Raw genomic sequence first — 71937 nt, forward strand, 5'->3', positions numbered from 1 at the left:
TATTATTATTATTTATTTTAATTTTTCTGGGTTTATGTTATTTTTTCTGAATTTAGGATTCATTTTAACGCTTTGGGTTTTTCTTTTTGTGTATGTATATGATTATTCTTATGCCTTTGCTTTTTTTCCCTTTTTCTTTAGATTTTTGGGTTAAATCATTTTTGATATTTTCTATCAAGTTTATGTATATATCTGTATATGTTTTAAGTTTTCTGGGTTTATTTCATTGTTTTTGAATTTAGTATTGAATTTATTGGTTTGGGTCTTCTCTCTTTTCTTTTCTTTTCTTTTCTTTTTTGTAGATGTTATATTTGATGATTCTTTGTGCCTTTCCTTTTTTGCTTTTAGATTTTTGGGTTGAATAATTTTTGATATTTTCTATCAAGTTGATGTTTTTTGTCTTGAATTTATTCGGGTTTCGAAATTTATTACTGTTTTTCTGGGTTTCTAATGTTTGATTTGCTAACTCTTTATGTGAAAATTCGATGTTGCGAGCTAGAAAAGGGAAAAAAAAAGAGGGAGATGGGGTTGTCTTTTACAAAGCTTTTCAGCCGGCTTTTCGCCAAGAAGGAGATGCGTATTTTAATGGTGGGTCTTGATGCAGCTGGTAAAACTACTATTTTATACAAGCTCAAGCTCGGTGAAATAGTCACCACTATCCCAACCATCGGTGAGTTTATGGAAGATTCACATTTCCCCTGTATTGTAATTACGAATTGAAAGAAATGGTTTGAAAGACTTCGTTTTGCTTTATAATTTGAGTTTGATTCAACTGCTTGTTGTGTTTGAATCTTATTGATAACTGACTATGATTTTGGCCTAGATTCTGGTAAAAGTATCATGGAGGCTTAAAGAACAAATTGGTCCTTCTATTAAAAATTTCATCCATTTACTTTTATAAACTGTCTTTATATGTCAGAATGAGTTACACATGGCCATGTGTAACTTTTTGATTATTTTGTCAGTAACTGTAGAAATTGATGAATTTTTTTAATAGAAATGACCAGCTGGGACTTATTTGCCCTTTTTTGAGTAAAGGGGGAAAATGCAATTTGACTCCTAGTATAGGGGCTCTTATGATACTTTTACCCCTCGAATCTTTATGTTATTGTCAGTTGGTCTGTGAACCAAATAAGTCTGATTGAAGTGCTTATATGTGAATCATATTGTCTCATTGATAACTGACCATGATTGTGTCCTTGGACCTCAGTCGGTTTGTGAATCAAATAAGTCTGATTCAGCTTTCCTGTTGTATGTGAATCTTATTACCTTATTGATAACCGACCATGATTGTCAGTCTTGGTTCTTATGTTATTGTCGGTCGGTTTGTGAACAATGTAGTTTTATCTTTATTTGTGAAGGAACTATATGATTCGTAGGATTGGAAGAAAAGTCAGATTTACTGCTTGTTTTATTTGAACTTTTAGCGGTATCATTATAGTTTTGAAGAAGAAAGGTTTATTAAGTATAATTCTTTGATTAGTTGAGTGGTAGTTTTTACAGATTGATTTTTATAATGAGATGGATTTTGGTGGTTTACCATGTTAAAGGTCTATTTGTATATTTTTTGAAGGGTTCAATGTCGAGACAGTGGAATACAAGAACATCAGCTTCACTGTTTGGGATGTCGGTGGCCAAGACAAGGTAACACATATTAATAAAAAAAACCAATGGAACGAGGTTCATATGTAAAATGTATTGTGACATTTACTCAGATTCATCCCACATTTCGGTATTGTGATGTTTAGATGATACATCGCGAAGCATTATTTTCTAGAATTCATGCATAGGGATCCGCGGGCATAAAACTTTCCAATAATGCATGCTGATTGTCATTCGTGAAAAGAATCCTTTTTGGCATTTGTGGTGTTGATATGCTGGACCTAGAAGCCGTATTCTTGGTGGAAATTCTTCTTTCTACTGTATTTATTTGGATCTCTACATAGTCACTTTCTATCTTTCGGATGCAGATCCGTCCTTTGTGGAGGCACTATTTCCAAAACACTCAAGGTCTCATTTTCGTGGTGGATAGCAATGACAGGGACCGTGTTGTTGAAGCAAGGGATGAACTGCACAGGATGTTGAATGAAGTATGTTGCATAGTCAAATACGGAAAATCCAGTGAAATATTTTTCCTTTTTATCTCACATGGACATATTTATATATATACATATGCTAACCTGTTTTTTCCCCTTTCAGGATGAATTGAGAGATGCCGTTTTGCTCGTATTTGCCAACAAACAAGATCTTCCCAATGCAATGAATGCTGCTGAAATAACTGATAAGCTTGGTCTTCATTCTCTCCGCCAGCGCCACTGGTAAATATTAACTTTCGTTTTGGCCTTTTTCCCCACCCTCATGATTTAGGCTCACATTATTTGTGCAATTTTCCGTTTTGATTTGGTGTCCTGTCGGTTACAGGTATATCCAGAGTACATGTGCAACTTCTGGAGAAGGCCTTTACGAGGGACTCGATTGGCTTTCCAACAACATTGCTAGCAAGGCAAGTGCTTAAACTACAACATTCAAGTAGAAAAGCATGAACTATCATAGAATAATAAACACGGAATTGAAAGCATCGGTCAGATTGGGTTTAGATCGAAGTCATAAATTGCTTTCTTTTGCAGGCATGAGGGAGGATGGGTGTTTGATTGTTAGCTCAACTCTGGCCAAGATAGCTTCCTCTGCCATACGAAACTTTTTCGTAACGACGAAATGTTTATTAGATATGATATTGCGATATGCGCTTTGTTTAACCTCAACTATACTCGTGACTTTCGGAAATGGGAGTTCTTAGGGAGTGAAAATATTTCGACTTAATTAAGTTGATATTTTTTATTTTATCATCTTAAACTCGATTTATAATTTTTTTAATTAAGTCGAGTCAAATTGAGTGAAATTATTTGAGTTAAATTAAAAATTAAACATGTTAAATTAAATCTTGTTACAATATAATTAATTTAAAAAATAGAAGAATAAAAGAATAAAATATTTTAATATGATATATTTGAATTGTTAATTGATTTTAAAATTATTATTTTAAAAAATTTGAAGTTTATATATTCTCTAGGTTTTTCTTAATTTTTTAAAAATATAAAATTTGAAATTTTTATAAATATTTTGAGTTGTTTTGTATTTTTTAAGTGATTAATTTATTTATTTTCAAAATTGATAGAGTTTAAAAAATATTTATATTAATTTGTTATTTAAGTTATTCAAATATAAAATTTAATTTAATTTTAAAATATTTATTTTATTTAACTCGAAAAGATTAAATAATTTAATTTGATTAACTCGAAATTTTTATTTTTATTTTACCCTATTTGTGTTATCACTATTATTTGGTTTCTTATTCGTCAAGTAGCGTGAAGATGCCTTTTTAAGTGCACATGGAAGGAGTTACATGTTCATATGTATAAGTGAGAAAACGAAATAAAATTTGGTTAATTTCTCAAAATATACCCATTTTATTTTAAATGTTTAAAATTAATTTAATACAATTAAAAGAATTTACTTGCACATACCAGTTGAGTTTTACTTCGATTGAATCGTAATTCAATTTTAAAATTGAGAACAGATTTGAACAAAAGAAAAAAGAAAGAGAAAAAAATCGTTTAGAATATGGATGGACTTGACATTTAATATTGAAGACTCAAACTCAACTCAACTCGTATTTCAAGTTTATGGTATATTAAAAATTATGTTAAGTTATTTTTTGAACAAAAATACATATAATAGCAATAAAAGGAAAAAAAATGAACTTACTAAATTATAAACAAAAAATATTAATTTAAAAAAAAAATAGATGAACATAGTTTATGATTTAAAGTTAAAGGTGGGAGTGAAGTTGTAGAGAATAAGGCATGATTAAGGAAGTTGTCCATCAACTTTGCCATAGTTGAAGACAGCCTAATCCAAAATATTAGCCACAACCTTTTTATTATGGTTGAGATTTAATTATATTATAAAACCCAAACTTGGCTCTAAATCAAAGTTGATTGTTGTTCACAAACCACATAATCCGTTTTCCTTAATTAGGAAAGCAAAGCTAATATTTTGTTTCTAAATTAGGAAATAGCCCCCTCCCAATTTTGTCTACCCACTTGTCCTAGCCTTAACAAATCACATTAAATTCATGATTTTCACCCTTAATATAATTAAGGGATAATATCATTTTTAGTCTTTCAACTTGGCAACTAAATTCATTTTGGTACTTGTATTTTTTTCTACTTTGGCACTTAAACTTGACAATTGAGTCCATTTTGATCCTTGGACTTAAAAAATTGTAAAAGTTTGATGATGTGACACTCTGAAATTGTGTCGTACCATCACTTGAAAATTTACAAATTTATATAAAATTTCGGATAATGATGTAGTGCAATCTCAGAGTGTTATATTCAATGTTTTAATAATTGGATTGGTGGTTAAACATGTCATGCCACCAGTTCTTGATTCAACTAGTTCGATTGATTTGACCGCCAAACCATTAATTAAAATTTCATAAAAATATAAGAAAATATTAAACCAATTCGACTACCAATTTTGTCTCGGTTTTCTGTTTTTATCAATTTCAAGTAGTTTCTAAGTTAATTGATACAACCTCTTTGTTTGAACAGTTATAACAATCAGTTCTCGGTCCGTTCGATCCAGTCTTGTTTTGACAAAACATGTCACATCATCAAATCTTGATGAAATTCATATTTACAGGCCAAAATGAATCTAGTTACTAAATTCAAAGACCAAATGAACCAAAAAGAAATATAAGTACCAAAATATATCAAGTTCGAATAAAAAAATTATATTATCATATATATTAAATATAAAATCATATTTTAACACATATATTTTAAAATTATTTTCCTTGTTTTAAAAATTATCTATCTATCATGCACAAAGTTAGCATAGCCAAACATTCAAAGTATTATGTATTAAAAAACATATAAATTCAAAAATAATAAAATAATAATAAATTACTTAAAATAATAAAAAATAAAATACATTCAAGTAACTATTTGATACATTGACAATATATTTTTATTTAAAAATAATATTAAAAATATAAAATATAAAAAGTACTGAATTAAAACATGATTAATTAAAATGGGTAATAGCTCTTACATCTTTATTAATTTAAAATTGATACGTTTAAAAAAAGAGAGTAATTTAATTTGTCAATTTTAAATATGAGATTATTTGTGTTAATACGTATTAAACTATTTCAACCATTTTCAAGCACCTTACGTTATGGGGAGTTGGGATATTTGATTTTTTGTATAATTTGATTTCTCATGCATTGCACCTTATAATTAATTGGTTCCAATATAAAAAAATTCTTCTATTAATCCATAACGTGATTTAGGTAAATTCATGAATTCAATTAGTTTATTTCTTTCTATTTTTATTAGTGTTGTTGGCTGATTTAAAAAAATAAAAGAATCAACAATTTATATCAAATTTAAAAATTCTAAAATAATAAATTAATGAAATTTTCAAAAATAATTATTTAAATAATTTAAAATAAATAATAAAATTGCCCAAATTTTAAAATAAAAATACAAAAAATAAAAAAGTCCAAATATTTATTAATGATATGACTTTTTAAAATATTACATTATATTCATAAAAAATTCTTTAATGAAAAGATATTTTTGAAAAATAGGTAATTAATGATATAATATCACTTTTAAATTTTATAAAAGTCATAAAAAATCTAAAAGGATTTCTTATGATTAAAAATCCAAAAATAAAAAATAAAATTTTCGATAAAAGAGATTAAAATTCATAAAATAATTAAAATTGAAAGTTTAATTAATTAAGATTTATTAATCTTTTTAATATGTTTTATCAAAATTTCAGTTTCTTTATTTTAAAATTTATATTTTTGGATATTTCAGTCTATTTTAAGATTTGTTTATTTTTTATAAAATTATTTACAAAAAATCGTCAAAACAATATTTTCTTTAATGAACTTTTAATGATTATAATTTATTATTTGAAAATTATTAATGAGTATTATTTAATATGTTTTTGAATTTTTATAATCTTAATTTTGAATTATTTTCTATTTTTATCAAATCTTTTAAAATTTTGTTATGAATTTTAAATAGTATTGGCAATTTAAAAAAACAATTTTAATATTTTTGAAATAATTTATAATTTTGTAAGATATTTTTAAATTTGAAATTTTTCGTTGAATTCTTTATGATTTTTAGATTTTTAAATTATATTTTTTTTATTTTTGTAAAATATAGTTCAACACATGTCATATATTAAAAATAATAAATAGTTTTATTGATTGTCTTATTTGCTCACTTTCAAATATTATAGGGACTAAATTACACTTACTTTAAAGGGATTAATTTTTTAATTTCAAAATTGATAGGAACTGAGGGTATTTATATTATTCAAAAACTATTCGATATATATTAAACAATACTTTTTCCACATTAAAAAAATTAAAAGAAACTATTTAAGACAATAAAGTTTTAGCTTAATAGCAAGGTTAAAATCTTAAAAAATTTAAAATTTCAAGTTCGAGCCTCATTATGTACAAACGTACTGATTCTCTATTTATAGTAATTGATTTGAATGAAAACTCTTAAAACAAATAACTATTTTCAATTAAAATGGGATTGGCTTGAAAGTTTATGGACCGAGTTACCCGCCCAAGCCTGAAGGCCCACTCAAAATTCGGGAGAGTTTTAGCAAAAATATTAGGTTTGAAAAATAGGCTAGGGAAAAAAAAAAGCCCATTTAAAATATGGGCTAGGATCAGGCTTGAATATTCAAGACTTGAGCCCGATCCGACCCTACCCGTTTTCAATGTTGATAATATATTATATCATGTTATTTTTATATGTTATGTAATTTATAATAAAAAATTAAATCAATAGTAATATTTAATACTATAATGTAAATATTTTTAAAAAATTTTAAGGACCTTACATATAAAATTTTTTAAATGAAAAATAAAAATTATAAAAAATTTAAAAATAATATGGACAAACCTAAAATAGACTTAAATTAACCAATTATGGATGGACTTAAACAAAATTTTATATTGAGTTTAACCAAACATCTTTTTAATATTATGCTTAAACCCGACCTACCCATCAACACTTCTACTTCAAAGTCTGCTTTCCTTCACATATATATATATATATATATAGTGGAACAATCTTTTCTTTTTCTTTTTTTTTCTATCCACGATAATTAATTAATTAATTTTGTTGTTTATTTTTACATCTTTGTGAAAACTGATGAAGTTAATTAATTAATTGTATAATTACATAATGTTTACTCACTTTTACAATCTTTTAGCTAATTCTAATTTATTTGTTTCCTTTTTCTTTTGCATGACAAACTTCTAGAAAATATCTGCCAAGAAAAATATTCTTTTAATTTACTTCATTTTTAATATAAATTCCTTTAATTTATATATTATTTTATAAAATATATATCAAAAAATGACTTGGTACGTAAAGAAAATTCTCACATGCATGAGAAAGAGAAAGAATAAATAGTGAAACATATAAACCAAACAATATATATATATATAAATATAATATGTGGACATGCATGCAGTAGTAACTCACCATGCATGCATGCCTTTGTTATCATTAACACTATCATTAGGTTAAAAGCTCTTACTCTATAGCATTCAATTTAATATCAACAATTACTAAGCAAAAAAAAAAAAAACAATTCTTCTTAATTTTTCTCTATAAAATCCCCATATCTACCTTCTTTTTCTTTCACATTCTCTCCCTCTCTTTTCATCTTCTTTTTTTTTTTTAAACATTAATTTAGTTTTCTCTCTCTCTCTGTCCTCTTTGCTATCCTTCTCTTTTTTTTTTTTTTGAAAAAAGAGAGAGAAAAATGGATAAAAAACCATGCAAATCTCAAGAGGTTGAAGTGAGAAAAGGTCCATGGACTATGGAAGAGGATTTGATTCTCATCAACTATATTGCCAACCATGGTGAAGGTGTTTGGAATTCTCTTGCTAGAGCTGCAGGTAATTCCTCATTCTATACATATATTTTGAGTTTTCAAAAAAATTATGAATAAACAATATTTTTTGATCATATAATTAAGTAATCTATGAAAGAGATTTTTTTTTATTTTAAAATTTTCATTCAATATATAGTAGTAATGCTTTGATATTGATATATGGTAACCCTAATGATAAAACTTCTTCTAGGGTTGAAACGTACCGGGAAGAGTTGCCGGCTCCGATGGTTAAACTATCTTCGACCGGACGTTCGGAGAGGCAATATCACACCGGAGGAACAATTCTTGATCATGGAACTGCATGCTAAGTGGGGAAACAGGTTAATATTCTTCATACTATGATAAATATACATAATTATTCTCAAAGGAAAAACAAATTATATATGATAATATAACTATTTATTTATATTATATCATATAAAACTTTGATTACCCTTTGATATTCTTCACTCTTCATTGGGTATTATGATGACTTCATAGTTCTGAATTCAAGTGGACCAAAAGAATGCACTTCTACAAGGCCTATATACTTGTTCATCAAATCCAAACTTCCCCCCACCTTTGCACTTTTTTTTCTTGAGGATTTCAAAATGTGGGGTTTCAATCATTTTAAGCCACCAAATTGATTTACAAACACATGGGATTCTCTTATCATCAATATTTGTGGACATCAATTTTGTTTCATTTTATTTCTTGAATTTTTCATGGCTACCAAATTTACTTGATAATTTAATGTTTCTTTATATATAAATTTATGAAGGTTTTAATCCCCATCCATGTGGAAATTGTACTACATTGAATTGGATTTCATTTTATTTTTCTTACCTTTCTTGTTTATGTTTCATAAAAATTGGACCTACCCTTCATAGATTTTACATGAAAGATCTCCAAATTAAGCATAAAGTGCTCTTCAATGATCTCTTCCAATATTATTTTTAATTTCTAATTATCCCCCTCTTTTTATTTTGTTACTCTTCCTTAAGAGTATAATTTTTTTCATTTGATTATAAAAATTTTATGATTTAATTTACTTTATTATTATTTCATACTAATATTAATTAAAATAAATATAGAAGAAAGAATTTTTGTAATGATATGTATAATGATTAGTGTGTCAAATAAATATAAAAGATATACAGCTAGTGAAAACAGATTGACAATAAAAGGTTTCCATTTTAAGCACAACCTTTTTCCAATTGGACACATGTTTAAGTGTTCTTTGAGGAAGAAAAAAGAAGCATTCTTTTTCTTGGTTGAAATAGACACAAACCTTATATTTTGGATGCTTTTAAGACATGGTTGGCCCCTCTTCATTCAATATATATACGTATAGATTATAATTGTTATCCGAAATTTTTCGGGTTTTTTTTTTTTTTAAATATTCGTGTCCAACACATGTTCGAATATGAATATATATACAGAAAATGTCTGATGTTACTTATTTAATGCGTATCTATCTATCTACCAAAAGGTAGCATTTGACTTAAGAGTTCCAAACATTTTCCCTTTTTTTTTTTAATATATATTTCAAGTTTCTAGATTTAAATTAAGAATCCAGTTCTGTCTTGATGTTGTTCTGAAATTATTCACTATTTTTTTCTCAAGAAAATGAAGGACAAAAAAGTTTGTTTGAATTAAAGGATATATTTGAACCAAATAGGGTTTTTGTTCGAATTTGAATTTCGAATCTAATAAATGTCACCTGTTAAAGATAACTGTATGAACTAAATAGGATTCGTAAAACGATTTGATGCTAAAGAGTTGTTTGGTGCAGATGGTCGAAAATAGCGAAGCATTTGCCTGGAAGAACAGATAACGAAATAAAGAACTATTGGAGAACAAGGATTCAGAAACACATGAACAAACCAGCTGAGGTTTGCTATTCAAATCAAAGTGATTGTGAATTACTTGATCAGCAAGCAAGCTCAAGCCAATTGCCTTGCAATAGTACAAATACAACAAATGCAGATTTGATGGGAACATCATACTCTCCATTGTCATCATTTGACTATTACAACAACATTGAAGCATTTTCAGGACAACAACAACAACAAGTAATGCTCGAATCGCCATCGAACCAAGAAGATAATTATTGGAACATGGAGGATATATGGTCCATGCAGATACTTAATGGTAATTAAATAAATATCAATGTTAGTCCAAATTAATTGAGATTAATTTGGTTGATTAATGTTAGGGTTTTGTGAACTTATATAATATTTTGGATTAAGTATGGCTTGTAATAGGAAACGTTGTAGTACTATAATATATATATATATATATATATATATATATATATATAGCCTTCTACATTATATATATGAGAGTTTTCAATGCTAATTAGCTATTGTACATACCCTTTGAGATGTGGATAAATAAGCAATATCTTTTTATAACACGAGTTTAATTAATAAAGCTAAAATTATACTTTGTTCCTAAAAATATAAAAATTTAATTTAATTTTTAAAATTACAATTTAATTTCAACCCTCTAAATTTATACAAAAACAAACTCTGATAATTAATTATGGTATGTATAAAATAATTAAACTAGAAATATAATGTAGTATTTTGTTAGATTCTCTATAACCTAGCAAAAGGACAAATGTTTGATGGCAAACAAACATGGAAATGTCTATACTTTATATAGTATTAGAATAATTCCGTATTCATTGTGTCTTCCACAATAAATATTTTAATGCCACATTTTGTAACGCTCAGAAGGTAATTATTAAAAAATTATTTAATATGTGATTCATAGTTAATAAATAATTAAAATCGATTTTTAAGTAATTTTTTATTTAATGAGACGCTAATTTAATCAATCACATTAATAAGTGCACTAGTTTTTGTGTAGAAAATTTAATATAAGAGAGAAATTCAAATATTTTTGTAACTAGGTGAAAAATTTAATATTTCAAATCGCTACACTAGTCTATATCCAAAGATCCCATGCAGTTTGGTCAGGTATATCTTTTTATCTAGTATTAGAATTTTTTTATGCAAAACTTTACATTTTTTATATGACCAAAGTGCCAAATATTATGAACAAAAATCAACTTTCTTTAAGAATAACAAAAGTCAACTTCCTTTTAAGATTCTAAAAGTTGATTTTTAGGATTTGACACTAAGATTTTAATTTTTGACCCCTTTTAAAAGTCGACTTTTTTTTTAGTCGAATTTGAAATTGAACTTCAATTATGAGGATTTGGGATGAGTCTATTTTGATATGAATTATTAAAGTTATTTGAATTTGGTTTTAACCTTAAGAATCATAGGTTTTGTAGACACCATAAATTAAGGTTTTCAAATCAATACTAGAGTTCTGTAAAGTCCAAAGTCGACAGTTGTATGACTAGAACCAACCAATTTTCATAAACATTTGGTTTATCATGAAAATGGGTTTTTAATGAAAATTGGAAGAGTTTGTGTGGATTCATGATAGCATTGTCTACATCCAAAAAGGTTGAAGACCTAAAGAATGCTTTGGTGAAACTTTTTATAATTGTTTTTTAGGATAATGTAACATCCTACACCTGACCTGAAAGTCAATCTTGTAACACCCCAAACTCGACCTAGATGTTATGGCCGAATCTTGAAGGCTACATCAACCATTCGTAAAACTACTTTATTTAACCTTTTGAAAATCCTTTCGATTCTAGCAAAGATAGTTTATACAAAAACCCATTTTGTTTATTTTTTCAAGAAAAAACTAGTTGTTGTCAAGCGTATTGTAAAAATAGAATGTTGATAATGGCAAGAAAAGAGAGAGAAAAGTAGTACACATGGATTTTACGTGGAAACCTTTTTTGGGGAAAAATCAAAAGGCAAAGGAGAAGAAAATTCATTATGTCGAATTCGAATAATTTATAAGGAGTATAGATTGCGTCTATTTATAGGTTAAGATAGTAGAAGTAATGTAGTAAGGTTGAAACACCTTATTCAAATCAATATCAAACAGAGGAAGTAAAATTCTGTAAGGATTCTTCTTGTGCCCCCGGATTTCGCCCTTGTGGATCCCTCTATTTTGCCACTTGTATTTTATTTTAATAAGAATTTGGGTCACAACTCTAACAATCTCCATCTTGACATGAATTCTCAACGAACAAGTTCTCCACCTCTTCCATGTAACCCTTTAAGGGTTTACCTTCAACAATGAACACCAACCAAGTTTAAACAATGCTCAAACTTGGTTATAGGAAGCGCCTTAGTCATCATATCTACAAGATTAACATAAGTACTGATTTTGCTCACAACAATATCATCACGGGCAATAATTTCACGAGCAAAATGATATTGAACATCAATGTGCTTTGTTCTTTCATGAAATATTTGATCTTCCGTAAGGAAGATGGCACTTTGATTGTCACAAAATATTGTACTGATTTGAAGGTCTTCATTCAGTTCACTAAAGAGCCCCTTTAACCAAATAACTTCTTTACAAGCCTCAGTAATCGCCATCTACTCAGGTTCAGTGGTAGATAAAGCAACAATAGTTTGCAAGGCGGCTTTTTAATTGATTGCACAACCTTTAATTATAAAGACATAACTTGTGAGAAATCTTCTTTTATCAAGTTTCCAGCAGAATCAGCATCAACATACCCAATGACTTCATCTCTATTTCTTCTAAACTGTAAGCAAACAACAGTAGTGCCTCAGAGGTATCTCAAAATCCATCGAACTACTTTTCAGTGTTTTTTACCGGGATTTGCCATGAATTTACTAACTACATTGGCTGCATATGATAAATTTAGACATGAACAAATCATATCATACATAAGAGATCCTACTGCACTAAAATATGGAACATTTGACATGTAGTCAATCTCATCGGCTTATTATGGAGACAAAATTGATGAAAGTCTGAAATGGGCCGCTAAAAGAGTAGTAATAGGCTTAACACTCTGCATATTGAATCTACAAAGAACTTCCTCAATGTACCCTTTCTGACTTAGGTACAATTTACTTGCTTTTCTATCTCTGAGAATGTCCATACCAAGTATCTTCTTTGCTGCTCCCAAATCCTTAATCTCAAATTCTTCACTAAGCTGGACTTTGACGTTTCTTATCTCTCCTTTATCTTTTGCTGCTATCAACATGTCATCAACATAGAGGAGTAGATACACAAAAGAACACTATTCTTTTTAAAATAAACACAACTGTCAAATCTACTTCTTTTGAAATCATGAGAAGTCATAAAAGAATCAAACTTCTTGTACAATTGCCTTGGTGATTGCTTCAAACCATAAAGTGACTTTTTCAACAAGCAAACACAACCTTCTTTTACTGAGACTATAAAGCCCTCTAGTTGTTGCATGTAAATGTCATTCTCAAGTTCTCTATGCAAGAACGTTATTTTTACATCTAACTATTAGAGCTCCAAATCATACATGGCCACAATACTAAGTAAGGCTCAAATCGAACTATGCTTTACAATTGGAGAAAACACATTTATGAAGTTCACACCTGGAATCTGACTGTAACCCTTTACAACAAGCCTTGCTTTATATCTGGGTTCTTCAACTCCTAGAGTCCATTCTTTCCTCTTGAACACCTATTTACAATGAACAACCTTATTACCTTTAGAAAGCTTCACAAGATCCCATCTTCTGTTCTTGTAGATTGACTCCATCTCTTTTTGCATAGCAAACATCCACTTTTCTGAGTCTTCATAGCTAACTACCTCGGAATAAATAGATGACTCTTGATTTCCATCTATATCTTCAACGACATTTAAAACATAAGCAACTAGATCAAACTTGGCATACCTCTTTGGAGGTTTAATTTCTCTTCTAGTTCTGTTTTTGGCAATAGAAAATTGTGGTGAAGAAGTGACAGTGTTCTAATTTTCTGTACTAACTTGAGAGTCGACTCTGTTTTAGATACTGGATCAATTTAAAGCTCTGTCTACTTTTGACGTTCTTTATTTGAAGAGTATTTAAGAGATAAGTTAGGTAGCATAATAGTTTTTTTAAAAACATCTCTGCTAATTACGACTTTTTTATTTTCAGGACACCATAACTTATACCCTTTTACACCAATCTTATAACCAAGAAAAACACATTTAATAGATCTCGGTTCCAATTTTCCACTATCAACATGAGCATACGCAGAACACCTAAAAATCTTTAAATTGGAATAATTAGTAGGCTTACCAGACCATATCTCTTATGGAGTCTTTTTCTCAATGACAACAGATGGAGATCGATTGATAAAAAAACATGCATTGGATGCTGCTTCAGCCCAAAACGACTTCGGTAAATTAGCATTCGGCAACATACATCGAACCTTCTCCATGATCATTTTGTTCATTCGTTCTGCAATGCTATTTTGCTTGTGATGGTGCCAAAATGGCATATAGGTTAGACATTATTAGGATGTATTGTAATATGTTTTGGCTTGGATTTGTGGTGTTTTGGAATGCTTTGAATGATAATTATGCAGGTTATTTGAGTGCTCGATGCACCAATATATTGAACTATATTTTTGGGCATGAAAAGTGTTTTAAAACTTGATTTTTAACCTTCTAGGTAAAAGTATCGATAATAAGGACCAAGGTATCCGTACTTTACCAAATGAACAGTTTTCAAAATGGGAAAAATGTCAATTTGGTATTGATACTTATAATAGGTATCGATATTTATTTATAAAGATCGATACTTTTTTTTTATTTCAACTTTTCAAATTTAGTATAATGCCAAAATGGTATCGATAATGATTTTACTTATCATAAAAATATCGATACTTATTTCTAAGTTTTGAAAATTTCTAAGTTGGTCTCTAACTCATGCTCGATTTTATTAATCGATATTTGTATGCTCGATTTAATTCCTGTTGTATTCATAACTTCTATTATGCATGTATTTAGAGTAATTAATGATTTAAAATTTAATTAAATTTTATAAATTATTTTAGAATGTTTCGGTAACTGTAGTAGCATCTTGTAACTCAAGTTCGATGATCGGACCGAGCAAAGGGTGTTACAGTTCGATCTATAACTCTCGACTCAATGCTTGTATAGTTCCTTTATGTTTTGATTTATGGCATATATCTAAAGATTGGGTCAATTTTGTATTGTAACAATCATTTTGAAATCCTGAACGAGTAATGAAAGTTTGAGTCTAATGTATATGAATACTTAGATGCATACATAGGGTTGATCTAAGTTGATGAAATGGCTAAAATTGCAATTATCATATTTGTTGAATTGGTTAAGAAATGTAAATAGTTAAATTAGTATTCTTAATAAAAAAATGTTAGTTAAATGATGGTATATGGATTATGTTTAGTACATATAAAGTTAAATGGTTGAAATAGGCAAATGGCCATTGGTGTAGGTTGTTGTGAATTGGTACCATATAGATATTTTGAAAACAGTGAGTGACATCACGACATCAAACCATTAACGTCACGACAAGAAATCGACAGTGAGTAACATCACAACCATGATCCTCTGAAGTCGCGATGTCAACTTGATAATTTTGAAATTTTGCATTTTAGTCCTTATTTGACCTCGGGTTATCAAAAGAGCTTTCATAAGCTCGTATAAAACCCAGTTATAATTGTAAAACATGTTATGAACATATTATGAAATTAATAGCATGAATAAATTGTTAAATTGAATTGTAATTTATTATAGTTGATGAGGCATTCCATAGCTCGGACTTGGCGATCGGGTTAGGTATGGAGTGTTATAATTATATTATTGCAACCTTTGCTTTTGTGATCTTGCTTTGTATTTTGGTTGGACTTACCATAATAAAGCTTACCACTTTTTATTTGCTTAATTTTAGTTATTGGTTGTTTAACTTTTTCCCTGTATAAGCATTAGTTTTTCATTTCAATGAAACATATACTTTCTATCCAAATTATTTGCACTTTATTCTTGCCTTCTTTTGTTTTTTTTACAGCAAGTTTTCTTGAAAACTCCAACAGTTTGGTACCTGATTCATCTTCTTAAGGGATCTACCATTGTGAGAATTTTTTTTTCTTCTATGAATTCAAAATCCCTTTAATTGCACTTGCACCACCTATTTTCAATGGAGAAGGCTATCATGTCTAGGTGACAAGGATGGAGGTTCATTTGGAGGTAAATGATCTCTAAAAAGCTGTTGATAAGGACTACAAAGTTCCTCCATTGTTTGCAAATCCGATCATGGCACAACTAAAGAATCACAAGGAAAAGAAAACAAGAAAGTCAAAAGCTAGAGATATATTATTTACTACAGTCTCACCAAAAATCTTTGTCAGGATTATGACAAAGAAATTGGCATTTGAAGTCTAGAATTTCCTAAAAGAAGAATATGAAATGGATGAAAGGATCAATGGGATGCACATTCTCAATTTGATTAGAGAATTTAAACTTCAAAAGCTGAAAGACTCTGTAACAATTAAAGAGTATTCTAACAGATAAGTCAACATTGCCAACAAAGTAAGATTACTTGGCTCTAATTTTTTTTTATTCTAGATTGGTTCAAAAAAATCTTGTAACAATCCCTAAAAGATTTGAAGCAACTATTTCCTCACTTGAAAATGCTAAAAATCTATCAAAAATTAGTTTGGCAGAATTATTGAATGCTTTACAAGCATAAGAACGAGAAGACTTTTGAGGTCTAAAAGGTCTGTCAAATGTGCACTACTTGAAAGAGTTCATTTAAATCAGGGAGACAAAGTAAAGAACAAAAAAAAAATGAAAACTAAGGTTTTTATTCTCCTAAAATCAATAGGGAAACAATATTTGTTTTTTTTTTTTCTCCTTGCAAGCATTGTGGAAAGAAAGGTCATCCACTATTCAAATGCTGGAAAAGGCCAGACCAGTAATGTGAGAAATTTTAGAATATAAAACATCATTAAAAGATTTGCAAAAGCAACTTTCATAAAAAATAAGTTGTACAAATAGTTGATCAATAAGAGGAGGAGCAAATTTTGCAATTAGCAGCTCTAGTGACAAGTGGCTTATTGATAGTGGTTGCACAAACCATATGCCATTGGATCATGATTTCTTCAATGAGCTAGATACTTCGATAATTTCCAAAGTATAATTGGTAATTGAGACTATATTGTTGTTAAAGGCAAAGGCATTATGGCAATTAGATGTTTTTCAAGTACAAAGCTAATTAATGATGTGTTATTTGTACCTAATATAAATAAAAATTTGTTAAGTGTTATCTAGTTGCCTGAAAAGGGCTTTAAAGTTGTCTTTGAAACTGATCATTATCAAATCAAGAATACAGAAGGCAAAGATGTATTCAAAGTAATAATGAAGGGAAAGAGCTTTACTCTGGATTCTTTAGAGTAGGATTACAAAGCCTATGTTGCAACTAAGATCAATGCAGAAGTATGGCACAAAAGGCTTGGAAATTTTAATCATGCTACTGTAATAAACCTACAAAAGAAGGATTTGGTTCAGAGGCTATGTAACGACCTATATTTTACGGGCACCGAAAAAGTGAATTTAAGGCCTCCGTCTTAGGAAAACGAGTCCGTAAATATTTATTAAAAATATTTACGAAGTTAGTCATAGGTTGAATTAGATTTTGATTAGGTGAATTTAGTTTAATTAGAAGTAATTAGATGAAAGGATTAAATTGAATAGAGCATAAAAGCTTAATCATAGAATAGAGAAAGGATAAAGGATAAAATTAGTAATTAAACTAAATTAGTGACATGTGTAAGTTAGAAAATAAATACATGTGTATTTAAATTATTAGTACAAATGTATGTTAAATATATATTTACTTATAAATTAAGTAAAAGATATTTACTTATTATTATTATGTCATATTATAATTTACAAATGGTGACAATTGTATGGTGATAAATTAACACATGTGTACATGTGTGTATAAATACACATGTATTATTTTTATTTGTTATTATATAGATATTTTATAATTAAATATTAATTAAGTAAATAGTGTAATAAAATAAAGGATAAAAGAAAAAGAATAGAAAAGGATGCAGGGAAGTCACGAAATTGGGGAAAGGAAAGAAAGGAAAAAAAAAAGTAAGAGAGAGAATTAGGGTTTTAATGCTTGAAGTTTTAATTGGTAAGTTTAATTAAGCCCTTTTCTTGTGAGTTGATGTTTTTGAAGTCCTAGAGTTGAATACTTTTAAGTTTATGTGAAAATATTGAAAATTAATAGATTTTTTTGAAAAGGGTTTATGTTGAGCAAATGATGAAATTATGGATTAAATTGATAGAATCATTAATTAGAATTAATTAGAGGACTAAATTGTAAACTAGGCTATAAGTTTTGAGTTTATGGGCTAAATTGAAAGAAGTTTGAAATTATGGTAAAATGATGAAAATTTGATGGTTATATTGAAGTTTTGATGGAAATTGAATAAGAAAATGATGTGAATTGTAAAAAGGAAAAAGATGAAAATGGTTAGGACAAATTTGAGATTTAGGTAAAAGTTGCATGATATATGTGTTATTACTTAATTGTACCTATGCTAATTTTCGTAACAAACAAGGAAAACGAGACGTCAAATACGAAGGGACAAGAAAAAGTGATCGAGGAATAGCTCGAGAAAAATATCGGTTTGTATTATCTTAATTCAAGTTATTTCTTATTAAATGTTTAATTTTAATATATGTGTATGGAATTTGAATGTGAGGTAAATATTGATATTTAAGTTGAATGTGAATTAGATTTATTTGATGAATAAATATATGTATGTGAAATTGAATTGTATGATTGAATTGAGAATGTTGGTATGCATATGAATTTGAATTGAGAAATATGTGAGAAAATGTGGTCAAAGTGCAATCGATGTGAATTGACTGAAATAGAGGAAGTAATCTGATAACCTATTAACTAGTCGGGCTTAGTGGATATAGTTGGCATGCCATAGGATTGGAAAGGTTCAAGGATACTTTAAATTCGAGTCGATGAGACACTTGGTGTGTCATTATTGCTTCGGATAGATTTGATGAGGCGTTGGTCGCCACTTTGCTTCGGCTTAGCCGATGAGACGTTTGCCGTCACTTATTTGCTTCGAGCTATCCAATGAGGCGTTGGTCGCCATTCTGGTGTGTTTGGTTGGATCCGTGTATCCGCCAAAGTCCGAGTCATGTTAATAGGGGAAAATAAGTGAAATAATAAAATCAAATGAATTTGATTAATTGAGCTATTGAATGAAATGAGAAAGTGATATTGTAAGATGGAATGTGAGATGAAATTTGTAAAGAGATTGAAGGTATGAATCAAAGGTTCATGAGTTATTTCAAATCTTATTGATGATTTATTGGATCTATCATTGGAAATGATATAATGGAAATATGATAGTTGGTATGAATTTATATATATGATTTATATGTATGATTTGTTAATTATCTATGTATGTTATGATATTTTATTGTTGTTATAATTTGAATTATGATAATACCACTGAGTATTTCCAATACCCAGTGTACGGTTGTTTCTCGTGCGCAGGTTAATTAGAGTTGAAGTTTAGTCAAGCATCCGAGTCAATCCTGACCTCAGCTCAATTTTGGTGATACATCTATCTTTTAGAAATGTGGCATGTACTAGGTTTGGTGTTTGTCACTTGTAAATGTTTTATATTTTGAATGTAAATGTGGTGCATAATCCTTAAGAGGTAATGAAATGAATGAATGAAAATTTGCTAAGTTTGAAAGGTTTGATGAATGTTATTTGATCAAGATTTATAAGTAAATGTTTTGGGCATGAATTAGGTGTGTTTAGTATGTAAAAATAGCTTAAAAATGGTGAAAAATTAGGTTTTCACACGGCCTACTCACATGGCCATGTGCCCAGGCCGTGTGGCAAAGTCAGACTTGCCCACAGGTTAGTCCCACGGTCGTGTGAGTAAGTCAGATCTGCCCATGGGCTAGCCCCACGGCCATGGGAGCCCCACGGGCAGGCCACACGGGTATGTCCTAGGACACATGGGCGTGTGACCCTATTTTCAGAGAAAAGTTTTTAAAATTCTCAGTTTAACCCCAAAACACTTCCTAAGTATATTTTGGGCCTCGTAGGTCCATATTAGGGAATTTTAGGTGAAATTTGAGAAATTTTAAATTGAAATATATATTTATGACTCGGTATTGTTCGTTATTAGCGTCTAATTCTGGTAATGCCTCGTAACCCTGTTTCGGCTATGGGTTGGGGTTAAGGGGTGTTACAGGCTACCTCACCTTGAAGCTAATATACCATATTGTAAACCTAGTTGGACCCCAAAAAACTCTTATCACTTAAAGAGAGTAAGTATTACATATTTTTTTCATTGATGACTATACTAGCTTGTGTTGGATTTAAGATACATGCACGAATGGGGTGAAATTTATAACAGTTAATTAACCAAGCTGCCAATTTTCAGGTTTAGAAGATCAGTCGACTTGTGATGAATTTTTTATGGGATCCAGGCATTTTTGGACTAAGATGTTTGCATAGCATTTGAAAAGCTATCTTTTAGCTTCGAAACGCATTTTGAATTACTCAATTTATAATAGTCTAATTTCAGTGAAATCGAAATAGTGGTTTCAGGACCACAAATCCGAATCTAAAAAATAAAATTATTTAAATTTTAAAGTGGAGGACAACTCTTCCGTTTGTGCGTGGTCAGAGAAAACCCAGTTAGAGAAAGAAGATAGTGTCACCGAGGGATATACATCAGAGTTGTGGGACTTTACTCGTATCAGTTCGACACAGAATATTTTCGGGAGATGAAGGACATTTGGGCCCAATGGGATGACGAGGCTAGACAGCTTTTCTTTCAGACTTATGGAGATCTTTCTTATTTGCTAGACATTAAGGTAGATAAGCATTTGTTTCGAGCTATGGTACAGTTCTGGAACCCTGCTTATAGTTGCTTTACATTTGGAGAGGTAGATGTAGTGCATACTTTGGAGGAGTATACAACCTTGCTTCGCTGTTTGAGAATTCAAGGTAACAAAGCTTATGTTAGGCTTGCTAGTCTCCCAATTTTTGTGAGGAAATTAGTGATGATCATAGAGATGTGTGAGCAGTGGGCTGTAGCTCGAGTGCAGCAAAAGGACGATAGTAAGTGCATTCCATGGGCCATTTTGAGGGATCTGATATTGACACACCCAGATGTGACGAAGAAGGTCAACATTTTGGCCTTAAGTATTTACGACTTGGTGATTTTCCCGAAGGCGATAAGGCACATAAATGAGGTAGTCGCAGATTTGTTTGATCGTATTGGTAAATAGAACACACCGGTGCTAGCAATCCTAGTTGATACAATTAGATCCTTGAAGTACATGTCGGAGAGCCAGTGAAGTAGATTCATTGGATGCGTACAGTTGTTGTTAGTATGGTTCCATAGTCACTTTTGGAAGCTTGAGAAGGTTCCTTGCCGAGTGTTCTTTGAGGGTTATTCCCCCTTAAAGGAAGCAAAAACTACACCAAGGAGAGACGATATTACAAAAGAAAGGTGGATGGATATTCTTCAGAATCTTCGAGAGGAGGAGGTTTTGTGGAAAGCACCTTGGATGACTCCTAATGAAGTCCTTTATCGCTGCGGCAGTTTTGATTGGGTACCTCTTCCTGGGATTTGGAGAGTCGTTGGCTATGCACCGTTACTCATCCTAAAGCAATATAAAGTGGGGTAGTTCAGATAGAGGTCGAGAGTTAGCTTTGTTATTAGATAGGGTTAAGACTCTAGGCCCACGAGCGAAAGCGTATTTGTAATCTATTTTATGAAAAGACTTTTGTTCCTTAAATAACGTTTTCTAAAATGAAACTAAATCGAGATTGATACCTTTTTGCATTCATGCATTTGCATTACATTACATCAAAGAAAAGAAGGTGTTGATTCGAAATTCGATTCCTAAATAGAATAGTTTGTCATAAGGAAACGAATTTCTTGATAAAGTAGATTATAGTGCGGTCGTCTGAATATAGTCCAAGTAAACACGACGAGAGAAAGCTGGTAGTCCACGGAGGAATACATGATGTAATTGCCAGAGATTCAAGCCAACAAAGGCATGACGAGAGAAAGCTGGAAGTCCACGAAGGAATACATGACTTGATTTAATTGCAACGAAGATTATCCAAGAGCCGGCACTTTTTGATGAGTATTATGGAGATAAGCGAGCAAGAGATCGAGGCTTAGATTAAGCAACAAGGAGCTAGCAAAGGCATCTTTTAGAGAATTTACAGGATTCGACCATAAAGAAAAGATCAGCGTTTACTTGGACTATGAAGGGCAAGACCGCATATGTAATCTATTTTCATGTAAAGAAATTTGTTTTCTAGAAAAATTATTCTAATAGAATTAAATTCAAGATCAACATCTTCTTTTATTTTGCATTAATGCATTTGCATTGCATCACATCACACGCATTTAAATCCATAAAAAGACCCTAATTAAGGTTAAAAAGAGAAAGAAAGAGAGAAGAGGGTCACGGCTGAGTGAAAAGAAGACACTCCCTTACATATCCTAGACTTTTGTATCGGAGGGATAACTTACCTGAAGATGGGGGTGTTTGGAAATGAAAATCATCCCATCAATGCCATACATGAAGAAAGGATTGATTAAGGAAACCTTAAGGGCATTCGCCCTTACGAACCGGGAAGCTCTCTAAACAATTGGACTGCGGAGGAACTTCCTATAGTCTTTAGGAATTTTTTAGAATAATTCTCGAAACATTCTTGTTACTCTAGGGCCTAGGAGTAATAGGATTACATTTGTGGAATGGGCTTACGATCATCTATTATTTTTTAATAAAACATAACTTTTATCAATTTGAACGAGTATTGTTTCATTTTTATCAACCAATATTCCATTAAATTTTGGCAATTCTTATTCTTTCATTCATAGCACATAAATAATCATTCTTAAATTCATTCATTCTTTATACTTCACAGATCCCTAGATATCAATGACATGAGCATTGATATTACAAATCCTGATTTCTCTCATTAGCAAGATATGTGTTTAGAGGAATCACAGGATTTTGAAGATGTCCAGGATTGTGATGTGTCTCTAGATCTTTTGAGGATGGTAAAACAGGAGGAGAAACAAATCATGCCACATGAGAAAAAGGCAGTAGAGAATGTAGCCCTAAAGGAAGGAAAAGAGGTGAAAATTGGCACGCATATTGCTGATGATATACGGCAAGGACTGATTGAATTGTTACGGAAGTTCAAGGATATCTTCGCATGGTCCTATCAAGATATGCCAGGGTTAAATACTGATATTGTGGTGCATCGTCTTCCAATAAGACAGGATTGTAAACCAATTCAACAGAAGTTGCGAAGAATGAGACCAGATATCGTATTAAAAATAAAGGATGAAGTCAAGAAACAGTTCGATGCAGGATTCTTACAAGAGGTGAAGTATTCTGAATAGGTAGCTAACATTGTACCAGTTTCTAAGAAGGATGGGAAGATACGAATGTGTGTTGATTACAGGGATCTGAACAAAACTAGCCTAAAAGATAATTTCCCTCTGCCTCACATAGACACTTTGGTAGACAACACAGTGGGATATTCATTGTTCTCCTTCATGGATGGTTTTTCAGGGTACAATCAGATAAATATGCATCCTGAAGATATGGACAAAACCACCTTCATAACCTTGTGGGGGACTTTCTATTACAAGGTAATGCCCTTTGGGCTAAAGAATGCAGGGGCAACATACCAAAGGGTTATGGTGACCTTATTTCATGATATGATGCACAAGGAAATTGAGGTGTATCTTGATGATATGATTGCCAAATCTCGAACAGAGGAGGAATATATTGAGGTTTTAAAGAAACTATTCTTGAGATTAAGGAAGTTTCAGTTAAAACTTAATCCAGCAAAATGCACTTTCGGAGCCAGGTCGGGAAAGTTACTAGGTTTTGTGGTCAGTGAAAAAGGAATAGAAGTTGATTCAGACAAAGTTAGAGCCATACAAGATTTGTTTTCACCGCATACTCAGAAAGAAGTTCGGAGTTTTCTTGGAAGGTTGAATTATATTGCTCGGTTTATTTCACAAGTAACTGAGAAATGTGACCCTATATTTCGCCTCCTTAGAAAACATAACCAAGGTACTTGAGATGAGGAATGCCAGAGTGCTTTCGATAAGGTTAAGCAATACTTGTTAAATGCTCTTGTATTATCTCCACCTAATCCAGGTAGACCATTAATTCTGTACTTATCAATGTTTAGCAATTCTATGGGATGTGTGCTTGGCCAACATGACGAGTCGGGAAGAAAGAAGAAGGCGATATACTACCTCAAAGAAGAAATTCACGAGTGTGAGATAAGATATTCGCCAATTGAGAAATTGAGTCGTGCTTTAACTGACGACTCGAAGGTTAAGGCAATATATGTTGTATCATACTACTTGGCTTATTTCAAAACTTGATCCTCTGAAGTATATGATGGAGTCAATGACTTTGAATGGAAGAATGGCGAGGTGGCAAATTCGCTTTCGAGTTTGACATAGTTTATGTGAGCCGAAGGCTATAAAAGGAAGTGCTGCGCAATTTCAGCTAGTAGAGCTCTAGAAGACTATGACCCGTTGAATTTTGATTTCCTAAATGAGGAGTTGATGTGTGTAGCAGCTACAGAGGATTTTCCTTGGAAGTTGAGCTTTGATGGGGCATCCAATGCAATGGGAAATGGAATTGGGGCAGTCTTGGTATTCCCAAATGGTGATTATTATCCATTTACGTGTAAGTTGGATTTTGATTGTACAAACAATATGGCCGAGTATGAAGCGTGCATCATGGGACTCCGAGCTGCTATAGAGCGAATAATAAGAACCTTGAAAGTTTATGGAGACTCCGCATTGGTAATTTACCAGCTTAAAGGTGAATGGGAGACAAGGGATCCTAAATTGATCAATTATCAAAAGGTAGTTTTAGGGTTACTTGAGGAGTTCGATGACATCACTTTTAATTATATTCTACGAGACAAAAATCAGATGGCAGATGTTCTAGCAACCTTGGCTTCAATGATTAAAGTGAATAAAGAGGAAGAGATGAGACCCATTCAAATGAGTATCTTTGAGGCTCCAGCTCACTGTTGTAACATTGAGGAAGAAGAAAAGGATGATAACCCTTGGTATCAGGATATATTGCTATATGTGAGAGATCGAAAATACCTAGAACAAGCAACTGAAAATGATAAGCGAACTTTAAGAAGATTAGCCTACGACTACGTTTTGGATGGGGACATCTTGTACAAAAGAAGAAAGGACCAAGTACTGTTGAGATGTGTTGACACCGTGGAAGCTAAGTTAATCTTGAAAGAAGTTCACGAAAGTGTTTGTGGGACGCACGCTAATGGTTTCATGATGGCTAGACAAATCATGAGGTTTGGATATTATTGGTCTACTTTGGAAGGGGATTGTATCAACTACGCCAAAAAATGCCATAAATGTCAGATTTATAGAGATAAGATTCATGTACCACCTTCACCTCTACACGTTATGACTTCTCCATGGCTTTTTTCTATATGAGGCATGGATGTCATTGGGCTAATATCACCAAAAACTTCAAATGGGTATCGCTTTATTTTTATGGTCATTGATTACTTCACGAAGTGGGTAGAGGCTGCTTCTTATGCGAATGTTACTAAGTCGGCTGTAAGTCGATTCTTGAAGAAAGAGATTATTTGTCAGTATGGGATGCCTGAAAGGATCATATCAAACTCTTCACTGTATCGCCCAAAGATGAATAGGGCAGTAAAAGTTGCTAACAAAAACATCAAGAAGATAGTGGGGAAAATGACTAAAACCTACAGAGACTGGCATGAGCAGTTACCATTTGCACTCTTAGCTTATCGAAAGTCTGTCAGAACTTCTACCGGGGTAACTCCTTTCTCATTGGTTTATGGGATGGAAACAGTGTTACCCATTGAAGTGGAAATACTGTCTCTTTGAGTCTTGTCAGAGATAAAGTTGAATGAAGCTGAATGGATACAATCGCGATATGATCAGTTGAACTTGATTGAAGAAAAGAGGCTAAAGGCCATTCGTCATGGTCAGATGTATCAGAAGCGAATGATGCGAGCTTACGACAAGAAAGTGCGACCAAGAGAATTCCATGAGGGGGATCTTGTGCTGAAAAAGATCCTCCCTATTCAGAAGGACTTTAGAGGAAAATGGATGCCAAATTGGGAAGGGCCGTATGTCGTGAAGAAGGCCTTCTATGGGGGTGCATTGATCTTAACAGAAATGGATGGGAAGAGTTTGCCCAATCCAGTGAATTCAGACTCAGTCAGAAAGTACTTTGTCTAAAGGAGAGAAGAATTCAGGGTGAAAATTCACAAAGGGCGCCTTGAGTTTTCAAAAAAAAAAATGGAGAGGCCAAGGTGAAAACCCGCAAAAGGCGCCTTGTGACCAAAGGGGTTTTGAGTTGCAAACCCGAAAAGGCAGCTCAAATTTTGAAGAGCACACGGTAATCTTGCTATATCTGATTCAACGAAGAATGAAGCGCGTTGCATATCGGGGCATCAAAAAAGTACTTTGGATCTTTTAAACACATGTTGAATTCAAGAAAGTCTTCATGGAGCTGGCATATAAATGCTCAAGCGGCGATATCTAGGGCATCTAACTTTTGTCCTGTTTGCTATCTTTAGATTCTTTTTCTTCTCAAAGATATGCTTTCAGATTAATTTCCTTTGTATTTTTGACAAATTTATTCAAATTTAATTATTCTCAAGATTAAATTCATCTTCCATTATTCTTAAAGTATGTTGCATTAAAATAATGATAGATGAACTAAATAATTTTCACAAATGAAGTTTTGCTCATTACTCTGGAAATTTCTAGATAATACAAGAAACTAAAATAGAACAATTGTTCGAAGAATTCACATAAGTGAGGTTTGAAAGAACTTGAGAAAATTCTTTCTTTAGTCCAAAATGATGATTGGACAAATCAAACGATTCGATCCTAAGAGAGGATCATCTTATAGACATTTTTGGTGGGTCATAGCATTTGAAGAATGGTACAAACCCACAGGCTGAATAGGAATGATACTTCGAGAGAAATAAGGATAAACTTCGACGAAAGAATGGGTGGTGACGTCTAGAATAGGGGTCATATTAATAAACATTTTGCATTATAACAGGTTTAATCATAGCATCCTAATCATTAGGCATGAACTCATACACATTATACAGATTATGTCCTTCAAGGGACAATGAAGATTGATGTGCCTTAACCCCCTAAGTAGTAGGGTAACAGGCTAAAGCATAGCAGATTTGACCTTCAGGTGTTTACGCTGAAGCGGATCCAAGATGATTTAACATCTCTGTATTGTCAGAGAACAAATCGAAAAAACAGATTTGGCATCTCCATATTCGACAGAGAGTAGATCGAAGACATAGTAGATCTAACCTTCGGATGTCTTCACATCGAAGTAGATCCAAGATGATTTGGCATCCTTGCGTTGACAAGAAGCAGATCGAAGACATAGCAGATTTGGCTTTCACGTGTTTACGCTGAAGCAGATCTAAGATGATTTGGCATCTCTGTACTGTCGAAGAACAAATCGAAGAAACAGATTTGGCATATCCATATTCGACGGAGAGCAGATCGAAGACATAGCAGATCTGACCTTCACTGAAGCAGATCCAAGATAATTGGCATCTCTGTATTAGACGGGGAGTAGATCGAAGACATAGCAGATCTGACCTTCATTGAAGCAGATTCAAGATGATTTGGCATCTCTGTATTAGACGGGGAGCAGATCGAAGACATAACAGATTGGACCTTCATTGAAGCAGGTCCAAGATGATTTGGCATCTCTGTATTAGACGGGGAGCAGATTGAAGACATAGCAGATCTGACCTTCATGTGTTTACATCGAAGCAGATCCAAGATGACAGATTTGGCATCTCTGTATTAGACGGGGAGCAAATTGGAGATAACAGATTTGGCATCTCTGTATTAGACAGAGAGCAGATTGAAGAAGCAGATTTGGCTTCTCTGTATTAGACAGGGAGCAGATCAAAGATAACAGATTTGGCATCTCTGTATTAGATGGGGAGCAGATCAAAGATAGCAGATATCGCCTTCCTGAGTTGCAGTGAAGCAGATTGAAGCCGTCAAGAGGCCATTTAAAGAAGATCAAGGATCAAGAACTCAAGACCCGGCGAACCCGGGTAAAATTGGTCCTTTTATAGTCTTTGATCTATTCCTGTTACACAGCAATGAGCAAAGAGGGGCAGCTGTAGATACTCAATTTTGCACAGGCCTAGAAATAAGTCCAAAAACAAAAATAATAAACCCAAAAAAAAAAAGGAAGTCCAAGTTCAGTCCAGAATCACAAATATAATTTGGCCCGATCGAAATGGCCCATTACTTGAAAAGATTTAAGGTCCATCTATGTAATGAACCGAAAGTTACGGTATCAGAAATTGAGTCTTGAGTACTGTTTCCGTGAAATTTATTCATGAATATTTATTAGAAATATTTATGAATTATAGTTGAATGGTTATTTAGTGTTTAATTAAGTGAAGTAGCTTGAATTTAGTTTAAAGGGCTAAATTGCATAAGGAATAAAAGTTTAATTATAGATTAAAGAAGTAAAAGGGACTAATCTAGTAATTAGACCCTAAGTGCCATGTGTGTGTTAATATTGAATAACGTTTGTAATAGTTGGTATATATGTGTAATAGCTATAAGATATTTTACGTTATAGCTATTACACATGTTAGTTTTATATTTATTATAGGTTAATAATAGTATAATAAGTAAAATTGATAAAATAGGAAAAGAAGATAGAAAGACTAACAGAGCAAACGTGAAAGAAAGAAGAAAGAAAGAAATAAATAAAAAAGGAAATTTGAGGATTAAGGCCCTAAAGTTTGATTGGTAAGTTGTTTTAGCTCATTTTCTTATGATTTTTATGTTTATGGATGCCTAATTCAAAGTTCTACATGTATGAGGTTAAAATGAAGAAAAATAGAGAATTTTAGATATTGATTTAGTTGAATAAATTGAGGTTTTATGGGTTAAATTGATAGAAATTGAAGTTAGAAGTGATTAGTTAAAGGAATTTCTAAGTTAGGTTTAAATAGGGACTAAGTTGAATAGAGCTCAAAATTTATGTTTTATAATGAAGTTTATGAGTTAGAAATTGTTAATGAGTTGATTAAAAGAGAATATGAAGCTTAAGTTAAATAAAAAAGATTAGTAATGGAAAAGGACGAAATTGGAATTTTTGTAAAAGTTTGGTAGAAAGTGAAAATGTGTTTTATGAATTAATATATTGATGATTTTTAATTGTATGATTGTTAGTAGCAAACGTAGCACGGATACGTCATCAAAGAAAGGAAAGAGAAAGTGAACGAAGATATCGATTAAATTCGATAAATAGTGGTTTGTATTTCTATAAACCGAGCTTAATCGTTATTGCTATATTTGATATTTATATTGTATGAAAATGTGAATGAGGTAAGTATTTTACCATATTGAAATGAATGTGATTTTGAATACCCTATTAACAAAGTCGGGCTAGTCGGATATAGTTGGCATGTCATAGGAATTGGAAGTATCTTGGGATATTCCGACATTGAGTCGATGAGACACTATGTGTCGACTCATCGTTAAAGTTTCAATTTGTTCCGATGAAGTACTTTGTGTACTATAATGTTAAAGTTCGGATTTATTCGATGAAGCACTATGTGCTTATCCGGAGTGTGGGTTGGATCCGTGTATCCGTCGATGTCCGAGTTATGTTAATAAGGGTAAATAAAGTAAAGGTTATTAAAGTCTTGATTGATATTGAATAATAGCAATAATATGTTTGAATTACCATGTTTTAAAGTTGATTAAGCTATTGTTTATAGAAATACCACTGAGAGTATTCTCAGCGTACGGTTTGTTTCTGTGCGCAAGCTAGGTACGAAAGTATAAGGACTCAGCATACAAGTCGATCCCCAAACTCAAATTGGTGAAGTTTCTATCTTTGTGGAAAATGGCATTGTACCTAGGATGTCTTTTGGTCATTTTGAAAGTATCTAAGTTGTTAAGTGATATTTTGGGTATGTTTTGTAAATGTTACCAAAACCTTAAGTATGGTATGTTTTGATATGTTAGTGAAGAGGAATAAGAGGAAGTGTTGGTAAATATTGTAGAGAGAAGAAATAAAGATGTTATAAACTTAGTTATCAACATTTTATACTAAAACAGATTTGGACAGTAGCAGTAGTCCAACTTTGAAAATATACCAAAAATAGTATAAAGTGAATTAGATAATGAATAAATTTTTTAATTGAAGCTTAATGAATCTATTTTTATATGGAAGAAATAAAATAGGTAAAAGAGTTGTATTTTATGAGATATTTACGTTTTGGTGAAACAGGGTTAGAACAATTTCTGGATTCCCTGTTCTGACTTTATAAATTCACCATAAATTGTGTATTAAGAATTAGGACTCAAACTTTATTTTTATGGATTCCTTATTGAGTCTATTTTTAATTGAAACAAATGGCATAGTCATTGGATTTCTGTACAGGAAGAAATTTGATTCGTAGTGCATAAGGGTCATAGTAGCCGAACCCTGAAACAGGGGAGAGTTTTTCTAATAAACTGTACTAATTGGCCTGACCAAAAATTCTAGAAAAAAATTAGTAAGTAGATATATGAGTCTAGTTTCAGGGAAAATTTATGGAATTAGATTTCGAGTTTCATAACTCGAGATATGATTTTTTTTAGCGACCGTGACGTAGATGGATAGTTTACTACGAAAACTGTTTAAGTGCTAAGATAAGTTTTGTAATGTCTCCTGCTCGACTCCGGTGACGGTCACGGGTAGGGGGACGTTACAATCTACAAGCTTGACTCATATGGAAATATAATCTTCAATGATATGCAATCTTAGATATGATATGCAATCTTAGATATGATACAATCTTAGATATGATTGCAATCTTAGATATGATATGCAATCTTAGAAGATATGATTTTGTAATCTTAGAGATTTAATTTGTAGATACCTTTTAATCTTAACTGTTGATGTAATTGATCTGTACCGTTGGATTTGAGGAGGTTCAACTATAAATAGAGGCCTCTCCCTTCATTGTAAACACACTGGAGTTTTGGGAAACAATAAAAATTTTTGAGAGCTTTCACTCAAATTTCTCTCCCTCTTACGTTCTTATTTTCTACGGTTTGTTCTTATTTTATTCTTTGTTCATCTTCGTTTTTCAACCCTTTTTATTTTGATTTAATCCATGTTTCCGGATTTTTTTATATATTTTAATTTTTTAATAATTTTAGTATCATATCAAACTCTTTCATTTTTTTAATAATTTTTTTTAGTATTACTCTTAGTAAATTATTTTTTAAATTTTACTCAAATCATTATTTTAAAAAATATATATTTCATTTAATTGTCATATTTTATCCAAAAGTTTTTCTAAAATGAGGCAATGTTTTTCATATTTAGGAATTCGGGAAATAGTGCCCTAATATGCTGGGTTGCGATTTCCCGTTTGTCTAAATGCCTAAAGTATCATTCTAAATAGATTTTGTAAATCACGAGATGATTTCGATTCTAGATTTAAGAATATCGTGTCCTATCATGCTGGATGTGATGTTTGTATTCTTTCGGAGCTAAGGAATCTCGATTTTTCAACTTAAATAATTCCGGTTTTAAAAAAAGGGATCCTATTTTTAAATCATTTCAAATTTTTAACATTAAGACAGAAAACTATTCAATTTGGTACCAATTTTGGGCGTTGCGAGGGTGCTAATCCTTCCTCGTACGTAACCGACTCCCGAACCTATTTTCTTAATTTCCGTAGACCAAAACGTTTTATAAGGTGATCCGATCACACCTAAAAAGGTTGGTGGCGACTCCCGTTTTCTTTTTTCAAAAGTTGATCTCCATTTTTCAATCATCCCTTTAAAAAGTGGTTTCGACATAAATCATGTAATTTTTTTAAAAACAAACCACTACCTCAATAAATGTTAAAAATAATCGTGATCAAATATAGTACAAGAGAGGCAATGGTAGAAGCCTTAGCCATATCCTCTTCTCAATCACTCACTTTAATTATTGATAAAAAAAAATTTTGAACCCTTTAAAAATATTGATAAGACTTATTATAGTTTATAATACAATCCCAAATCACCCATCACAATCACAAAATTCTTAGCTTCTTCCTCCATAGCAATTTAGATCTATGATCTATACATATGTCCATCAAACAATATATATGACTGGCCTAACTTGAGCCATACAAAGATAGACACGTGTATTGGATATGGAAATACAAAATCCTCATGGGAAAAATAGAAATCTTTAACTTTGCTTTCCATTTGTTTCCAATTATGTGCATGGCCATGCAAACTAGAAGGCCGACGATTGCCTAACTCTTGAAATGGCCGCAAGGAAACCCTCACATGCCTATTTCAATATATATAATATTCACCATCCATCCACAATTTATCAACATGTTACCACATGGTTATATATATAATATTCAAACGTAATTGATATATCAACAAACAAAGTTTTTTCTTTTTATTTAAGTTGTTTTCCTAGCACCTTGAGTAGTAATTATCCTATACCTAACACCCCATTGAGTACATGCATGTATAATAAACTCCCTTAATTTATTGATACTTATCGATTTATAGTTAAATATATATAATTATTGAGATTGAGGTTTAGCACAATTAATTCATGTTATTACATGTAAAATTGAACATCTAACTTAAGCTCTTATCAAAACTAAAAACAAAAATAAAAGTATATATAATCATAAAATTCGAGTTCAAAGATAATTAGTTCATACAGTTATATCCTTAAGAGATGGCATTAACTATATTATCTATACCTTATTAGTACAATCAAGTTATCTTGTATATTTGTTTATGGTTTATGAAAATTAATCTTTTTGAAGTCCGAGGTTACCTCTCATAATAATGTCATTTTAAAGGTTCGAATATGAATTTTCTATCTGAAAATACAATATACATTACCATTACACCATTACATCACACTTAGTAAATTAAAACTTAATATATATATATATATATATATATATATATATATAAAAGTATGACATTGGAGTAGATGGAGTTAGGTCATTGGAATGAAATTGAATGGATGAGAAATCGCAATGTGCCAAACTTCTAACACTTTAGCACCCAACCTTTTATCCAAAATAAGGGTTAAAGAAGGCGATTCCAACACACCATTCATTGGGGTTTTGCGGTGTCTTATGTGGGAAAAGAAAAAAAATAAATTAAAGACAACACCAGCTTTCAATTGCTTGCCAAAAACATTTCAAAATTCGAGCCACTCGTTTCATTTGATCACATGTTTTATATGCAATAAATCACCATATGAGCAAAAGGGAAAACCTCCATGTGAAAGAACAAGGAAAAAATTTCACATGATTGGTCGGCCATTGTTCAAATATTTGCTTTCCAAATCAAACAAATGCTTTCATCAATCATCATTACTTAAGACCCTTTCAAATACTTCATTAAAATTAAATAAAAATTATACCGTAATTTTAATTAAAATGATAAAATTGAATGTTTAAATGCAACGAGATTTTAAGTTTAAATTCCATCTTACATATATATTTTTATATATGAAACATAAAAATATAATATTATCCTCAAAATAATATTTGTTACCTTATAAAATTAAAAAAATTAATAATTTTACAATTAAATTGATATATAGTCAAGATGACACCAACTCAACAATAATACATAAATAGATAGATAAATAGATATTAACTAATCATTAATTAATATAATAATAAACAACTCGTATTACATAAATCTTTGCCAACATAAAATTTCAAGTTCAAACCTAAATATTTTTAAATATCCGAGTCACATAAAAATATTTATTTTGAGAGATTCAAACTCAAAAGAAATACCCAAAGTTGGATTATGTTAAAAGGGTTTTGCGTTTTGGATATGGATAAGGGTAATTGTCATACACTTTCATGCATGGCAGTTTTGTAAATAAGAAAGCTGCGGTGTCGACAAGTAATCTAAATGAAATATCATCAAGATAATATCAAATGGAAAGTGACAAGCTGACCATGATGTCATATATATATAAATTAATGAATTTATAGCAAATGGTATTAAATTGAAAAATAAAAATTATAATATTTTGAGTTTATATTTCATAATTTATATGTATTTTTAAATTTTACTAAAAATAATATTCGTTTATTTATAAAAATAACTAGTTTTTAACTGATGTGATTAATAGATTAATACTAATTTTAAAAATAATTTATATATAATACAAATAGATTTTGGTGTTTCTAGAACCTTGTACACCCCATTGAAATCCTTAATGATTTTACAATTAAAAAGTAGTATACATGTAAGATAAAGGGTTATAAATATTGAAAATTAAATATTTATATTTTTAAAATAATTATATAAATTTGTGAATAGCAAGAAAGAGCATTAAGATGCTTATTTATGACATGTGTAGAAAGGACTTGCAATTTGTTTTGTTCTCATCTTAAATTGCATGTGCCTTTGTATAAAGCTTGAAAAAGATAAAGTGTTGTTTTGTAGTTTAAGGATTTTACTTGGTTGTCATGCCTCTTTTAGCTTTCCCTAAATTTAACTTAATTTATATAAGAGAGGATGTTTTAATAATTTTATAATTAAATTAGCATTTAATTCATCTATGACATCAGCTCAATAAAATAATTAAAATAAGTATAGATGTGATAAAAGAATTACTATTGTTAAAGAATATATATTTAGACTCACTTTTTTTTATTTAAAGTTTTATAAAATATTAATATTAATATTAATATTTTTAATTAAAATTATTATTTAAATTTTACTTTTATTCTCAAAATTATACTTAATATTAGGAAAATAAATAATTAAATATTAATTAGAAATGTTGATGAATTAGACTCACCTAAATTTTTATAAATATTAACTCAAATCCATTTAGACTTTTTATTTTTAATAAATTTTTGTTTAAGATTTATTACTTTTGTATTTTTCTTTTATTAAAATTTTAAAAACAATTTACTTATTTAACTTAATATATTTTGTAATATTTATATTAAAATATTATGTATTTAATTTTTTATGACAATATTTACATAAAATATATCTAAAAAAAGGAATTTAATATATTATAAAATCGAAAAATTAGTTGAGTTGAGCTTGGGCCATGACTAGTTTATATATATATATATATATATATATATATATTTTTTTTTTTTTAAACCAAACTTACCAATTGGTTTTATATTTAAGGTTAATAGTTCAAACATTATATATTTTATCAATACAATATTGGAGAGAGGAAGAGAGGATGAAAAGGATTGAAACTTTGTCATCTAAGTACCAACAAAAACTTTAATCATCGCTTTAGATAAGTTTTAGCTAACTCAATCTATATTTTTAACCAACTCATATTTTTTTCCTCTAAACTCATTTTCAAGTTTAATACTTTTGTCTAGGTCTTCTCAAATATCGGTTGGCCTTTAAGTTTGGAGGAGTAACGACCTTTAAACAAGCTTACTTTAATTGGAAATGAGCTAAGTTCAAGACAGTTTTGTATTTTCTTTATTTTAGTATTGCTTTAATATAAGATAGATATGTTCATGGGTCAAGTTATTTGCCCAAGTCTTGAAAGTCAACTTAAAATACGGAAGGGTTTGGATAAATGTACGAGGCCGAAAAATACATTTGGGCAAATAATATGCCCAACTTAGCTTGACTCACTTTGTACTTTTTTTTAATTTATATCTCATAAAAGTCAATATATAATACAATGCTATGTACACATTAAAAAATATAGTAAGTTAGTTAAATTTAAAATTTTAATAAAGTAGTGTTTGAAAAGCCACCTAATAATTAAATTTGACTGTAAGCAATGTTTAAATAGCCATTGTAATTGGTAACTTCCACTGAATTGGGTGATCAAACACAAAAAATATATATATAACAAAATTATTTTATGTATATTTTATAAAGTTATAACAAAAAATATATTATTTAAATTCTAAAATTTTCTAAAGTTATGGCGAAAATGTATATTATAAAAATAATTTACATGTTATAAAATACTAAAGTGTTATAATATATTTATTTATATAAAGTTATAACAAAAATATGGATATAAGTTAATTATGTTTTCATAGCTACAAATTGTTTGCACCTTCTCAAGTATTATGTGGTAGATGCTAATTATGTAAATACAAAAGTTTTCTCTCACTATGTCGTAAGTGCGATTAGATGTGTGCATGGGCGGGCTAGGCCCATAAAAAATTCGCCCGTTTTCAAGGCCGGCCCGCCCGCCATAAATATGGGCCTAGAAATTTATCCAAGCCCAGCTCGAAAAAATGGTAGGTCAGAGTCTGGCCTGCTCGGCCATATTAAATTTTTTTATTAAATTAAAAATTTTAAAATATAATAAATCAAATACATTTAAAAATATTAAAACAAATATTAAAACAAAAACAAATAAAAAATAAGACTAAAATAATTCTTAAAATAATACATAAATTAAAAATATAATAAAAAGTAATTATATTAAAATTAAAAATTGAAACATTGAAACAAATTAGAACTAAATTAAGAACCAAATTTTATTAATAACAAAAATTTTACAATATCAAAATAACATTAAAAACAAGAAAAAGAGTAAAGTAAAAGTACTAAAGTTACTTAAAATTAAAAATAAAAATAATTTAATATTAAAATCGGGCCGGGCCGGGCCTAGGCCAAAAAATCTTACCCGAGGCCCGACCTATTTTCTAAACGGGCCTCGTTTTTTGTCCAAGCCCATTTTTCGGGCCTATATTTTTACCCAAACCCTCCTATTTTTCGGGCAGTTTTTGGGTGGGCAGACCGCCAAACCCATGCACACCTCTAGGTACGATACCATTTGAAAGAATGGAATTATACATAAGCACTGGAGATGGCTTGCAAAATCTTTAATTTGAGGCATTCAAAACTTCGAAATGTGGCTAAAAGGATTTTTGTTGTTTGAGAAAAAATATTTCTTATATAAACAACATCATCTTAATATAGTATAAAAAATAAGATTGGATCGTGCTAGCATGTTGCATACCTCATAAGATCATTCGTAGGTGGAACTAAGAGGATCTATACTTTGAAGAGTACATGAAAAGAGAGCATAATAATCTTAATGACACATATATGATTTAGATGATGATGATGATGATGATGAGTAATGGAGTATATGATAAATGTTAAAGAATGATAGCCCAATAATATGGAATGTCAAAGCAAGTAAAAAAAATTACATTCGATGCTTTTTTTTTTATTAGTAATCGTATTATCGATTACTTTCTTGGACCAACATATTACATATGATGATTTGATTTCAGTTTTTGTTACTCGTTTATAATTTTTTAATACTATTAACTATGTAACTGTGTAATTACAATTTGTACTACCAAACATAACATAAATAATTACGATGTAATGGCATTCTATTTGTACTACCAAACATGACATAAAGAATTACGATGTAATTACAATCTATTATCCAAACATGTCTAGAGAATTACGATGTAATTGCAATCTATTGTCTAAACATGTCTAGAGAATTACAATTCTTTGCAATTATAATAGAGTGTAATTACTACTTCTAATTACTCTATGTTGTCCAAACATGCCCTAAAAAAACCATCTAAAATATATAAATTAGAAATAGTATATTTTTGGAAAATAATAAGGACGGGCTTGAGCAAAATTTAAACATTTACAAATATGGAAGGGCTTGAGTAAAATGGGTTTTAGTTAAACATTTACAAATATGGACGGGCTTGAACAAAATTTTGGGCCCATATTTCGAGCTGCACCGAATTTAGACAAACATAAAATATATTAGTGCCATACGTAGATTCGTTACGAATATGATCCAACTCGGCCCACCATCGATATAATCGTAGAGTTTTAGAATTTACATTATCGAATTAACACAATAATATTACACTTTAAAGTATAATAAAGAAAATTTAAAATAAAAGAAATTTAAAATCTCATTTTTGAAATTCAAAATTTTTACACTACAATTTTGTTGATATTTCATTTATTTATTTTTTTATTAGTATTATTAAAAAGATGGGTCAGGCTTCTTTTTAGGCTTAAATTGGGCCTGGATCAAAGAAACTAAACCCTAAATCAAAATGACCTATTATTTGGTTTTCTTTTAGTTTAAAATGGCCCATACTGTATCAATTAAACTAAAAACTTCAACTTTGGGCTTGATTCAACTTACCCAAGTCATCTTCCAACACATTAATCAGATTATTATAGAGTTAATTGCATCAAACATCCCTAAGCTTCAAAACATTCTAATAAAATCTCTAAACTATCAATGTTATATCAATCAGGTCCTTTTATTATTAAATTGTTATTTAACCATTAAACGATACGTCAAATCTTATGTGATATAATTTAAAATGAAAATTTTAAAGAAAAATAAAACGTTCTTGCATAACTTTTAAATGTAAAAAAAAAGTAGTTTTTTGATAAAAGCTTCCATAAAAGCTTCAAGAACCTTAAAATCGATATCTAAATGACACCCTTTTTTACAAATTCATTTTTCTTTAAAATTTTCATCTTAAATTATGCCACATAAGATTTGATGTCTTATCTAATGGTTAAATAACAATTTTAATAATGAAAGGACCTTATTCATATAACCTCAATAGTTTAAAGATGTAATTAGAATATTATAAAGTTAAGGGACCAATTTAAAATGAAGCCAATAGTTTAGAGATATTTGGTACAATTGTGAACTAGTTGCTGACCTTTTGTCACCTTTGCAATGTATGGATTACATGTATTTATTTAGTGAGTTTTAATTTAGTTTTTATATAAATAATAATAATAATAATTATTATTATTAATGTGTATATAAATTAAAAATTATAATTTTATTAAAAGAGGTTTCAATTTTGAATATGGTTGTTAAATATGATATATGCATTTTAAATAAAAATAATATAATAAATAATATTGATAATTTAGTTCGTTACATTCGCTTTCAATACATTAAAATGAGATTTAAAATATTTAAACTCGAATGTAATATGAATCTTCAATACTCGAATTCGTTAAAAAAAAGTTGAATATTTATAAATATCTAAACCTGCATTATCCGATATCCTCTCTAAATTAAACATGTGATACTAACTCAAACATAAAACTAAACCACTTATTGAAGCGAATAGTTTCCGGCACTGCTGCGAAAAAACCAACTCAAAAACCTGTGTCCCATATTAGTATGATAATTGAAGGATTATATTCGCATATTAGTGTTATATAATACATCGAAAATGAATGTGAGACGTACCAATGTTAATATAGATCAATTTTGAGGGCATATAAACAAGTTGATATTTCACCTGTAACATCATTCCCGTAGCACTAATAGCATTACTAGTTGAAAATACTTTATTCGTCATTAAATTCGACCCTTCCGAAAAATTAAAAAAATATATATATATATATGTTTAATTTCTTAAAATATAATAAATTTATAAATTAATACATAATAAAAATATATTTTAATATTTCAATAATTTATAATTAAATTCCTATGGATTCGTATTATCATTCATTCTGCATCTATTCTTTCTCTATATATATGCTATTTTGTTTGTACTTTAGAGTTAATAATTTGAAGTATGACACTAATATTATTTAAAAAACATAACACAAAACACACAACTTATTTAATAAATATATCAAAATTTATATCATAGAATATTATCATTTTAAAATTTATAAAAGTATAGATAAACCTTAAATATGATTTATGATTATTGTTTTGTTAACCTACTTAAACTGTTTTTACAGATAAATAGCTTTTTACTAACGAACGTATCAAATTGGGTGTTTGGTCTAGTGGTATGATTCTCGCTTTGGGTGCGAGAGGTCCCGAGTTCGATTCTCGGAACGCCCCTTCTTTTTTCTCACCAACTTTTACTTTGGTTAAAATATGCTATTAGTCCCCAAACTTCTATAAACTTGAGATTTAATCCCTATAAGAGCTAAATTTCAAATTTAGAAAAAAATAAATAATCTTATGACATTTCTGCCAAAATTTGTTAAGTTATTATTTTTATCAATCATGATACAACAAATTTAACAGAAAAAACTTACAATTTTACTGATTCGACTAAGTTTTAAAAATAAATACAATTGAAAACCTAAATTTCTAATTTTTTAAGTATAGAGATTAAATCTCGAAATTAAACAAAGTACAAGGACTAAAAACATATTTTAACCTTTTTCATTTTTTCTTTGAGGGACAACAACAGGTTTCACTAAATATTTATTCACCAGATTCACCCATCTCCTCTCCTTTCCTTTCACCTTATCCTCTCTCATTTTCTCTCAATCCAAACAGAGGAAGAAAAGAAAGCATTAGCAAGAAAAAATGGCTTCCTCAACACTCTCAACTCTTTCTCTCAGTTCCCCTTCTTATCCTTCACCCACTACTACTACAGCCCATTTTTTCAAAACCCCTTCTCTTCAATTCCCTCTCCGTTCCACCGCCACTACTACCCTCACCCACCGTACCACATTCCTCCGTCCTCTCAACGCCACCGCGGCACCCGAAAAAATCGAAAACCTCGGCACTGAAATCTCCAACTTAACCCTCGAAGAAGCCCGAACACTCGTCGACTACCTCCAGGACAAACTCGGTGTCTCCGCCGCTGCATTTGCCCCTGCGGCCGTAGCTGTCGCAGCACCAGATGCCGGTGGTGCCGGAGCTCCAGTTGTTGAGGAAAAGACGGAGTTTGATGTGGTGATTGAGGAAGTTCCCAGCAATGCGAGGATAGCGGTGATTAAGGCTGTGAGGGGTCTAACTAGTTTGGCATTGAAAGAAGCTAAGGAATTGATTGAAGGGCTGCCTAAGAAATTTAAAGAAGGAGTTTCTAAAGAGGAAGCTGATGATGCCAAGAAACAGCTTGAAGAAGCTGGTGCTAAAGTTTCTATTGCTTAGATTTAACATTTTCTTTCATGGGTTCCTCGATTCTATTTGTTGAAATGCTCAACTGAATTTCCTCCTGTACGGATAATGATAATAGGACATTTTTGGGTGTCTAAAGTTTGAGCTTTTTTATTGGATAAGGTTACAAATTCCAGCTTGTTTTTCAAATTAGTACAATGTTCTATGAAACCTATCCATATAGAGATTAGATCTAGATATCAAGAACCTCAAATGGCATTTTCATCTTAAATCGGGACATAACAAAATATTGGATAAATTGGGGTTCTAACACTACTTGTTAGGGAGTTTGAAATTTGTTGCTACACGAATTCAAGCACTAAACTCAGAGATTTCACCCATACTCGAAATCAGAGTTCGATCGATATCTGAACTCGCTTGAGTGTGATGGTGTAGTGTGTGAGAGAGTTTGAGATTATATTTTATAAAAAAATCTTATATGGATATGGGTAAGGTGCGTTACTAGCCATTTGCATATGTAAATCAACAAATCAACACAGGCTCTATGATGTTGTATAAGCTTTCATAAAACATTACAAGGATTATACAATTTCATCAACTCAAAACTACCACTATAAAGACTAGATGATTTGATGATCATGTTAAGTTCAATGTATTGGATAAAGAAACTAATGCCTTATTTATACATCAATCATATCCACAGGGTAATTTTCCCAACACAAAAAAGCAATTCATTTGTCGTCCCCCGCAGATAAATGAATTAGTAACTCTACAGTTTCAAGTCTATTATCACAATGAGAAAAAATGCACAGACATACAGTCTCAAGTCTACCAAGACCGTGAAAAGACACATCCACAGGCTTAAAATTAAATTTATGTCATCAAAAGGGTAATATGGAGTTTCTTCACCTGTAAGACAACGAGAAAATCCACAGCCATTGAAACAAATTTAGTCATCAACAGGGTCCTGTGGAGTTTCACCTGGTCTGCGTTTGATGCTTACCACAGGGCACTCAGCATGCTTCACACAGAATTCACTCACAGTTCCAGCAATAACCCTGGACAAACAAATTTTCAAAAGCAAAAAATTAAGCACTTCCCTAAAAACCAAATTAAGTTCATTCTAGAGATTGAAATGAGAAGACAAGTGCTGAATATTGGAGGCATATGGGAGTAAAACCTACCGTTGGAAAGGACCAAGTCCTCTGTTCCCGACAACAAGGAGATCGGGCTGCATCCTCTTCGCTTCTCGACAGATAACTTCCTTTGGATCACCTTCCTTGATCCAAGCTTCACAAGCAACCTACAGTCAACAAAATTTCATTATATGGGAAAATGCATATTAAAATGCTAAGTTCACTTAAGAATGAATTGATTACCCCAATCTCATGACACCTTGTGACAAAATATTCCAGCAAATGAAGCCCTCTGGTTTGGTCCCTGTGCTTCATGGTCTTGAAATCCTCAGGAAAGGCATATATGCTGTCCATGTCCTCGAATCCTAATGGAAAAACATATTCAAAGAAGAAGCCATCACTTCAATCACCTGGCATTGGCCGATTTCATAGCACCCAAAAGCTTGAATGAAGCACATTACAATATCCGTCCCTAAAACCACTGTGTCCATGGGAGTTCATAGTTTCTGATCCAAAGCTTAAACGTTTAGAATGTATTTGGTTGGGTGGAAAAATGGAGGAATGGAAATAGAGAATGGAAAACTAGGAAGAATGTAAATTTTGAGTGTGCTTGGTAAGTAAGAAAAGTGAAAAGAAAGAAAATAAGAGTGATGATCATTTTTCATGCATAAAAACAAATCATTCCAAATTTGAATGATAAGAGAAGAGAAAATGATAAAGTGTATGTTAATTCAAAATTCTTACATTTTTCAAAATTTTTATTTTATTTTCTTTTCTTTCATTTTTCAACTCTAACATACAGTCAGTGGATCAGAAGAAATTTATTTTTTCTTTTAATTTTTCCTACCAAAAAAAAATATTTTACATATTTTTATTTTTCTACCCTTCAATTTTTCATCCATCCATTTCTTTTTCCACTCTACTAAGTAAAGCATTCAGCTATACATAAAACTTGTATCCAAAATGCTACAGTCCAATTCAAGTAAAAATTCAATATCAACATCAATCCTGATACTTTATAGATACAGCCAATTATAAAAGGATTCAAGTTTCAAGGGCAGGCTTTTAGCATCATTGAATAAACTATCACATTGCTAGTTTTCTATTTAGGTTAAATTATTATATTAGTCCCTGTACTTTACAAAAGTTGTGAATTTATAGTCCCTACACTTTTCAAATTTTAAAATTTCAGTCACCAAACGATAACTATTAAATTCATTAATTTATGTTCTAGTATTTTCAAAATTTGATGGGACAAACATATTATAACGCACTAAAAATCCAATTAATTGATTAACGATTGTGATTTATGGCAAGACTAAAATTACAAAATTTGATAAGAATAGAAACCTAGAATGATCCAAGTGGAGAATATGAACTAAATCTATAATTGTATGCATAGTGCAGACTAGTAATTGAATTTAACTAATCTGATTTATCTGCTACTTGTACTAAAATTGACCAACTCAAAAAGTACAGGGACTAATAGCAGATTTTAACCTTCTATTTATCAGTAGCCAAACCGATTGAAGAAATGATAAATCAAACTTAACATTTTTCATAACATCATAAATTAGAAAATCAAAGCAGTTTCAACGAATTTCAATCATAAAAACAGCAATAGAATTCTCACACACACCCTACGAAACCCTAACACAACCACGCCCGTACAGAAAGCGCAGTCGTGCAAATTCAAAATTTTGTGAAGAAACTAGAAAAAGAGCGCAGAGAGAGAGACAGAAAAGAGTAAGAACCGTCTTCATGAGGAGCTTGAACATGGAGGAAGAGAAGCTTGAAACCGGAAGTATTGGATCGAACGATCTTCTGAATAGTCCATTCGAAAGCTCCTCTGCTACTTATGGAAGCGTGAGGGTAACCTTTGATACTTGACTCGTTCACTGCTAACATTATCCGAGTTACGTTTGCCTCAGGCTCAGTTGTCTCCATCTTTACACGCCTCTACTCACTGAGTTTAATAACTTTTTTGTGGCTCTGTTTGTGTCTAAGCTTTTTCTTGGAACTCTCTAGTTTTTCGAGACTCAAATTAAAAAGAAAGCTCGGGGAGGGAGAGCTTAAAAGCGTGGAAGAGTGCGCCATTCACAAAAGGTATACGGTAAATATTAGTAAGAAGGAATTGCTATTGTGCGCTTTGGCAGTTATTATTAACCCGTGAGTTTTCACTGAAAATGGCGGGCCGTACTTTGTCTGCTTTTTTTGTCCCTTATTTTCCCTCAATGTTAGAAAAATATTTAAAAATAAAATAAAAAATGAAAAATGAAAAATTATAAAAATTTTGATATTTATATTGTAAAATTATTGTTTTAGTACGACAGATTAAAATTTTTATTATAAATATACATTTTAATAAATTGTGTTAATTTTAATTTGATGTGATTTTAATATAAAAATATATAAAAATTAATATGGAATAGTATTTGAAGAGCTATCAATGTATGAGTATCATACACAATTAATAAATAGTAATATAAAATTTCATCATTAAATAGAACAAAAAATTAAAATTTTAATATTTATTTATAAATCTTTTACAATTTTACTTTTACTTTTATTTCATTTCCTCTATTAATGTTAATTCAAAATTAGTGTTTTTTTAATGTAAAGTTACCAAAATACCCATTTTAGAAATTTTGATAGGTATGTTGAACAAACAACAAAAAGGTGATTGGAGCCCAAATTTAAACAAGATAAGAGATTTTTTCCCTTCTAAATGTTATTGAAAAGTGGGAATCTCAAAAAAAAAAAGTCTTTTATGTGTTTTATTTTTGATGTTGCAACATCCAAATGTATATAATTAAAATCAATCAATATTAAATATAATAGATAAATAATTGGAATATACTTGAATTTAAAATCAAATTAAATTTAGACTAAAATTTCAGAAAATATTATTTAAAAAATTATGGAAATAGGTTAAATTTTTAAAAATTAATGGAAATGGGTGACACCAAAAAGAAATAAAGGTGCTACCACTTTTAGTGTTGATGTTGCAAAAAGCGTTTTTAGTTGGAAGCGTTTTACCTATATTGGTCTATTCTCAAAATTTTAAAATTTTAATCTATTTCCATAATTTTTTAAATAGTATTTTTGATATTTTAGTCATCGATTTAAATATGACTCACGTAATGAGATTTTAAAAAATTGAAAAATTTTTAAAATTTAAAAATAAAAGATTAAAATTGACCAAATTCGAGTACATAATTAAATTTACAACTCGCTAAAATTTGATTAAAATTTTATTATATATTATTTTAAACGCACTCTCATATTTTAAATATGTGATTTTCACATACATAAATTAACTAATTAACTATTTTTAAAAGAAAAGTAAATATTTTTATAATTTAACATTATATTTTATTTTTTAGAATTATATTTGTTTTTAAAAATAAAACGACATTTCATTTTGAATTAGGTTAATTAATTGTTAACCCTAATTGAGCCCAACCTGTTGGGCTTTTGGGCTATAAATCCAGTAATTTTACATTTTCTCTTATTTCTATTGTTTCTCAAAGAAATATTTATAATATAACTGAGCTTCGCAACAGTGTATATTTTTTATTCATTTTGGTATTTAAATTTCACAAATAAATTTATCTTAATTTCTAAATTTAGAAAATATACATTTTTTTTATGATGTGGCAGTATGAGATTGTATTACATCGTTACTTAAAAAATATAAATTTATAAATTATAATGTAGTATAATCTTAAAGTGTCATATACGATAAGGTGAAGCCAGAAAATATTTGAAGGATATTAAAATTAAATTGTAATTTTTACAGTAGTAAAGATACAATTTTACTATTATAATAGCTCATATCTTTATAAATTTTAAAGAATTAAATTAAATTTTAAAAATTTCAAAGTGTCCAAATAGAAAGCGAAACACCTACCAACCCTTGATTTTGTCCCTAATATACGATATTCTAATAATCGGACTAATAATTTAATAGATTGAAGTGATATTCAATAATAATTAAATAAATATTTATAAATTTATGAATTTTTAAAAAGTTACTCATTTTTATCATAATTTCTTTTTACTAATTTTAAAATATTTCTAATTTAACCGATTTAACTCTTTTGTATAAATCAATTCTCGATTTAATTAATTCTGAGTATAGCTAGTTGTGAACTTCAGTCTCCAATAATTATATCATCCCTAACAAATAAAAGGAAAAGAAAGAAGAAAAAGGCACGAAATACGGAAGACTACTTTATGGAGATGCACTTTGTAATGAAATGAGATTTCTTCTCAAATTCTCAAAGAGTTTCTAAAGAGGAAAAGAAAAAAAAAATATGGGTGGCTTAGAACAACGTTTTCCTGTTCCTTACAAGAATCTCTCTGTCGAAATCAAGGTAAAAAAGGGTTCTTCGTTCTTTCTCAGAATCTTATTGGCTTTTTTGGGGGGTTTAACGATTTTACCTATAATAGCATAACAAAGCATGAATTACCAAGGATTTTAAAGATTTTGATTACTGGGTTTAGTTTAAGATGGTTGTTTTATATTCTTACCGACAATTTCATGAACAATTGGTTATATTTCTTTATTATGATTTGAATTTTTCCCCATTTTTTTGTTTTATTATACTGCATTTTTAAAATTAATTTGAACAAAATATGATGAAGTATATGATTGATAGGAATTTGATTTGTTGGATTGGATTATATTCCTTTTGCTCTTGTAAAAAATCCAGGCTTTTATTATTGCTAATGAGCTTTGCATATTCAGAAGTGAATTTTGTTGCTCTGGATTTGGTCTCTGAATTCATTAATATGTTATTTGATTCCAAATTTCTTTGTAAATGTCTTGCCATTTATACTTTCTCAATTTCATACCTTTTGCTTGGTAGGGGAACAAAACCGATCTAGTCGTTTGCCGTTACGACGATCATTTTCTTGTGAGTACAAGCCTTTCCACTTCCCTTTTTCCGATCAAACTTTGGGTTTTGGTATTGCATTTATGCGTATTTGTGCGATGCCGAGGGTGGTATCGATAACTTGTAATATGCTAATGATTTCTCAGGTTATGGCTACCCAGATTGGAACTATGGGAACAATACTACATGCAAGGTTCGCCTCGTACTTTTTCTTTCGTTACAAAAGGGGAAGATCTGTGATTTTTTTTATTATTGAGTTTTTCTTTGAGTTATTCAAATTATTATGATGATAATCATAATCTGAAATGCATCTGAGACATGTATATTGTCGGTTGCCAGAAAGGAGCAAGGTTTTACGGTCCAGCCGACTTTCAATGTGTCCGTAATATTTGGCAAACGAGACGAGGTAAGCCAGATAGTTCTGTTGTATATATTATCTTGGTTGTTCATACCTGTCCTGAATCTTGAATGAATGCACGATTTGCAGCCAATGCTACTGGCAATTACTCGTCAGCTTATCGAACACATAAGGTATGTTTATTTTCTACAAAATCGACATTTTTTAGATTACGTAAATTAGGATTCTACTTTTAGTTTTGTCCATTGAATGTAATACAATAAACTTACAAATCTATTAATAGTTTGAACTCAGATATCTCTTTGCTTTATATCTTGGTTCGTATTTGCAGTTCCTCGGGGTCGTCTATGCCTTTAGTTCTTTCTCTCGGTCTCAAAGACCATAGCATGGTACCGTTCTATAACACAAGTTTGTAATTCGCTTTTGCTTCATATGTTATATGAATGTTTTGCATATCCATCAAAGTAGACAAAATAGTGAAATTTATACGATGCCCGGTTTTACGCAGGACACCTTGAAGGGCATTGTTTCGGCTGTGATTGAGAACCGTCTCTGGTAATGCATCAATGTTAAAGTTTCTCATCTTTTTGTGCTTGGGTCCTCGATTGTTTTCATTCTTCACGATTAAACTAAACCAGGCTTCATATAACACAAGTTGGTCTCGAATCACAGGTGAATATTTCAGCTTGAAACCTTAAATGGGAAATGAACTTGATGTAATTTTGTTATTGGAATGGTTATGGACCCTAAAATTATCCTAGTTTTTGCTAACTTGGTAGACTAAGGCTGGATTGTTAAATATTGGCCGTACCTCCCTCAAGGACAATGATGTTTGAATTGGACCAGCTGGTCGGACCGGTCGGGATATCTTTCTAGAGAATGGTTTTGAACCAGTTAGATTGGGAAACAGATACCGACTGATTGAACCGGTGATTAAATCAGTTTGAACTAGGTTTTTAAATATTTTAATAATTTTATAATTGGGCCAATCAGATTGGTGAAGTGATTTTATAATTTTTAAAGTTTAAAATAATTTAATATGCATTTAAATATTTAATTGCATAATCTAAAATTTTACTTCTAATCATTTGAGTAAGCAATCTTGCAAATAACAGGTAACAGGTGACGTGTTTATCATCTAAATGCATATATAAAAATCAAAAAATATTTCACATGGTGAATGAATGGGTTCATGTTCATTTTAGAAATACGTTAGGGTTCTAATAATCAATTTTCTTGTTAAAAATTTTGTGTAAACTACATTTAATTTCAGAAAGTTACAAAATGATCACTAAATTATTCGAAAGTTTTTATTTAAGTTACTGAGTTGTTAAAATTATTGTTGTATAGCATTTTTTATTCGCATTACCTATACCAATCGAAAGTTTTTATTTTTATTTTTGTTTTACAGTTTGGTTTTTCATAAAATAGCTTTTGAACTTCATAAATTTGTGAACTAAAAATCCAAATGGTATTCTTTTTCGATTTTTGACATTAACTGTTAGATCGACTTGAATGTAAGATATATTCTTCTACTTGTTGATGGTTATTGATTCATTATATAAATTGTGATTTGGAGCTTGTTAGTTAGACTTTAAAAGAAAAAGAAAAAAAAAAACTTAACATTTAAGTGACTAGTGACTCAAATTAAAGTTTTCAAATATTTTAGTGACTTAAATGATTTATTGATTATTTTGTAATTTTTTAAAGTTAAGTGACTAAAACGTAAATTTATTAATAGTTTAATAACTTTAACTGTAGTTTACCAAAAGTCTTTTTAGTAGGGTAAAGACAATGAATCAATGCAACTTCTCTTAGTTGGTAAGGCATAGAAGGCTTTCCCAAGTAAAGAATAAACCTTGTGAATAATCTTTTTCACCAAAAATTGATTTTTATAGTAATATTAAATATTGTTACACAAAACATGTTAGCGAACAAAAAATTAACTATAACTAAATACATATAAAATAAAATATAAACAAAATTATTTATATTTAATTTATCAAATATGAAAATCAAATAAAATCATAATAAAGAATTGAAATTTTACGAAACGTTAAGGCCTGTGAAAGGCACGGTTTTCTTAAGACAAATTCGGCACATCACCCACGTTGTTGGAAGTGAACCCAAACCTTATCGGGTTTGGACCTACACCTTCTATGCATAAAATAATGTTACAAGCTTAATCATTCAATTATATTTTAAGAGAGTTCACATATATAAACACATCTCACACTTCGTATTTAACCAATCCAGGATCTAAGCCTTTTATTTTTCCTCAACAATATTTTCAAGTAGCTTATTTTGAGCATCAATTTCTCATTCATTACTCAACCATTTTGAGCATATGATATACCGTTGTAAAGTTCTTATGGAGTAGAATATGAAACCAAAAAATTATGATTCAACTCTCCACATTTACCTATTGAGAATATGCCTCAAAGTTCTCATAAAATGCTATTTTTCCAACAAATATTCCTATAATTATTTTTTAAAATTTATTGTTAAATATAAAATTGAGAAAAAATTTGTTGACAAGTATTTTGGGTACACAATAAAATTGTATTTTTGAGTAGTATTTTTATTAAAAGCAATAATTGATAGTTTCTTTTAATATAATATTAAGGTAAAAGATAGGGTAACACAATTTGAACTCGTGATAATATTATCTTTATAATAATATTTTTATCAAATGTAGTAATTTTTGGTACAATGATGTTATTCGTGGGTAAATAAACACCGGGCAATAAATCATAATTTGAGATTCATCAAATGTGGTAATTGCTTATATAGTTTGTTAGTAAAATATTAAAATTTTAATTTTAATTATTATTTTGGGAAATAGTTTCAATTAAATAAAAATATTATTGAAAAATTAATTACTCCAAAACATATAATTGATTAATTAGGATGCATAATTCAAGATTAGGTAAAATAAATTTTACTTTTAAAGTCCGAGTTCGCTTTGAGATAAGAAATTGAATTTAAGCTCGATAATACTAATTAAATGTAAATTAGTTTGATTAGATTGATAAATTATTCAAATAAATATTAAGATATTTAAATTTGAATCATCTAATATCTCAAGTTTCTAGACTTGAAATGATAAAATTGGTTTTTTTACAACCAAAATTGGGTTTCATTTATGAAAATTATTTGATAAAATATTGTCATGTGTTGTTAGATAAGATTTTAAAAATAAAATGAATTAAAATAGATATTTATTTAATTTTGTTTGTAGAGTTAAAAATTTTACTTAATAGTGTACAAAATAATAATCTTTTTGTTTATATTTAGGAAAATTATTTGATATATTGTCGGTGAAGTTTTTAAACACCATAAACGGGTTAAATGTTTGACAAGTATATTATAAGGTATAGTAAAAACATAAAAAAAAAATTTAATTACATGAATAAATTTGACACTTATCACATTCTCAACCCGTTTGTGGAGTCTAAAAAACTCCACTGGCGATGTACCAAATAATTACCCTTATACTTAATTCAAAGTATAAAATATGTTTTAACTGTAACACCCCTAACCCGTATCCATCGCCAGAACCGGATTACAGAGCATTATCGGAGTTTACAGATCAAACAGATTCAAAACATGTCAAAACAATCATCTTAGGTGCTTAACCAATCTACCCTCATCGGTACCACATTTATATCATCAAAACATATCACCAATGCATTATTCAAATAAAAATTATAAACATGTCAAAATCCATCAATTTGGCCTAGTTTATATCTACCTAAAACATTAACTTAAATTCACATGCACATACCAAGCTTTGATTCAATTTACCATGCCATACTATGGTTTCAAACACAAACACATGTTTATATATATATATATATATATATATATATATATATATACCAAACCAATATTAAACTTATAACCTCATTTACAATCAATCCACAAAATAACTATTATTTAGACACCCTAGGTACATGCCGACACAAAAGGTAAACATCACCACATTTGAGTTCGGGTTCGTTGTTGGATGTTAAATCGACGATCAAAAAATTAAGTACCTAAACTGTGCACGAAAAATAAAATCGTACGCTGAGTAAAACTCAGTGATATTTCAATAATCCGAATATTTAAAAACAAGAGAATATAATATGCACAATTGAATTTTAACCACATATTAATGTCTAGTATCATGACTATCATAAGCTATCAATAATGTCTCAATTCAAACAATTGCTATATAAATAGTTATTCACATATCAAACCACATTTATTTGTACAATGACATTAGCCATTCAATACTCAGTTCATGAATACATCATTTCATACCATACTCAATTCTCATCACTTGCTATATAATATCTTTTCACAATCCACATTATTATCCATTCCATATCCAATTCATGAATACATAACTCATGTATCTCATTTTCAATTCACATACAATATCATCCAATATCAATCATAGTACTGTTCTATTTAATTACGCTTATTAACACGATTTGGACTCAGATGGATACACAGATTCAACCAACACACCAATTTGGCACCCGGTGCTTCATCAGATAAATCTGAAATAATATCTACGCCCAGCGCTATCTCATCGGTTAAACCGAAGTAAATTGACACCCAATGCCTCATCAACTCGAGGTCGAAGAAATCCCTAAACTCTTCCTATCCTATGACATGCCATCTATATCCGACTTAGCCCGATACAGTTAATAGGGTATAATTTCACATTTCAAATAAAACCAATATTCAATACTAATTTTTCATATAATCACATATATACACATGAATTAAATTCAATCTATAATAATCAATATCCAACTTTCACATTAATACATATATTCATTTCAATTCAATAATCAATACATTCAATAAAATTTAAATTTCATATTGTAGAAATACAAACCAGGAATTCCGAACTATTCGACGTTGATTTTATCTTTCTCCTTTTTAGTCGAGGATTCTGGTACGACATTAGCTACGGAATTAAAATAATTAAAATTAATCAATACAATAAAATTTAAATTTCATATTGAGTATTGAATATTTCAAATTTTACTTAATATTTGCCTAAATTCCAATTTAGTCTCTAAATCGAGGCTAACTTTTATTCTTCACATTTAATTCTATATTTTCATACAAATTCCACTATAAACTAAATTTAACTCTCTATTTTCACTTAAACCACTAAATTTTAATTTTTCACAATTTAGTCTCTATTACTCAAAATTTACAATTTATTCTACAATTTAATCCTTTTTCATTTCTAGTTTAAAAATCTATCAATTTAGTCCATAATACTAAAATTATTCAACATTAACAACATTTAAAAACTTAATCAATGCTAAAATTTCAAAATGGGTTGGATAATACTTAACACCGGGATTCCAAAAACTTAAAAATTTTAAAAAAAATGGACTAAATTAACTGACCAATTAAACTGAAAAAATTTTGAAGCCCTTGGGCTGTGCATCTACTTCTTTTCTTCTTTCTCTTTTTCTTTCTTTCTTTTCTTTCTAATTTTGGTTTGGCCTTATCTTTCTTTATCTTTTACTTATTCATTCTTTTATTACTTTTGTTTTATTTATATACTTAACAATTAAGATTTCATATTATAATATAATCTACAAATTAAATTTAAATATAATATATACATCACTAACGGTCCCACTTAAAGAACAATGGTAAATTTTCTTCTTTAGTCCCTTTAATTATTCTTTAATCTATAATTCAACTTTCACTCTATGTGTAATTTAGTTCTTATACCTAATTGCTCTTAATTCCAGCAAATTCATTTAACCGAAACTTAATTAACTACACAACAAACTTCATAAATATTTTTAATAAATATTTAAGAGTTTGATTTACAGGAACGGAGTCCCGAGGATGCACTTTCCGGCAACCTCGACTATCGAGTCGTTACATTAACTCTCTGCACTTTTTGAAATTTTGGCATTTAGTTCTTTTTTTTTTCAGGAATTTAATCTCTCTACTTTTCAGATTCTAAAATTTAGGTGCAACTTTTAACACTAGTAAATTATTTTGATTAATTTTTTTAGTGTGACATTTTGAAATTAAAAAAAAATATACTCACTCAGTAGTTAAGTAATTAAAAAAAATGACGTTATAATTAACTTAATTTAACAAACCGTTAAACCCGAATTTTGAAATATGAAAAAAAAAACTAAATTTCTGACATAAAAATACAAAAATTAAATTTGAAAATTTTGAAAATTACATATACTTAGATTAATTGGATTTGGCATCGCAATGTGAAAGGCAATCAATCCATGTCAAAAGATGAAAAAGTTGCGTGTGTGTGGGTTTCATTTATAGAAAGAGTAGCGGAAGAAGAAACAACAACTACATCAAAGGAAAACACTGAACCATGTTATTTCTATTACAACTAAAATCCATGGTTCTAGTGGTGGAGTCAGGAAATTCTTTTTCATGGGTTGAAATTAAATTTATATTTTTACTATTGTAAAAATATAATTTTAATAATTTAATAGTTTATATCTTTATAATTTTTATAATTACTAATTGTAATTACATAAATTATTATAAAAATTATCAATACAAAAAAAATTATAAACAAGGAATAATAATTGAAATCAAATCATCATATGTAATATGTTAGTCTAAGAATGTGGTCGGTCATACGATTACTAATAACAATAATAAGAACAATATATATATATATATATATATATATATATATATATATGCAATTTTATCTAATTGCACTAGCATTTCATATTTGTCGGGTTATTCTCTTTTTAACTTTTAACATATACTCATTTTCATCATCTAAATTTGAATCAGATAATTAAAGATTATCAAGATTTTTATTTTATGTATTCTTCAAAGTATGGATCGTCACGCTTTTACATATGAATGAAGTTATGAAGTATACAAGAAACTAGTACAATCCAACGTTTTTAATCTATACTAAGGTGATGTTAGTATAAGAATATTTTTTAAAATAACAAATGTCATCGCACTCCTATTTTGAAACTTTAAATATCTCAAATTGAAAAGTCCATGATCTCTCTCTCATGCCTATATCCGACACCATCCTCTAAAATAGGATATTGTACTTTTTAATTTTTTATAACGTTAAAAATTATTTTTATACAAGTTTAAATTATAAATAAATTTTCAAGTTAAATCATTTATGAGCGTTTGAAAAGTCATAGTGTAATTGGATTTTGATGTAAGTGCCCTCATAATTACTCCAATTCTTACATTTTCTCTAAGAATTGAAAAATGTAATTGAAGTGCTCCAATTACACACAATTCAGGGAATTATAATGGTTATCCAAATATGTCATTCTTGTGTAGTTACAAACAATTACTAAGTAGATTTCTAAACACTACTTAAAATTTCTCGTATAATTTTTATATAAGATAGTAAAGTTAGAAAAAAATAAAAAGTTACCATCAAACTCAATTGAATCTTATTTAAATTCACACCGATATAATAAATATCCAAATCAAAATAATTACTTAATAATAATAAACTAAAATATATAAAACTATTTAATTATGTATTAAGAAAAATAAAACTATTTAATTTGTTATAAAATTAAGTGCCACTAAATATGTAAAATATAATAAATATTTAACATGAATTTGGACTAGATGAATATTGAACAAGGGTGTTGATGAGTAGATTTGATCATGGGTCGGTCACTCATTCAAAAGTGATGGGTTTAGATAAAAATTAAATAAAAAATGTGGATTAAACAGAAAAATAAGACCCGTTTTTTAAATGGGTCAGGTATTGAGTAAGATTTTTTTGTCCAAGCCCAGCTCGGCTCGAATTTGTCTAAATTTTTTTCCCTGCTGCTGTTTATTGTTGTTTTGCTATTAGATTGATACTATTTTGTTGCTATTATTTGAATATTGTATAATTCTTATTTTATTATTAATTTTGCTACTATTTAGAGGCATTTACTTGCAAATTTACAACTATCTTAATGTTATTTATAATATATTTTCAATTTGTTGGGAAACATTTATTTTATTGTTTAGTGTATTTGATGTATTATATTTTTAAAATTTGTTTTTATATAAAAAAATTTAATGCGGACAGACCAAGCTAGGGTTTAGCATTTTTTATCTGGGTTGAGCCTAAAATTTTGCACCGACCAAATCCATGATCAAGTCTATTCATGAGTTGGGTTGGGCTTATATATGATATTAATACATTTTATATTTGATCAAACCTGATCCAACTCGAAACATGAATCTAAAATTTTGCTCAAGTCCATTCATATTCGTAAATAGATAACGCAAGCCCATTTAGGCCTAAGCATATTGTTTTTTTTAAAAATAAAATATAGTTATATTATTTTTAATATTTTTATTTATTAAAATTTATGTATAGTTACCTTAACATTTTTAATGTGTACACTATAGTAATATTATACTACTATATATTTAATTTTTATGTATTATAAATTATAAAATATAAAACATGATGAACTTACAAAAAATGAACTAGGTTAGAGCTTAAGTATTAAATGTTTAAATCCAAGTTCAACCCACATTTTAAATAATTTACGATAAAATTTATTTTTAAATCTAATATTTTTACTTAAAACCCTCTCAAATTTGAAATCAACATTTGTACTTAAACGATAACGTAATCCATGAGTAGATTTAACACTGAATTACCTGAATCTATTCTAAAGGGGTAAAAGAAGGTATGATTATTCTAAATAAATAGTGTTAAAAGATACGCAAATAAAATATTTCTATTTCTATATCAATGGAATGGAATATAATCATATAATTTATTTAAGTTTGGCATGAATTGTGTGTTGAAAAAATAATAATAAAATTTTAAATACAAAATTAATTAATCCCTACTTTTAGATTTCAAAATATAATAAAATAGTTAAAATATGATATAAGCCTTTATACTATTTTTAAATTTAAAATTTAATTATTCTACTTTTATTTTTAAGAATTTAATCCTCTATTTTTAGATTTTAAAATTCAAGTCCAGTTGTTATCATTAATAAATTTGTTATTATGACATTTTAAAATAAAAAATACTCCCAAACAATCATGTAATTAAAAATAACATTGCAATGAACTTGAATTTAAGAAAACAGTTTTAACAATGTTAATAAATGAACCAGAATTCTGAAATCTAAAAAATAAAGAGACTGAATTCTTAAAAATTAAAAGTATATAAACTAAATTTCAAATTTAAGAAAAGTAGAGGGACTTATAACGTATTTTAACCAGAATAAATAAGTGAATATAAGTTGTCATGGTTAGTTATTGCTTATAAAAGCGGCAAAAGCTAACCACTCTCTCACATACACACTGATGCAAAGCTCTTCACTTTTTTATTTTTGCATATTGTTGTGGTTTTCACACTTCTTTAAAGTTTGCATCTTTCAGACAACAAGAAAGACATCTCTGCAACTTCAACTCAAAGTAAGCAACTTTTTCTTTTCATGAAAAACATGTTCATGCTATATTATATAACCATTTTATTTCTCTTTTTAGGACAGTTTCATTTGTTGGGTTTGTCTTAAAATTGTTTAAATTAAGTTTCTTTTCATGTTTTCTTATGGTTTTAAACAATGAAAGTTGAGTTCTTTATTTTTTTAATGCTAGTTCATGTACTTTTGGTGTTGGAATTTTAGCTCAGGCGTTCAAAGCTTGTTCAAAGATAGGAAGTTTTTGGAGTTATTGGGTTTATTTTTGTTGAAAAATAGTGGTTAAAGTTGGAATCTTTAATGGGGATTGTAAAGGGAAAGTTGGGTGATTTTGTAATCTTATTGACAAATTAGAGAAACGCCATTTGCATTTTAAGCTCTGGGGAAATGGCTAGAGTAAGGAAAAGGAATATACACTTAAGCAAAAGCTGTTCCTTTTCGTGTTGTCGTCGACCGAGTCAACCGAGTTCGACTGATGAACATGACAGAATCGGTCAAAAAGGGTACTCAAGAGTGGTGTATTGTAATGAACCTGATTGTGAAGAACAAATTCGTTTAAAGTATAGGGGAAATTATGTTTCCACTACTAAGTATACAGCAGCTAATTTTATCCCAAAGTCTTTGTTTGAGCAATTTAGGAGGGTTGCAAACATATATTTTCTTGTTGTTGCTTGTGTTTCGTTTAGTCCGTTGGCACCTTATTCTGCACCTAGCGTTCTTGTGCCGTTAATTGTGGTGATTGGAGCTACAATGGCTAAAGAAGGCATCGAAGATTATCGGCGAAGACAGCAGGTCATGCTTGCGCCCTTCTTTGGATTTCCACCATTTTTTTATTTATTGCTGTTAGCTTGTTTCCTTATACAAATGTTATAGCTTTGTATCGTCTTTATTGATACTAGGTTCCTTATTTGGTTCTGAATATATTTTTTTTCTTTTTCTGTCGGTTTATGTAACGTATCTGAAGTAGCTTTTCCTCGGTTTCAGGATGTAGAGGCAAACAATCGGACGGTTGAAGTTTATGACGGAAATAGTTCTTTCAACGAAACCAAATGGAAGAATCTCCGTGTCGGTGACATTGTTAAGGTGCATAAGGATGAATATTTTCCAGCTGATCTACTCTTACTTTCTTCGGAATATGAAGACGGTGTTTGTTATGTTGAGACGATGAACCTCGATGGAGAGACTAATACAAAGTCGAAGCATCCGTTAGAGGTAACATCCTTCATTCGTGATGTAGAGACTGTTAAGGGATTTAGAGCGGTGATTAAGTGTGAGGATCCAAATGAACATCTTTACTCATTCGTTGGAACATTGTACTACGAATGTCAACAATACGCACTTTCGCCACAACAAATCCTTTTGAGAGGTACTAAACTGAAAAATACTGATTATATCAATGGTGTGGTTATCTTCACTGGACATGATACGAAAGTAATGCAGAATGCTATGGACCCTCCTTCGAAGAGGACAAGGATAGAGAGAAGGATGGATAGAATAATTTATGTCCTTTTCAGTGCTTTGATTTTGGTATCATTCGTAGGGTCTCTACTTTTCGGAATTGAAACTAAAAAAGATGGTGGCGATTATGGAAGGTGGTATCTCCGACCGGATATCACGACTGTATTCTTTGACCCGAGGAGACCTTCAGTGGCTGCATTTTTGCATTTCTTGACAGGTCTGATGTTGTATGGGTATTTGATACCAATATCATTGTATGTTTCCATCGAGATTTGCAAGGTTTTACAAAGCATTTTCATTAACCAAGACCAGGCTATGTATGATGAGGAAACCAAGAGGTCAGCACATGCACGGACATCTAATTTGAACGAGGAACTTGGTCAGGTCTGCACTATACTCTCCGACAAAACCGGAACTTTGACATGTAACTCGATGGAGTTTGTGAAATGCTCAATTGCTGGCACTGCCTATGGTCGTGGCATGACTGAGGTTGAAATTGCATTGGCTAGGAAAAGAGGTGAGACATTGGATGAACAAAGGGATATTGATACAGTGGAATCTAGAGAACCTGTTAAGGGTTTCAACTTCCGAGATGGACGCATTATGAACCGGAAATGGGTGAACGAACCTAATCGAGATTACATAGAAAAGTTCTTTAGGGTCTTAGCACTTTGCCATACAGCCGTTCCCGAAGTACTAGACCCTGGTAAGATTTTTTATGAGGCTGAGTCACCAGATGAAGCAGCATTCGTCATTGCTGCACGAGAAGTCGGTTTTCAGTTTTTCAAAAGGAATCAAACCAGCATACAACTGCGTGAACTGGATCGTAGTAGTGGGGAAATAGTTGACAGGTAATCTTTTTGGAACCTTCGATTATATTCTTAGTCAAACCAGCCGTATGTTGCTTTTCAGTTTCTCCTACTTTTATATTTTTTTCCGGGATCTGCTATTTGAACTTTGGTTTACATTGCATATGAACGAATAAGTTTCTGCATTTCAGAGTATACGAGCTTCTTCATGTGTTGGAGTTCAGTAGTGCTCGTAGAAGGATGTCCGTAATAGTAAGGAACCCAGAAAGACAGTTATTGCTCCTTGCTAAGGGGGCAGACAGGTCAGAACTCGTAATCCATAAATCTGCATTCAGACATATTTGATATTGAACTGATTTATCACTATGTTATTCAGTGTGATATTTGAAAGGCTTTCAGAAGAAGGACGGATGTTCGAGGCGGAGACCAAAGAGCATATCGAAAGGTATTCTGAGGCAGGATTACGAACTTTGGCAGTCGCTTATCGTGAGCTTGATGATGATGAGTATAAAAGATGGGAACAAGAATATGTGAAGGCCAAAACTTCTGTAAGTGCCGATAGAGATGATTTGCTGGATGAGAAGGCTGACATGATTGAAAGGGGTTTAATTCTTCTTGGTGCTACAGCTATTGAAGACAAACTACAAAAGGGGGTCAGTTACAGTAGTCTTCGTTTTCCTTGAAGTACTTCTGTCCGACAATTGTGTCCAATTCATATTTGCAAATATGGACCAACTTTAAAAAAAACGAATATACTCATGTTATATATCCGTACAATAACACTGGGGTTCAAGTTACATGGTTGTAATCTATGTACGTAGATAAGATTTGTATGAAGAGCTATATTCCTCTGTTATGTAGGTCCCAGACTGTATTGACAAGCTTGCACAGGCTGGGATCCATATATGGGTTTTGACTGGTGACAAGAAGGGAACTGCTATTAATATCGGGTATGCCAATGCCAGCAAGTTGGATTCAACTTTTCCGGTATTAATAATGCATATAAACATAAATGATATAGATGCTATATTTCTACAGGTATGCATGCAGTCTGCTAAGACATGGAATGAAAGAGATTTTGGTCATACTTGAAAAGCCCGGAATTGAGGCCATCGAAAGGGATAAGGAAGAATTCGCAAAGGTATAATTCACATTTGTCTTAAAGTGATGATGATGCAATCTTTCATGGGGAAAATCTGAATATATAATTTTTCTTAGGCTTATAAAATTGTAGAAAAGCAAATAGACGAAGGAATATCTCAAGTAACTGGCGAAAGCAACACCCAGTTTGGTTTGATTATTGATGGCAAGTCCTTGATTTTTGCTCTGGACAAGAACCTCATAATACGCTTTATGGAGCTAGCAATGAAATGTGCTACTGTTATATGCTGTCGATCTTCCCCAAAACAAAAAGCTATTGTAAGTGTGGTGTTCAGGATAATCAAGTAAACTATCAGAGTTTCATGAAGCTTATCAAGCTTTGGCATGAAAATAATCTGATAGAAATTTAGAAGATATGCAGGTTACTAGATGGGTGAAATCCAAAACAGGTAGAACGACACTAGCAATTGGTGATGGTGCAAACGATGTTGGCATGATTCAAGAGGCTGATATTGGAGTTGGCATCACTGGTGTCGAAGGGATGCAGGTAAATATATATATATATATATACATATTTCATTTTGGTAGGCTTTAGTATCCTGGTTTCGATGTCTATTTGTGGCCAATGCTTGATAATTCATCCATGTTATTCGAACAATTCAATGATATAACACGCCGTAACTGTCCGGATTTCTGATTTTATGTTTAATGACTACTGCAAATTGCAGGCTGCGATGTCAAGTGATTTTTCGATTGCACAATTTCATTTTCTGGAACGTTTATTATTAGTGCATGGCCATTGGTGTTACAGGCGAATAACAATGATGGTAAAAGCTAGTCGGTCCTGCTCTCATCTCTCTCTCTGAAACTAAACTGAGATAGTCTTATGATTTTTGTATCTCGAATCTAGAGAATGATATTGTTTGCTGTTCTGTTCCATGTTTCGGGGACTTATTAGGCAAACGTTTAAGAATACAAACTATGCGTGCATACATCTAAATTTATTTTTTCTTGTATACTGCAGATATGCTACTTTTTCTACAAGAACATCACTTTTGGATTTACTTTGTTTTGGTTCGAGGCCTACTCTTCTTTCTCTGCTCAGCCAGCTTATAATGATTGGTACATGTCAAGCTACAATGTCTTATTCACTTCACTTCCGGTAATCGCTCTTGGTGTTTTCGAACAGGATTTTTCAGCCCGACACTGCCTTAAGGTAAACGATTCTTTCTATTCTTTCTTTATTCCTCGAATATAAATTTGTTACACATTGACAATTAGAAAGGAAGTTGGGGGCCTTAAAATGAAACCCTAACTCAATGTTAACGACGAGTTACACGTAACGACATAGTTGTGAAACAATGATAGTTTTCTTTATCAATCTGACCATTGCTCTTCTCAAAATTTAAACCCGGATTTTGATTTGAACTATGTTTTTCTGCTTCAGAAAAATTAAACCGTGTCAATCTGTTGGCTTAGAATTGTTCTATATCTCGCATCAATTTAGTACATTCGTAGGAATACATGGCATGTCAACCGAATACCATTATTTACTTTTCTTCTATCTATATGTAAATGTTATAGTCGGACCGACAATCATTTCATTTTTCTTTTGCAGTATCCTTCATTATACAAAGAGGGCATAGACAATGTCCTCTTCCGCTGGATCCACATACTCGGCTGGATGTTTAATGGAGTTCTTAGTTCCGTAATTATATTCTTCTTAACTACCAACTCAATAACTGGTCAAGCATTCCGCAAAGATGGTCAAGTTGCCGATTATTCGATTCTTGGGCTGACAATGTATACATGTGTTGTTTTGGCGGTAAATTGCCAAATGGCACTCTCCATCAATTACTTCACATGGATCCAGCACCTCTTCATATGGGGCAGCATTACCTTGTGGTTTAAATTCTTGTTGGTTTACGGTTCGATTCCACCGACATTATCTACAACGGCATACAAGGTTTTCATTGAAGCTTGCGCTCCAAGCATTCGATATTGGCTCACCATCATCCTCGTTGTTATTGCCACACTACTACCTTTGTTTTCCTATAGGGCTTTTCAGACTCGGTTTCAACCTATGGTGCATGATAGTATACAAACACGAAGGCCGTAAGAATTGAGCATGATATGGCTGAAACAAGATTGTCGGTAAGCATAGGTACTGACTTTGCCTTAACAGATTCAGATCAGAGTCTGAAGGTAAGGATTAGGGTTACTTTTTTCTCGGTGTTGGTTTTAAGTATAGGTCAATATGAGAGCATGAAGATCAGATGAAATGGAACCCGAACATTTGATTTATTGATCTCGCATATTTGTAATTATTATTATTCTTTCATAAGCTTAACTTTTAAGTGTTAAATGAAGGTGATGATGAATTCTTCAATTTTTTTCAACAATCAAAATGAAATGTAGTCCAATTATAGTAGATTTCATACAAGAACTTGAAATTTGCTAAGGAAAAGCTTATGTAGAACCTTCATGCAATTATCTATAGGAAAGGGCATGCAGATTTCAAATGCTAGTATCAACCAAAAAAAAAATGAGATTTAGTATGTTAGGGTTCATTCTCCTCAACCATTGAAAACCAATATCCAACAAGTCAGAGTTTGAATCTTAGCATCCCTCAAGCCATTTCTTTATATTCTTAAGTAAGGATTTGAATCTCAACACCTACGTCTCCTTCTTTTATAACTTTAAGAAGTGATCGATATCTTGCACTTTCAAAATAAAATTAGCGGTGTGTAACTTTTAAAAATGATTTTTAAAAAATGTTTATTTTTTTTGAGAAAGTTAATATTTTTTAATCAGATGATTCTATGTAAAATATTTTTTAAATTATTTTTATTTAGCCTTATAAAAACTCTATTAATCACGAGTTAGTAGTGTTCACTATCTTAGCCTAAAACTTACGAGCAAACCCTTTCGCTATTGAGAATCACTTGTGTCATCTCCTCAATGATGCGGTTTTTACGTTCCACAATTCCATTCTGTTGTGATGTCATGGCAGCAAAGAATTCATGTTTGATTCTTTCCTCGTTAAAAAAATTGACAATTTCAACGTTCTCAAACTCACGTCTATTATCACTTCAAAATTTTCTAATCATCCTAATGAGCTGACCTTTTTCATCCATAACTCTCCTGTATAGTTTTCTAAATTTTTCAAATGTGTCAAACTTTTCTCTAATAAACCTCATTCATGTGCATCTTGAGAAGCCATATACACACACCAGGAGATAGCGTTTTCCACTCATGTTCTCAATTTGCATAGGTCCAATGAGATTCATGTGTAGTAGCTGAAGAGGTGAACTGGTTTGGATACGCAAACTTTAGGAATGGTATCACTGAACTTTAGGATTCCCTCTCTGCATCATATCTAACTAATCTTTAAAGTCATTTGTAATGAATGTGACAAGTTTCTCATGCCACAACACCAAGCCAGAAACTTTAGCTTTGTTCCACACAATAGATTGAACTGTTTTGCTGCAGTTGTAAAAAGTAAGTGTGCCTTTCATTATCTTCTCACAGACTTTGACGAAACCAAACACTTTTCTTTCATGAAATTGACAAGCATACCTTAATCACACAGTTGACTAATACTTATCTAGTTTTACTTTTAGTCCATCTACAAGAAAAACATTCTTCGAATTTGGCATTCCAGGAACACTAAGTGTAGGTTTCTTTAAGGATATTAACATTTTACTATTAGATTTAGTACACTAAGTGTAGTATTTTTGTCTATATATACATGTATTTTTCAAATAAATTGATTTAATAAAATATCCATTGATTACATTAATATTCTTTATATACTCTCCTTAAACGATTTTTGTATGCAAAGTAAAATGGAAGTAAATATTGGCTTACTGATTATATAATATTTAGTTAATACTAAAGCAAGATCATGTGGTTGAATCGTAATACGGAAAGACAACTTGTATTAGTAGATAATCTAAGCATGTCCTTAATCTAATTGGAAATAAACAAATTGATTGAAAGATTAATGTCATATATCAAGTCCAATTGGAGAGATGTTTTGTCTTGAGCGTTGGAGCAGATCACTCCTAAAAGTTAAAATATCCTATGAGGGCAACACGCTTATTACAAAGTCATTAGATGAGCATTTATTAAGTAGTTTTTGTAATTGTATGTAGTTAAAGAGCCTCAGTTACGATATTATAGTGGAATGACTTCGTGACTAAATAATTTTATAATTAATATATAAAAAGTTGGAACTTAATTATAAATTATTTGAGTTCTAATTATCTATGTCTAATCAGTTCCTCTGCTAGCTCGTTAAACCCAGAAATGAATTGCATGTAAAACCAAATGGATAGAAAGGAACATAGATGAATGAAAATGATGAAGTTAGATAAATGAGTCGCTTTCACAAATGAATGTGTTTTCTTTATGAAGTATAAAAAGTCCAGGAAGCACATATAATTGGACCCAACACTACCCCTCATGTATATGAAGGGGCGATAACCCTAGTAATAATTACTAGGGTGTGTAGAGGTGTGTTTTCTATTTAAATAATATTATTTTACAATGACTTATTTAATTAGGATTATTGTATTTCTCCTTATAAATAGATGACAACAGTTGACGTAAAATCATAAATTTCATACATCGTTATTCTACGAGAAAATAGTGAAAATTTATTATCTAAGAATAAATTCTATTTTATGAGAGTTACGATATTCATCGGTTTTTATTAGAGAAAAATTACTTTCATACTGAAAGTAATCACACCATTTCTTTTTCTATGTTAGGTTTGTGTTGTTCAAGTTCACACTTGACATAATTTGAGGTACAATAATAGCAGAGAATGTATCGATTGAAAGTCAAGATCGACTCAAATTTGTTTCGCACAAAGCATAGGTGCTTTTCGATTAGAGTTTATTACTATAAATATCACAAAGTGGCTCGGTTTTAAAAATTTTTAAACTTTTCCTATAACTGTTAAATCGTTTTCTTAACAAATTTATTTGACACTTACCATTAGAGGTGAGTATTCAATCGAGTAAAAAAAATTTCGAATTAGTCGAGTTGATGAATCCTATTTTAGCAACTGAACTCAATTTGAATTTTTTTAGAATCGAATCGAATCGAGTAAAAAAAATTCGAGTCGAGTTAACAAATCCTATTATTTATACTCAATGTTGCGTTTACATAGATTACTTATTTAACTAGTAGACGAAGTACAAGATTATTTAACTAGATAAACAATACAATGGTTTTGCCTTTTAATTTAATAGGTAAACATTTATCAAAACGACGTAGTTTTGCCTTTTCTTATTTCGATTTTTGAATAACTCGAATCGTGTAATTCATATTTGAGTTAAACTGAAAAATTTGATTTTTTTATTCGAGTTTATCCGAATAACTCAATTAACTCAAATAACTCGAACTATTTAATTCAAATTTTAAATTTTTTATTGAGTTTTTTGAATCGAATCGGATTTTTCTCTCCCCTACTTACCATCACCAAATGTGACTCGACTAGCATGATGTTCTTCAAAGGCAAATAAGTATGGTCTGTTACATGTTATGTGACGAGAGCAATCATTATCAAAAAACCAAAAATCATTGACTATAAATTTCAAGGACAGATGTGCTACTAGCAAGAACTTTGTATCATTCTTCTTTTAAACAAACTTCTACTTCTTAACATGTGATGTGCCAAGTAAAGTAACATTGTGGAAGGAACTACACTTCTATATCAAATCATGTAACATTTTGAAACATTGTGATCTAACATGACAAAGTACACTCCAGTAACCAGGGATAGAGCCAGGGGGCTGGCAGGGCTTCTGTCCTCTCCTAAAATATTTTTTTTCCATTTAGGTCCCTTTATAATTTATAAAATTTTAAATTATAATGATAAAGTTACACTTTGTCCCCCTCAAATGATAAAAAAAATGATTTAATTCTTTAAAAATTATAAAGTTATAAGCTATTAAAATAGTGAAACTATATTTTTACTATTGTAAAAATATATAATTTAATTCCGACGCCCTTAAAATAATTTCTAGCTTCGCCTCTAACAGTAATGATAAATAACTTTATGTTTAGAGTTTACTGTATCCTTAGATTGGATCAATACAGGTTTTTTTTGGAGCATTCTCAAAAATTCTTCTCTAAAATCTTTTTAGACTCTCCATCAATGTAAACAATATCTTGCGGTGACAATAGTTGTAAATGCCACATAGTTGCTCATCAAATTCAGAATTGTTAGTGGAATCTTCATCACTCCAGGTTACACACAATAATTTCTTCTTTTTCTTCAGGATGTTAACACAATCAACATGGATATGTCCAAATTCGTAACACTCATAGTGTAGTAGCCCAAATTTGACCGGGCCTTAAAACCAAAACAGAAATATGAAATAAATAAATAAATGTTATTTATTTTAAAAGTCCAGTTTACAAGAGCCCAAACACAGGCCCAAATAACTTTCAAACCAAAAAAAAAATTAAAAATTAAAACCCAGCAGCCCAAATACCTAAACCCTATGCCGGATTACAACCTGATAGCCCATACCCGTTACACCCAGACCCAAAAAATAAATGAGGCCCAAGTGGCCCAATTTGTTAAAGCAGAGAGACCTAGGGTTTCAGAAACCCTAGGCGCCGCAAGCATCCCAAGCATCATGATCGTTCGTCTCGTGCCGTTCCAGTGGGCTCCATTGGTGCCGTGGCTTTGGCCTCGTACCACGCCACGATCATCGCGTGAATCGACATCACCGTGATGTTCTCGCGAATACTTACAAGACAAGACAAAAGAAACCAGCAGACACGAAACAGAAAAGGAAACCAAATAGCAGCAAATAAACTGAAACCAATAAAGAAAGAAATCAAAGATTTCTTTCCTAAACATGTATAGTCTAAAGGCTATAAAGCCTTTCCTCCGATTTGTAAAAAATGGACTTACGTTCTTGGAATATACAGAGAGAATCAATAAAAAAAGAATATAGAGATTCAACAAAAGAATTTATTCTTGCGCACATATACAAAAAGCATCACAGTCGATTGAATATACAAAGATGAAATTTTCTTTTAAATACATGCACATATATATATTGCGATTAAAAAAGGAAAAGGGAGACGAACCTCTTTCGATCTGCGCTGAAACGGAAATTTCCCAGTCTCCGACCACCACGCGTGGCAAAGTTCGCGGTGGCGCGTGGGCGCGTATGCGCCTGAGAACAGGGGTCCGACGAGGCTCTGAGGCTGACCCCGAATCCTCCTACAGAGGATTTCTTTAAGTTTTTTTCTAAAATCAGGTATCCAAATGATTTCAAAACTAAAATTTGGCTTATATAGCCCTAACGAAACAGTGCCGTTTCGCTTAAAACCAATTAGCTTTAAACGACGTCGTACCAAAGCTAGGATCCGCGCGATTGACCCGAGACCCGGTGAGGATCCGGGTGTTTTTAGAAAATGGGCTAATTTCTCAATCGGTCTTTCCGCATTTTAAGCTTTATAATTTCATTTTATTATTATTTTAATTCAGCCCTAATCTCTTATATTTACTTCAATTTAGTCCTAATGGTCATTAAAACTTATTCTGAGGAACGACGTCGTTTTCTGGGATTAGGGCAAATTGCCCAGTGAGTCCTCTGAATTTAACGCGCATTTCAAATCAGGTCCAGGATTTTTATTATTTTGCAAATTAGCCTTAGATTTTCTAATTAAATTCAATTTTAATCCTTTTTATATTTTAGTTTACTTTAAATACTTTATATATATTTTTAAAATATTAGTTATATATTACTATTATTATCCATTATTTTTTATTGTCATATATTTTACTTATAAATTATATTATATTATATATTTTATTTTATATATTTCTTATATATTTTTATAAAATTGTATTATTATTTACTAAATTTGTAAATGGCAAATAAATTTAAAAAATATTAATAAATAATAGTATATATATTATCTTTATTTATAATAATATTCATATTCCATTTATATATTACACCTTTTCTTATTTATATATTTTATATATGTATATTATTTATTTTATAATATTCTTATGAAAATTACTCATATCCTATTTATTGTTGTATATTTTACCTATAATATGGGCTATACATCATATATATTTTAAATTCTATTATATGTTATATATTTTATATACTATGTTTCTATATGTAAAATATTTGTTACTTTATTATTATTATTATATGTATACCATATTATATTTCATACTATATTTTTATTATTCAATATTCCTTATAATATCTATCTTTCTCATATATATTTTTATTATATATTATTTATTTTGTTTTTATACTAACTATTTTACCATATTTTTACATGCAAAATACTTATTATATTTTTATTATTTTATATTATATTTCCTTATATTTTATTCATATTATATTATTATACATAACTTATTTTAAACATTTTTAATTTATATTTTAGGTATTTTTTATTAATAATTACTCACTGATTTTATATTTTAATATATATATATATATATATATATTATATTAGATGTTGGTCTCATAATTTTATTAAATGTTGAGTGCTTGACTTATTATTATTTTATTGTATTTTTATTATATATATGTGTCAAATTGTATATCATGCATCATTTTTATTATCAATATGTTTAAATATATGATGAATTACATGTTTATGTGTTTTTACCTATTCTTCTTAAATATGTATCGTGTTTTATGCATATTTTACTTATTTAAAATTTGTCATGTTTCTTATATGTATATGTTAGTTATTGTGCTTTTATTTACCTATTACTATAACATGTTATCCCGTATGTTATGTTAATATGCTCCTTCATGCATCGATCTAAAAAACGAGACTTTAAAGTTTTCAAAAATAAAGGCAATACTTGGTGTTTGGAAATTTCGAGAAAATTAGTGCCCTAACTTATTGGGTTGCAACTTTTCTCGTTGAGTTCGAATAGTCAAGCACCCTTCTAAGTTTTTAAGGTTTCTAAGTGCAAGCAATTGTCTCGGAATTTCAAGGCGTTGTGCCTAACTTCTCGGATATGGCGTTTCGTTGTTTGAGATAGGATTTCCAACAAGGCTAACTTAGTGTCAAATATCTTAAAAATATTATGTCCTAACTTATTGGATGTAATATTTTGATTTATTTGATACAAGTGAACCCTAATTTTCAAAATAAAAAAATATTAAAAGAGGATTGCATCTTAAAATTTTTAAATTTCCGACATTAAAGACACTTGATAATTAATTAGGTACCAATTTTTGGACGTTACGAGGGTGCTAACCTTTCCTCGTACGTAACCGACTCCCGAATCCGTTTTCTCGACTTTCGTAGACCAAAATTAATGTTTTAAAACAAAACATTTTATAAGGTGATCCAATCACACCTAAAAAGATTGGCGACGACTCCCGTTTTCGTTTTTTTAAAGCCTATTCCCATTTTCCAAAACTCGATAAAAAAATGGTTTCGACAGCTTGGCGACTCCGCTGGGGACTAATAAGAGAGTCAAGCCGTATAATTGATTACCTTTTGTCTTAATGTCGGAAATTTGAAAAATTTTAAAAATTCAATCCTCTTTGCATTACATGTGTTTGTATTATTGCATATATATTCTGATACGCATTGTATTTGCATGACCGTTGTGGTCACACCCTTAAGTGGGAGTGAGAAACTACGCCTTCGTGAGGTTTTCGCCTTCGTGTAGGATAGGATCACTTTTGGGATACATCTGTACCTCTGGTTTCGTGAGATTTTCATCTCCGTGTAGCCATAGAGAAATGTTTTCCCCTGAACGGAAATCGTTTCAAATGAGCCTATAATGGGTGAGAATCGAGGAATCTGCTGGTTCTGGTACCTCAAACTTTAGAACCAACCTCATATAGAAAAACCGTAAGAGCCCAACTTAGTTAGAGTTAAACTTTAGATATTACCCTTATAAATTATCGTTGAGATTTATTGATATCATGTGATACTGACTATTTCTTTTCTTTTGTTTGCATGTCGTTTTGCATTTACAAAGGTATCGATTCACGGTCAGTTTCTAAGTTAGGAAGTTTTATTATGGAGAATGGACTTCTTGATAGAGTGGAGGGCAACGCCGATGTTCATAGATGGTCAGAGCAAACTCAACTAGAAAATGGAGACAGTATAACTATGGGATATGTGTCGGAGCTGTCAGATTATACTCGTATTAGTGTCACACAGAATAATCTCCAAGAGCTTAAGGAAATTTGGGATCAGTGGGGCAATGAGACCAAGCAGTTATTCTATGATAATTACGGAGATTTACCTTACTTGCTCGATATTCAGGTAGATGAGCACTTATTCTGAGCCATTGCTCAGTTTTGGAACCCGGCGTACAGTTGTTTCACTTTTGGGTAAGTAGATTTGGTACCTACCGTGGAGGAGTATACTACCTTACTTCGTTGTCCCAGGTTTCAGAGTGATAAGATCTATTCTCGAGTTGCTTGTGTCTCTACCTTTTGGAAGAAATTAATGACCATTACGGGAATGAGCGAGCAGTGGATCACAGCCAGAATTAAAAAAAAGGGTGAGTGCAAGTGCATTTCATGGGACGCTTTGAAAGATCTGATTTTGACACACCCCGATGAGACGAAGAAGGTAGACGTTTTTGCCTTAAGTTTGTATGGACTGATGGTTTTCCCTAGGGCTTTGGGATATGTGGACTGGCAACCACGGATCTTTTTCATCGACTCAGTAAAAGGGTTACTTCCGTCCTTACGATTTTGGCGGAGACATTCAGGTCCTTAGGTGCATGTAAGAGGGCTAGTGTAGACAGGTTTATAGGGTGTGCTCAGTTACTTTTGGCTTGGTTCTACAATCACTTCTGATTGATTGATGGGATTGTTTGTCTGGTTTTCTTTGAGAACTACTCCCCGTTGAAAGATATAATAGCCTCATCTAGGAAAGTGGATGTGCCAGAAGAGAATTGGATAGCATTACTTCAAAATCTTCAGTCGGAGGATGTTGAGTGAAGAGCTTCATGGATGGTTCCTGGTGAGATACTTTATCGATGCGGCAGCTTTGATTGGGTTCCCTTGTTGGGAATTTGGGGTGCTATTGGTTATGCCCCTTTGCTCGTGCTAAGGTAGCATGGATTGAGACAGTTCGTACCAGCGACTCATGGGTTGGCTCAAAGTGAGTTTGTATACAGAGGAGCCGATTACAAGAGGAAGGTTAGCGAGGTTTCTAGTGCTTGAAACAAGACTTGTCAGTTGAAGGGAGCGGCCATTAATCCTGCTACGACACTGGAATATATCGAGTGGAGGAGTAGAAGGATTAACGATAATGTCCCTATGACAAAAATGGAGGAAGTTCGACCAATGGAGGAATATCTACAAGTGATACCCTTGGAGCTTGATATCATGAAGCAAAAATTTAAGAGAAAGAATTTGGAACTTGAAAAGAAGATAGAAAAGCTTGAGGATAAGAAGATGTACCTAAGTCTAGATATTGACCTACAAAAGAAGGAGGTTGAAAAAGTTAGGAAGGAGAAAAGGAAGGTTGAAGAAGACCGAGATGATTTAAAAGAGGAGTATAAGAAGACACAAGTATCTTTAAAGCGAGTGGGGTTAGAAAGGTCTTCGGAACAGTGGCAGAAAGAAGTTCAAGTGGAAAAAGCTAGAGCTGAGTATTGGGAGACGAAGTTTCAAGAGATGCGGTCGCAGAATTTGGCATTAGAGGAAGAGAATAAAGGGTTGAAGACCAAGGTAACTGAGTTTGGAAGATCCCTTCGTTGGCATCGAAACCATGATCCTACGATCGAGTTAAAGGAGCTAAAAAGTAAGG

General features: G+C 30.6%; 7 protein-coding genes, 1 long non-coding RNA gene and 1 other non-coding gene across 17 annotated transcripts in view; 7 read left to right on the top strand and 2 right to left on the bottom strand.

Annotated features, from left to right (window-relative positions):
* The window catches only part of LOC108459571 (ADP-ribosylation factor), a 3236-nt gene extending 337 nt beyond the window's left edge, over positions 1–2899 (top strand). For 2 of the 6 annotated variants that reach the window (XM_053030542.1, XM_017758977.2), the window contains exons 2-7: positions 500–670; positions 1574–1644; positions 1971–2090; positions 2200–2318; positions 2422–2503; positions 2628–2899. In XM_053030542.1, the coding sequence (XP_052886502.1) occupies positions 523–670; positions 1574–1644; positions 1971–2090; positions 2200–2318; positions 2422–2503; positions 2628–2633 (546 nt within the window). In that variant the 5' untranslated portion in view covers positions 500–522 and the 3' untranslated portion in view covers positions 2634–2899. Of the gene's footprint in view, positions 1–499; positions 671–1573; positions 1645–1970; positions 2091–2199; positions 2319–2421; positions 2516–2627 lie in introns of those variants that run through there. The other 4 variants (XM_017758968.2, XM_017758963.2, XM_053030543.1 and 1 more) reach the window with 3 other exon arrangements.
* Positions 2900–7878: 4979 nt separating this feature from the next.
* LOC108487442 (MYB-like transcription factor EOBII) lies at positions 7879–10366 on the top strand. Its single transcript, XM_017791791.2, has 3 exons — positions 7879–8014; positions 8201–8330; positions 9785–10366. The coding sequence occupies exons 1-3, from the start codon at positions 7879–7881 to the stop codon at positions 10149–10151; spliced, it is 633 nt and encodes a 210-aa protein (XP_017647280.1). The 3' UTR covers positions 10152–10366.
* LOC128295281 (uncharacterized) lies at positions 8010–8660 on the bottom strand. 2 transcript variants are annotated; one of them, XR_008285632.1, is made up of 2 exons: positions 8444–8660; positions 8010–8307 (listed from the first exon to the last, which is right to left on the bottom strand). It is a non-coding gene; the product is annotated as an uncharacterized LOC128295281 (long non-coding RNA). The 2 variants fall into 2 exon arrangements; XR_008285633.1 differs by having other exon boundaries at positions 8010–8314.
* Positions 10367–39837: 29471 nt separating the features above from the next.
* Positions 39838–39909, top strand: TRNAP-UGG (transfer RNA proline (anticodon UGG)). The gene has a single exon. It is a non-coding gene; the product is annotated as a tRNA-Pro (tRNA).
* A 477-nt stretch (positions 39910–40386) lies between these two features.
* Positions 40387–41061, top strand: LOC108459502 (50S ribosomal protein L12, chloroplastic). Its single transcript, XM_017758889.2, has one exon. The coding sequence runs from the start codon at positions 40387–40389 to the stop codon at positions 40954–40956; it is 570 nt and encodes a 189-aa protein (XP_017614378.1). The 3' UTR covers positions 40957–41061.
* Positions 41062–41631: 570 nt separating this feature from the next.
* On the bottom strand, positions 41632–44166 carry LOC108459514 (universal stress protein A-like protein). The gene is made up of 4 exons (XM_017758901.2): positions 43814–44166; positions 42303–42424; positions 42108–42226; positions 41632–41981 (listed from the first exon to the last, which is right to left on the bottom strand). The coding sequence occupies exons 1-4, from the start codon at positions 44004–44006 to the stop codon at positions 41873–41875; spliced, it is 543 nt and encodes a 180-aa protein (XP_017614390.1). The 5' UTR covers positions 44007–44166; the 3' UTR covers positions 41632–41872.
* A 2009-nt stretch (positions 44167–46175) lies between these two features.
* On the top strand, positions 46176–48390 carry LOC108469472 (uncharacterized). 3 transcript variants are annotated; one of them, XM_017770359.2, is made up of 8 exons: positions 46176–46438; positions 46934–46981; positions 47107–47153; positions 47300–47366; positions 47448–47491; positions 47650–47707; positions 47827–47873; positions 47991–48390. In XM_017770359.2, the coding sequence occupies exons 1-8, from the start codon at positions 46379–46381 to the stop codon at positions 47992–47994; spliced, it is 375 nt and encodes a 124-aa protein (XP_017625848.1). In that variant the 5' UTR covers positions 46176–46378; the 3' UTR covers positions 47995–48390. The 3 variants fall into 3 exon arrangements, 2 of the variants coding, with proteins under 2 accessions (XP_017625848.1, XP_017625844.1); XR_008286122.1 differs by having other exon boundaries at positions 46177–46438; positions 47827–47990; positions 48098–48390; XM_017770355.2 differs by having other exon boundaries at positions 46177–46438; positions 47827–48390.
* A 7573-nt stretch (positions 48391–55963) lies between these two features.
* LOC108460083 (probable phospholipid-transporting ATPase 8) lies at positions 55964–62548 on the top strand. The gene is made up of 13 exons (XM_053030607.1): positions 55964–56007; positions 56727–56762; positions 57454–57559; positions 57752–59076; positions 59226–59336; positions 59411–59687; positions 59896–59984; positions 60073–60175; positions 60253–60453; positions 60557–60682; positions 60864–60962; positions 61160–61351; positions 61754–62548. The coding sequence occupies exons 1-13, from the start codon at positions 55964–55966 to the stop codon at positions 62252–62254; spliced, it is 3210 nt and encodes a 1069-aa protein (XP_052886567.1). The 3' UTR covers positions 62255–62548.
* Positions 62549–71453: 8905 nt separating this feature from the next.
* The window catches only part of LOC108466065 (uncharacterized), a 657-nt gene continuing 173 nt past the window's right edge, over positions 71454–71937 (top strand). Inside the window, exon 1 of the mRNA XM_017766436.1 lies at positions 71454–71822. Coding sequence (XP_017621925.1) covers positions 71454–71822 — 369 coding nt within the window. The remainder of the gene's footprint in view (positions 71823–71937) is intronic.

Source organism: Gossypium arboreum, chromosome 7, assembly GCF_025698485.1.
Source record: "Gossypium arboreum isolate Shixiya-1 chromosome 7, ASM2569848v2, whole genome shotgun sequence".
Taxonomy (NCBI): Eukaryota; Viridiplantae; Streptophyta; class Magnoliopsida; order Malvales; family Malvaceae; genus Gossypium; species Gossypium arboreum.

Excerpts from the sequence above, each read along its gene's own strand:
- LOC108459514 (XM_017758901.2), bottom strand. The coding sequence starts at position 44,006 with ATGGAGACAACTGAGCCTGAGGCAAACGTAACTCGGATAATGTTAGCA. Across the intron at positions 42,425-43,813 it reads TCAAGCTCCTCATGAAGACG|GATTCGAGGACATGGACAGC; the intron begins GTTCTTACTCTT and ends TTTTTCCATTAG. Across the intron at positions 42,227-42,302 it reads CAAGGTGTCATGAGATTGGG|GTTGCTTGTGAAGCTTGGAT; the intron begins GTAATCAATTCA and ends TGTTGACTGTAG.
- LOC108459502 (XM_017758889.2), top strand. The coding sequence starts at position 40,387 with ATGGCTTCCTCAACACTCTCAACTCTTTCTCTCAGTTCCCCTTCTTAT.
- LOC108487442 (XM_017791791.2), top strand. The coding sequence starts at position 7,879 with ATGGATAAAAAACCATGCAAATCTCAAGAGGTTGAAGTGAGAAAAGGT. Across the intron at positions 8,015-8,200 it reads TTCTCTTGCTAGAGCTGCAG|GGTTGAAACGTACCGGGAAG; the intron begins GTAATTCCTCAT and ends AACTTCTTCTAG. Across the intron at positions 8,331-9,784 it reads CATGCTAAGTGGGGAAACAG|ATGGTCGAAAATAGCGAAGC; the intron begins GTTAATATTCTT and ends TGTTTGGTGCAG.
- LOC108469472 (XM_017770359.2), top strand. The coding sequence starts at position 46,379 with ATGGGTGGCTTAGAACAACGTTTTCCTGTTCCTTACAAGAATCTCTCT. Across the intron at positions 46,982-47,106 it reads GTTACGACGATCATTTTCTT|GTTATGGCTACCCAGATTGG; the intron begins GTGAGTACAAGC and ends ATGATTTCTCAG. Across the intron at positions 47,154-47,299 it reads GGAACAATACTACATGCAAG|AAAGGAGCAAGGTTTTACGG; the intron begins GTTCGCCTCGTA and ends GTCGGTTGCCAG.
- LOC108460083 (XM_053030607.1), top strand. The coding sequence starts at position 55,964 with ATGAGTAGATTTAACACTGAATTACCTGAATCTATTCTAAAGGG. Across the intron at positions 57,560-57,751 it reads ATTATCGGCGAAGACAGCAG|GATGTAGAGGCAAACAATCG; the intron begins GTCATGCTTGCG and ends CCTCGGTTTCAG. Across the intron at positions 59,688-59,895 it reads AAGACAAACTACAAAAGGGG|GTCCCAGACTGTATTGACAA; the intron begins GTCAGTTACAGT and ends TCTGTTATGTAG.